This window comes from Puntigrus tetrazona, chromosome 24, assembly GCF_018831695.1.
Source record: "Puntigrus tetrazona isolate hp1 chromosome 24, ASM1883169v1, whole genome shotgun sequence".
Classification (NCBI taxonomy): domain Eukaryota; kingdom Metazoa; phylum Chordata; class Actinopteri; order Cypriniformes; family Cyprinidae; genus Puntigrus; species Puntigrus tetrazona.
Window position 1 is genome coordinate 10,075,545 of NC_056722.1, and position 72,089 is coordinate 10,147,633.

General features: G+C 37.4%; 2 protein-coding genes across 5 annotated transcripts; one reads left to right on the plus strand and one right to left on the minus strand.

The window, feature by feature from the left end:
- Positions 1-3,256: 3,256 nt before the first annotated feature.
- On the minus strand, positions 3,257-32,513 carry dipk2ab (divergent protein kinase domain 2Ab). 4 transcript variants are annotated; one of them, XM_043226921.1, is made up of 4 exons: positions 32,243-32,513; positions 23,923-24,802; positions 10,329-10,632; positions 3,257-5,061 (listed from the first exon to the last, which is right to left on the minus strand). In XM_043226921.1, the coding sequence occupies exons 2-4, from the start codon at positions 24,574-24,576 to the stop codon at positions 4,730-4,732; spliced, it is 1,290 nt and encodes a 429-aa protein (XP_043082856.1). In that variant the 5' UTR covers positions 24,577-24,802; positions 32,243-32,513; the 3' UTR covers positions 3,257-4,729. The 4 variants fall into 4 exon arrangements, with proteins under 4 accessions (XP_043082856.1, XP_043082854.1, XP_043082858.1 ...); XM_043226919.1 differs by having other exon boundaries at positions 32,071-32,513; XM_043226923.1 differs by lacking the exon at positions 23,923-24,802 and having other exon boundaries at positions 32,243-32,509.
- Positions 32,514-47,862: 15,349 nt separating this feature from the next.
- On the plus strand, positions 47,863-57,993 carry LOC122330201 (NXPE family member 3-like). Its single transcript, XM_043227065.1, has 8 exons — positions 47,863-51,360; positions 51,449-51,507; positions 53,108-53,398; positions 54,401-54,422; positions 54,617-54,658; positions 55,096-55,299; positions 55,994-56,334; positions 57,315-57,993. Exons 1-8 carry the CDS (start codon positions 51,342-51,344, stop codon positions 57,510-57,512), a joined length of 1,176 nt encoding a protein of 391 aa, XP_043083000.1. The 5' UTR covers positions 47,863-51,341; the 3' UTR covers positions 57,513-57,993.
- Positions 57,994-72,089: the final 14,096 nt, after the last annotated feature.

Consider the following 72,089-nt stretch of genomic DNA (forward strand, 5'->3'; position numbering starts at 1 on the left):
ATATCAGAGACTAACCAGAAACCGGGCTTTACTGTTGAAAAGCTTCCTACGCAGGCTGTGGAGCATCTGAATTCAAGACAGCATCCGCATCGCTCTGCAATGTTAGAAACGGCCTGAATCGGATGATTTAGTGCGAGATCTGAGTTTTAAAAAAAGCGATCATTTACCGCAGACCGTATTCAAAAAAGCTGAATTAGACGTAAGAAGCTTTCTGAATGACTTTTTGAGATACCGTACTTGACTCGTGGGAGACGGCGGGAGTTTTTAAGCTTCCTCTCCTCCTGCGCTCCATCGATAAAAGCACCCGGGCTCAAGTCAGTTCAGGCTCGTGTTTATTTCAACAAATGAGGATGGTACGGGCCCCCGGAGTCAGATTCATTTCCTGCAGTGCTCCCCTGTAAACTCACACTATTGGAATCATTCTGCTCCATAAAGCACTTTAAGAAGACAATGTGTGTTCGAGTGTCTGTTTTATGATGAATACCTCCAACAATGTGTTTGTCAAAACAGAGAGGCATAATTATAGACCGGCAGACGCGGAGACAGTTACAGTACATCCACATCTCTCTCTTTTTCTCTTTCACACACACACAAACACATCATTTAGCCACTTAGCAGTTCCTCCCAGAACCTCCTATATGCATTGAGTCTGAAATGTGTTTTGGCTCAAGGGATCAAGTAATTCTTTTAGCTGGCGAAACATCTTTGAACATACCCAACACTTTTGAAATGGTGATTGCTATCAGAGGAGCCGCTGCCGTAGTAATGAAGCTGATCCTAATAGCTGTCAGACTCTCTTAGCTGCAGCAAAGGGACTCATTCCAAGCTGTATACGCTTCGCATTAGCTAGAGTTTCTCATCCCCAACGCAGCTGTCCGGTTTTAAAAAAAGAAACATTTGGATGCAAAACTGGGGGGAACGAAAAAGTGTGCTAGCTGACTTAAAACCAGCGTTATTTGCTTTATTATCCTGAAACAGAATTTTACAGAAGACTTCCAAACGCTCATTCATGCTCAAGCAACGCTTTTGTTATGCTCTGTTGTATCTGTGTATCTAGCAGGGACAAAAATTTAAATAATAATAATAAAAAACGCCAGTCACATTGATTCTGGAGTGGTTTCTATTCTGACGTTAAGACTGACTGCTCAATATTATCTCAATATATATATTTTTGCAAAATGTGAATATCAGTTTTGATGTTTTACGTAATGGATAATTTACCTCAGGTTTTGAAAATGACCTAAGGAAGGTAGAGCGTTCAAACTATATGAAGTTTTTTTTTTTTTATATAGCAAATATTATACATTCCCGTCCACAAAAAAAAAAAAAGAAAAAGTCACTATCTAGATTTAACTCAGCAAATAGATGCAGGTTTACACTGTAAAAAAATAAGTGTAATTTTAACTCAAATGTTGTAAAAATGCTGTGAAAAAAGCAAAAAAAACTGTTCTCAGTAAATTTTAAAATATCTAATCAGACATTTCATGTAATTTTAAAGTAAAATGCTGATTTGTACCATTTTTAGATGTCAATACAACAAATTAATGTATAATTTACAGTCAAAAACTGTAATATTCCCAGAATTCCCTGCATGACACTCCAAACTTGAAAGTTTTTTTTGTTTTTGTTATCATTTATGTACATTTGAACTTTATGTTGCATAATCTGTTGTTTAATAAATGTTTATTGCTTCATTTATGTGCCATGTGTGTTATCATGATGGTGTTTTGTGTTTGCATGAATGACTCCTTCTGTATATTATGCTATTTTTCATGTGGCTTTCTCATTTACCACCATTATTAAAGGTACAAAACTAACAGCGTGCTTTCTTGCATTTACTGGATTACATTAAAATTTTCTGCGTGTAAATTTCAGTTTTATACTGTAAAATTCAGTTTTTGTGTTTACAGATTTTTTTAAATTAAGGCGACTCTGGATGGGAATAACTGTTGTGACATTGCATAAGCTTATCAAAACTATGCCACAGCGAAAGCGTGCTGTGATCCAATCTAAAAGTGGTCCAATGCAAAACTGGATGGCTTCCGTGTAATGTAGAGAATGTTAAAACTGCTTTTTTTTTTATATAGTACTGCAAACATATCTGTACTTACCCATAGTGATAGACAACTTGCAGAGAAAGCCTGTGCAAACAGTGACAGAAACATCTGTCATATATTACTCACCCTAATGTTGTTTCTAACCTAACAGACCTCCGTTAATCTTTGGAACAAAAAAAAATTTGATTTATTGTTATTTTTATGTAATCCAAGAGCTTTGCAACGCAACTGACATATGAGTCATGCCAAGCCAGGAATTTTTTTAAAAAACTCTGACTGTGTTTGTCTGAAAGAAGAAAGCCATATACACCTAGGACGGCTTGGGGCTCAGTAAAATATGCCGTAATTTTGGGTAAACTATTCTCGCATATTTCCAAATGCGGTAAATTTTGCTGCCCAACTATGCACTTTAGGAACACAAGAACTATTTTGTGTGTTTTAATGATGTCCTTACAACCTTTCTGGGCCTTGAAATGACTTGAGAAGTGCATGCATTAAACAACGGTTTCATTGAAAAACTAGTGAGCCTCCTACCCAGCATTTGAAGGCACGGAGTGTTTCTAAAGTGCAAAGCTGCGCAGCAACATTACGCCGTCTTAAAAGATGACTCCGCATTCAAAATGATACAGTTTAAGGTTATATACTCATTAAAGAACATCTAGTCCGTTCTCTCAGTACGTAGGCGTGTTGAAGCAAACAGCTTGTTTGCTAATGAACAGAGCTTAGAAGGAGATGACCAAAAAATGACAATTGTCATTAATCACATGTCATTTCAAATACAGTCTCATGAGGCCTCCGTTCATCTTCAACACACGAACTTAGATTTTTGGTTGAACCACTGATGTCACATAGATTATTTTACACATGTCCTTGCTACCTTTCATGACCTTGGCCGTGATAACGCCCTTGCCGTCTACGGAATTAATCAAAAATACCGTAATTTGTGTTCTAAAGATGAACGGATGGGACATGAGGGACGAGTAATTAATGGCAATTTTAATATCTTAATATCCCTTTAAATGTCCCTCATTCATGTCAGAAATTGCGCTCACATCTGTTCCCAGACAGATTAATATCGCTTAACATTAACTACCCTTAAATATTGTTACGGTTCATGTTAGCATTGACGTTTAGTAAATATACATTACTGAGCAAATGCAGTGACGTTAAAAAATAATTTACACAACAGACACCGGAAGTATATAGATATATATTCATTTATATATTTTCATTTATTCATTGATATTTAAACGGACTAAAAAGTTGTAAATACAACTTCTGAATGAAAGGCACAGTAAAATCAGACACAGCTGATATAATACTTAACTGAAATAGAAGTACAGTACAAAAGCGGACAGTTATTTATGCACGCAAAAAATCTCTCGCGTGCCAACACCTAAAAGAGAGGCCATCCGGACACCGGTTTAGATTTGACAAGAGCGGAGGGATCTTTACTGATAATGGCTGATGGACACTTATTGCTTTGACTCTGACTGGCAGGAACTCAAACATGGAATAAAAAAAAATTAAAAAAACATTAACCAAAAAACAAAAAAGGACTCGAATCTCAATTCATTTGCATTGGCAGAAACGCCAAGTTGAATAGCGATTAGCTAGCTTTCGAAACCCAGGCTCAATGGAGTGATGCTGTCAGTCAAGCGCTAGCGTACTTCATTATCTAACGCATGCTCATTAGCATACTGATCTAATTCATTGGTCCACCAAGTGCAAAATCAAACCAGGGAAGGGAAAAACAGCAGGCTGATGGCTCAAAGTTAAATGATCTTAAGTGTTAGAGACGTTTAATTAAATTTTGATTAATTCAATTGCAGAGCTGTGAAATTGAAATGTTAAGATGGATTTTAAAGATAGAAAATTCCATTTCGGCCCGTGCGGATGCACGTTCGCACGTCGAGGAGTTGATAGTGCCGCACATCACGCTGTGCGCCGGTACATTATTTATAGTTAACGGCCAATTAGAGACCTGGACCCCGCTCTGATTTAATAGCGCCACGTAATTTGGATTCATTGTGACCGTCTCTCTGGACTTTGCTTGATTAACACAAATACAAATCTTCGTAACAAGTCTAACATTGGCATTCGTGAATCTGCTCCGGGGTGGTTTTTAGGCTCTGCCCTTTCAGTTCGGAGGTTTGAGTTACACAGAACCAGACTCTTTGGTATATGCAAAGCAATTCCAGCTCATTTCCCCTCTCCAATCTGCTCTAATTACGTACAGACATCCACATCCTCTCTAACATCTCAAAGTCATGCTTTGTGCCAAACTCATTCTTCCTGGAATGTAAGTGAATCAATTAGGCAGAAGACGTATGCTGAAAAGTTTTGGACGGAGTTGATGCCCGTGCACCGGCGTTCCCAGCTGCCTTTGAGGCGTCACCGTTTTGCAAGTAAACATCCAGCGAGAAACCGGGGGGATGCTGACGATGGTGACGTAACCGCTGCCTTTATTGCAAAATAAACCATTGAATAAAAGCAATGAAATCGAGACGTTTTAATAATTTAAAAGGTCAACGTAAGCGTAACGAAATGTACACGTAACAGATTGTGAAGGACGATCGGTCTGAGATCAAGTCACAGAAGATCCCCAAACCCTGAAGATGTCGTCGGACGTTGATGAGTGAATGTTGAGTGTTGACGGAGATGGGCGGTCATTACCTAGCGGTACCGCTTAGCTGGGTTAAGTACTCGCGCAGTTCTTTAGCTGCCTGGAAGCGGCCGTACCGCTTTTTAGGGTTGGCGCATTCGTCCAACAGGGCTTCGAGCTGGCCGTCTTTGGCTATGTGTGGCGGGGGGTCGTGAAGAAGTCCACCGGAGCTGCCCCGCCACATAGCATAGCGAGAAAGCAGATTTTGACAGATGGCGTAATAATTGTGATCCACTGTGACCCGGGAGCACAACATGTCTTTAGAGAAGGAGAGACAGGCCTCCTTGTCGCACTCCTCAAACTTGCTCTCGTACCAGACGTCGTAGTTCTCAGGCTTATCTAAAAGCAGACGACAGAAACAAGAGTAAATATGCAGCGGTTGAAAAAATTGGAATAAATAAAAACGTACCACAGACTAAATTATTTTTTCTTTCGTGTTTTTGTAAAGACTATGACAAGATTTAGAATCAGTCAATTGTTTGGATGTGAATAAAAAATAAATTAAAAATAATAATAGATAATTATGTATCCACTTTAACATGTAAATTTCGATTTTTCTTGCTTCTTTACACACACACTTTTTGAAGCTACTCTGCTTTTTAGTTTGCTGCAACAAAACACAATGTTCACAGTTTGGCCACTTTTTTCTAGCATCGTCTTTTCACAATTAGATCATCAAGTTTGTTTTAGGTATGGCATTTCTTTAAAATACGGCCGGCATTTTTAATTTTAAAATTGAAAGCAATACACGCTTTTTATAAATCATTTTTGGACACTCTCATTCAGTCCGAGCGCAGTGAAAATATCAGTCGATGGACCAAGAGAGCAATTTGTGACTTAGAAATAGCACAGAAGCAATCAGGTGGACATTTCTGAAGTACAGCATGTTCCTTCCTTAATAAAGGGACACAAATTGGTCTGTTTCTCTGCCCAGAACACCGATCCATACAACCTTCATCTTCGCACTTATTTTTCAAGAACCTGGCAACCGGTGCAAATAAATAACAATCTCTATGATGGGAAACTCTTTGGAGTTGCATTAATGATCAAATTGATTAGAGTGAAACAACCCAGGAGATGCCAACCCCTAATCATGTTTGAGAAACTCAATGCACTCCAGCCTCTGTCCTTTCTCGACTCCATTGACTCAATCTCTCTTTTCCGGCATCAGGCTCTGCCTCAGGCCCCCGGACCAATGCCTGAACTCAATCATCGCTCAACGAAGATCTGCAGGTGCTGAGAGCCAAGGTGAAGAGATGTCATTTTCTCTGCTAGACGTCCGTGTGACGGATGTGTGATCAGGCCCCGTCTTACCTCTAATGCACGTCTGTGCAGGAACATCAAGACGTACGACGTCTCAATGCGGGTCTGTGTCTTCGTGCGAGTGCATGAGGGTTTAAAAACCCTGAAAAACCAAGGGCTTATTCTCTGTAAAGTACGTGTTAAACCCCGCGTATGTACAACATCTGCAGCATGCAGTCCGTTATTCCACTTTGTTTTGTTTTTATTTTTTTTTTCTCAGCATTAATATACCCTTAGTTTAGAAGCCTAGCAAGCACAAATGAATGCTGTACGCAAATATAGCCAGAAGCTGCAATAAATTTTAGTCAAAGCACACGGGGAGGGGAAATGACCATAATTATTACATTTATTTTAGAATATATGTCCCGTGGATGCTGAGGATGTAGTGCTTTGGGTGATTTTTAAAGCGTTCTTAAGCAGTGGAAGTTAATTTAATTTGCAATGCCCAAACATGTCCACTTTTTTTTTTTTTTATAAATTGGTCAGAGGCAAGTTTATACATCGCAATTTATGCAAACCGGACAAACGGTTGTTCCCCCTTTTATGCCGCAAAGAGGACCAACGGCAACAGCATAATGCTTACGTTTATACGTTTGAATTATTCCTTTAAACACAAATTACACGCAAGACATGGTCCGTTCTTATTTATTAATATTTATACGAAATGCTTTAAGCTGTCATTTTTACTCTATTATTAAATGCTATATTTATACGATAACGTTTAAGGATAATTCAAATCAATTTGATAAATTGTGTCCACAACTGAAAATAATCATTGCATTAAACCAATCGTTCCTGTATGAAAATGTGTACTGTGTATATTTATTATGTAAACAAATGATAATATTTTCACGAAAAAAGGTTCAGGCTACAGATATTTTTGTAACACTTAAATGACGCATTGAAATGAAATATGTCAATGAAAAAAAAATTATGCAGATCAAAAGTAAGAGCATGTCAAAGACATTGTTTTAATAACTGCATGCTAAACATACCAATCGCAATATTCACTTATAAAGCATTTTACAGTACTCTATATTAAATCCAAATCTGAATTCAGATTGCTCTCGTCTTCTGCATCCTCTCCCTCTCTTCCCTCCGTTCTCTTTTGTGTCTTTACAAACACATCATACTAATCTGTGCTGTATTATGTCTGGACAAGACATCCGTCCACTGCAAAGATGAAAGGAAGCTACTTGATCATCTTTAGCAGGCCAGAGAGACAAATGTGATTGTGAGCGTCACTGGAGCGGAGCGGTGCTCCAGATCGAAATTAATTTTAGGCTGTGGCTTTCCCCGTGTCGCTGGTCTAGACAAACATTCTGTATCCGAGACTCTCCAAAGCACTGCGGATAATTTCATTACGGAGATGCGGATCAGTATCGCTTTGTGCACTTTAAATACCGCACTGGTGAACTTGCAGCCTAATTGACTGGCCTTCTGTGCCGTCAATTGTTCAGAACAAAGAATCTTTTCGCTCTCAATCTATTTGCACAGTTGTCGAAATGTGTTTCTACATCAGATTCTCGATGCGATGCAAGACTTCCTGTCAGGGCTGATTACAATGGATGCCATTCACTGGCCAACCGTGCAAACAAACGAGCACAAAATCACGATTCATCACATTAGTTTACGAGCAGATGGACTCTAAATTTATTTAAAACAAACAAAAAGCAAATATAAAAAGGATAGAAGGATGGATAAAAGAATGGATGTATGAATAGATATGAAAAAAGAAACTAGACAGACATAGATACTGTATAAAGTACATATAAATGATGAATTAAAAGTTAAATAGAAATAATTAATAGATATTAACTATGTACAGACAAATATATAATAATAACAACAATAATATAATTATTTATTTTATTTTTATTATATTTATAATAAAATAAATATAATAAATCAATACATTTATAATAAATTAATAATAATTTTGATTCTTATTGGTTCTTTAAAATAATTTAATATAATATATTTAATATATATATTTATAATTATATTTATAATTTATTATATTTATAATTATATTTTATTAATTCCACAATACGTATCATTACAGTCATTCAGTGCCGTTTTTGGGTTTAATTAAAAGCATTACAATAACAATAAATTAAGTAAATTTAAAAAAATTAAATAATATAATAAAACTATTTCTTAATTTTTTTCTTTATCATTAAATCTTGAATTGGGATAGATCGGCCTTAAAAACGTAACCGATTTGGTATTTGTTTTCCAACTGCTTGAGAATGGCACTAGTTTCTGCATTTAAAGAGATTTAACGACGAATAGCTGTACAGAAGTTATTGTGCAACAAGCCCGTACATGGAGATCACCTGGGTGCGTATTATGCTACTCATCCGTAGTCCAGAACCATCCGCAAATCACAAGTAAGAAATTGTGGTGATCCCAGTGGAGAATGTTTTTGACTAACATAATTACCAAACTTAAAAAGGTAATTATTTGTGAATGAAACCCAACATCCTTAAGCTTGCTTGTAAAAACAGTGTCTAGCTTTAGTACTCCTTCAAAGCCGAGCTGAAACAATTTAAATTCATCCTGGCGGAGCTGTTTGACTGGTAAAAGGGGACACCCTCCCCTCGAGGGCTCGCTCCCACTTCAATGACAGAGCTTCTTCTGTGAGGCTTTTGGCACCGTGACAAGTCGCCAGTGAAGAAAGACCCGACTGGCGTCACTCTGTCCTCACGTGTGAGTCTCTCGCTCACCCGCCTGCACAGACACGTATTCTATCTGAGGCTTTCAGGAACAAACCCTGTTCTCTGAATAGTGTTCTATCCGATGCATCTCCCCTGGGATTCTGGTCACAAAACACAAAAGGTGCAACACAAAATGTCTCTGTAAGCTGGTGACTTAGCACAACTGGTCACCACCTATTTTCAAGAGCCGCTTCTGATGTCAAACTTTGTGCGCTTAAAAAACAAACCAGCGACTTGCTTCCGCAGCCTTTACTTTAAATGTATTCATCTATGGGCTTTTTATGACTTTAATGGATTGGACTGTGAATTAAATGGAAATGGAAAAAGAGATAGAGGAGAGGATACGGTCAGGAAATGACACCCGGGTTGAACTTCAAAACAGCAGTAGTGCATGTGAACTTTTTATAACCTAATTATATTTATGCAGTATTTGTGTACATGGTTGAAACTTATAAAATAGTCAGCCTTTAAAATTAAAATGAATGTAATAAATTTTTGACAGTGGGAATTAAGACAGAATGAATTACATTGGCGACAATGTTTTTTTTTTTGTTTGTGACATTGAATCAAATGCCTTAATTCATTCAGTAATAACATGTCACCATTTTATCAATTATCTATTTTAGCAGATTTAAATATAGTTGCTAAATTAATATTCTAAATATACTTTTATATTTGCATTTTAATTTTGATTCAAGTTTTACTAATGCATTGTCATTTGTCAGTTTTGTATTTCTATTCAAATTTTATTTTTATTTCAGTTTTTAAGTCATTTTAGTACTTAAATATTTTATTTCAGTTGATTTAAAAAAAAAGTCTTTAATTTTCTGTTTTTATTTTATTTTTATATTTCTAATATATATTTTATTGTATTTTATTTTAGTATTGTATAGTATATTATCTTTTAGTTTGTTGGTTTTATTCAACAACAACAAAACCGTTCCAAACACATATGTACCTATTCAAAGAAAAAAAGAAAAAGTCTACTAGTTATTTTGGAACCTTCTGACTTCCTTTGTTAGGGCAAAAATTATAACAATAATTAAATTATAGTTATTACCCATTTGTATGATTAAATGGAGAAAACGCAAACAGCAAAACAAGTATTCTGTAATCCTCTGAAGTCAGACGACAGATTTTTGTGTAGAACAAATCAAAACTGAGGTTTACAAGAGAAGTGAAAAATAAATAACTAAATGCTGTTTTGAGTCTCTTTTAGTCCGTTTCACAGAATTGCTCAGATTTTCCAAAACCCTTGTTAGCCATTGCTACCGTTGTTCAACAATTTGGCATCTCCCAAAACATTATTAAAATGAACAGCATGGCGAATGTTGAAAGGTATATGGACTTCAATGGATCATATTTTTGGGCAAATACGTTCTATATCAGTCATTCCATTTTACACACACACACACACACACACACACACACACACAAACACACTTTAATTCATATATTTTAGAGATGAGTGTGAGACAACTGTGATGGGCAGCAGTAACTGATTACATGTAATCTGTATAATGTAATTAGATTCCAAACAGAGATTTACTGAACATTTAGGGAAAAGGCAATCTATTTACTTACTCTGTTTGATCAATCTCTTGTCGGCCACCACAACATTCTCCGCATCCACCACGATGACCTTCCCGTCCCGCGGGCCCACGGCGAAGTTATCGAAGCTGACATCCAGCAGATAGAGAGCAAAGTCGAAGTCGTTGTTAGTAAGCTGCTCCGCAATGTCCATCAATTGCTTGGCCAGGTCTACTCTCTTTTCCCAGGGAGCATTGAAGAAACTCCACAGCTCCTCGCCCACGTAGTTCACTGCCACCATCCGCCCGCAAGCGCCCAGGTACTTCGCGAACGGCCAGCCTTCGTCGGAGGGGAAACTCTGAGAACAGCACACAAGGGAACGATTTGGAGTTTATGTTCAATAAAAGTTAAAAGACCCTACTAAGCGAGATTCGAAATTCCCATCGTACCCCATCACCGAACTTCAAGTTTTAAATGAAACCGTTTCTTCGGCCGAACTATGTTGGCTACTCCATGTGAACTTCAAATACCTTCACAGAATAACAGTAAATTGGACCGCGGGGAATTGTGATTGGTTTCGACGCTGACGGCGGTGCTTCTGGTGTCCAGACGTCGAATTGAAATGTTTTGAGATGAAAGCTAACAGCTCTGGTAGGAGGGCTACTTGAAGGGGGGGGTTGGGGAGGTTGGACACGACATCAATTGCATTCAAAACAGCAGGTTATTATTTTAATACGATGCTTGTTTTGTCTGACTCGCATAGAGGCAGGAAATTTGTGGATGCTGGGGAGGCATCTGTCAGTTGTGACTTTACTTTGCTAGCCTCTTCAAGATACACACAAATGAGGCAAGTGAAGCAGCTGTACCCCAGCAACTGGGTTGGTCTCTCAGGGCCTTGAGTGGGCACGTCTCATTACAGCTCCTCTGTCTATTCCATCTACCGCAGCGTGGAAATGCAGAGTCAATTAGATATGAAAGAGCACAAATTAGAGCAAAATAAAAGGAAAAAACCAAATACATTCACTGTCCTGACCACACAATCTGGTTTGTTCAATCAGAGTGCCACTCTATTTTAATGAGTCATATTTGAAATGTACAAAACCTTCGTCTTGTTTTGCTCTGGGACCTTCTGGCTGATATTCAGCAATAATTTCACCTGCTTCTCTTTTCCAAGCTTCTCAAATGACACGCGCAAGCTTCATTGATATTGACAGACAGCGCTGCGCAAGGGAAAAAGGCGTACAACTGCCATCGGATTCGCTTTTATTTCACAGTCAGAGAAATTTAATAGTCTAGTTTAATCTGCCTCAGAATCTAGTTAAAGTTTAATGCGGAGTCTCATTAATATTTCACCATACACATATTATTTAAAAACATACAATCAGTAAAAGGACGCAGAATACAACAGCTTCTGTTCGGTCTGAGAGCTTTTTGTTACACACTCTTTAAAGGGTAATGTAGAAGGGGAAAACGCAAGAGGTTTCTTCATGCGGCTACACTATGCATGCTATTTTTGCTGTACGTATATTGTACACATTATGTAAATACTGACATTTGGGTTGATGCTTCGGATGCTATTGGGTCAATCTCAAATAACACCGTGAAAAGGTATTTTTAAGGTATTTTGTGATCTTTGTATTTCGGTTGGTTCTTAAAAATGTTTCATTTAAAGGGTCACTGCACACCAAAATTGAAATAGTCAATAATCACTTACCCCCGTAAAAGCTTAATTCACAATTTAAGATATTTATTTTGGATTAAAACTGCAACCTTTTTGGGCGTCCCATTTACTGCCACACTATAACACTGTCAAGGTCCAGAAAAGTATGAAAGACATTGTCAATATAGTCCATCCGCCATCAGTGGTTCAGTCTATATTTTATGAAGTGATAAGAATACTTTCCTGATATTTGAAGAAACTTTTGGACATGGCACACAGTCATAATGGTTTGATGAACTCCTGATTTAAGTTTCTGCATATTCCTACTCATACCACATGACTTGGATTTCATCATTCAAAAGATCTGAACAAACCGGCGTCACTAATAATAAAACATTACACCAAAGTGCTCTTCTATACAAGAATGTAATTTCTTTAATATTTTTCTTCGTATCATCAAGACCAGGCATAGGCAACTTCAGGCCTCGAGGGCCACTGTCCTGCAGAGATTAGCACCAACCCCAATCAAACACACCTGCCGACAGCCTTCTAGTGATCTTGAAGACCTTGATTAGCTGGTTCAGGTGTGTTTGATTAGGGTTGGAGAAACTCCGCAGGACAGTGGCCCCCCAGGACCGAAGTTGCCCGTCCCTGATCTAGACCACTGATCTAAAACTCACCTCCTGGAGGGCCACAGCTCTGCACCGTTTAGCTCCAACCCTAATCAAACACACCTGATCCAGCTAATCACGGTCTTCAGGATTACTAAAAACTTCTAAGCAGGTGTGATTTATAGCTGATTGGAGCTAAACTGTACAGAGCTGTGACCCTCCAGGAATTGAGTTTGAGATCAATGATCTAGACAGTCACCCCCGAAATTATAAAACATTATATTAGAAATACGTAAAACGTTATAATAGTAATGCATTACAGTATTTTTATTTTATTTTATTCATGAATCACAGCCAGACAACTTTTGATATTGCTTGAAAAGTAAAAAAATAATAATAATTTGAAACTGAATTGACTCAACCCAATGAAGTAACAATTTATCTCACTACTGTATGACTTGTGACCCAAAATAAGGCATTGCAGTGCACTCATTACACAACAACTTGACTGTCCCTCATCAGCCTTTTATTTTTTTGACAACCCCGTCCTCCTGTCTATCTGTCATTCTATCAACGGCGTACATGTAGAAGCTAGACAGCTTTGAAGCTGCACTATTAAAGCCTTTGACTCTAGCCGCAGCCTCTAAGAAGGCACAGATGAGATAAGGCTCAAACTATCAGGCCACGCTCCAGTTAGGCCAACAAATCCAGGCGGTAAACAAAACACACACTCGCTCTAATCAGCACTAAACCGTGCCAACAATTTCCACAAATCCAATTTGTTCCAAAGCAGTATAAAATGGAGTTTGCAATAATAACAATATTAGCTCACTCTGATATTAGTAATTAGTGCTAGGCAAAGCGGAAGCGGGGAAGAAGTCTGGGAGTAAGGCGGTCAATACTCTATAAGAGGACTGGGTCAATCAACAGCCTCACAGCGCTGCTCATTCCCAGCACACTTCCTGTGTGGGTTTGATCAGGGGCTCTCCAGAAAGAAGGGGGAGAAATCCATGGAGAGGGGAGGAATACACCTCGCAAACCTCAAAGAGAGGGATTTGAATGGAGAAACAGCAGGCCAATTGCTTTTGTGTTGGTCTTTGTTGAAGTCTTGCTCTGTTAATGAGGGTTAAGGGTGGCCTTTAGCAATGAAAGACCTGCGTAAGGAGGCCCTAAGGCTGTTCGGCATCACATTTACAGCCGCTTTTATGTAGTTCATGCAGCAGCAGCTGTCAGTCTGGGACTCAAAGACGGCTGAGTGGACTAGGGCCAGTGTGAGAGAGTATTTTGGGCCAACTGACAGAATTGTCAAAATTTGGAGATGGCACTTCACTGAAATATGCTAAACTCTTCCTGTGCTGAACAGAGTCAAAATCATTCACGGTTAATTGTTTAAGCATGAGAATTTCAAGTATATTATTTATAAAATTTATATAAAATATTATATAAAAATACAATTCAATGCAAGCAATGTACAGGTTACTACTACTTAAAAAAAAATAATAAAAATAAAATTAGCAAGGATGGATTAAATTGATCAAAAGTGACTAAGATTCCTTTTCCATCCTGAAATGTTAATTAAGAATCAAATCAGCATAATAAAATGATTTTTGAAGGATGATGTGACTGTGAGTAATAGTTTAATAAAATTCAGCATTTCGTCACAGGAACAAATTATAATCTATATTATAGTAAAATAGAAAACAATTACTTTATATTATATTAACATTTACTTTTTTTACCTGTATTTTTGTTCAAATAAATTCATCCTTGAGCAAAAAAGACTTACTACACAGCCCTTTCTGTGTTTGAGCTATGTTAGAATAACGTTACGACTAAAATCTAATATCTGTAACTCATTTAAGTGAGTCGCCACTGTCATGTTAGCACGCATATTAGTTCTCTCTTGAACGCAGTACAACTGAAAAATAAACATTCACAAAATATTTATCATCATTAAATTCCCAATTCACCCACTATTGGGTGATTTTATGGTGTCTTTAAATGTCTTCACAAGAAAAGCTTAAATAATTGGCGAATAATTTAGTTAAAAGCAAAGCATTTCAGCGTTTTAGCCCATGGAGAGCTGACAACTCAGCTTATTTGACGTTTCCCTCAGTGCACTTAAAACTCTAATCCAGTATCCAGGAGTTATTAACGTTACTGATGAGGCGTTGAAGTGGTAAAATAAATTGGAAACTGGGGTCTCCTTTAACAATGACTAAACTTTAATATTAATAAAAAGAGGTGCTTGGGTTAAATCTTTACCTTTCTCTCTTCTTTTTTTCCATGAAGAAGCATGTTTATGATAGACAGCGAGAGAGCGAAAGCGAGCAAGTGAGCGAGAGAGAGAGTTAATTGGTGGCATTAAGAAGTGCTGAGGGAGCACAACTCCACCTGAAGTGATACAGTGGCCGCTCACAATGATCAGTGGGAAATTTTCATTCTCATTCACACAATAATCAGTGGCTTCCTCCGTGCACTGTAATTTGTTAAAATGAGCCATATTAGACATTTTCCCTGAAATTAATTTTAATTTTTAGCCAAGGTTTTTAACATACAGGACTGTACGTGGCTTTCATTAACATTTCCTGACATGTATCCTTGAAAAAAATCTTTTTTTTTTTGTTACTGTATCTTTAATACACCAATAAGTAAATAATATCCATTGTGACTGATAACTACACCCACAAGGTGACAGATTAATTAAAAAAAAATATATATATATATACATACATACATACATTTATACATAATATACACACACACACACACAAACACATATACATGGTTCGAAATAACTGATGTTTAAAATAACACCTTTTAACTTATATTTAGTAGCAGCTTATTATCTCATATACAAAATTGTATGTATATGGGTTTTCACACATATATACACACACAGCATCGCCTTATGTCAAAGGGTTTTGAATGTTGCAACTCAAGAATTTTAATCTTAAAACATGAAAAATCTGTATTTTTTTTAGAATTACAGTCCTTGTAATAACCAACCACAATTACATTTAGAATTCAGCTACAACTAATAACAAAAAAAGGTACTTATGACTTGTGTGAAGTTTATTTTGGCTAAAATGTCATACCTACGTAATAAATCATTAAAAAAATTAAAATGTGTCAACCCGGGAGGCTGAAAAAAGAAAGAGTGAACATAAGGAAAAGAGAATGAGACAGAAACCATGTGCCCAGCAGATCTCTAGAGAATCTCGCCCTGCTGAAAATGAAACTGCCTCAGACAAATGGCTTTCCTCCAGAGGTGAGGATGAAAAGAGTAAACCTGCAGTTTTTACAATGTCATGCCCTTCCAAACAGCATCTCGCATGAGAGCAGCTCTGTTGTGTGCGTGTGTCTTTGGGTCAGATAACAATTTGTTAAGACTATTGTTGAGCAATGTGATTTTTGCAATCTGATCCCACGCACAAAGATGAAAAAATGTTTACGCATTGGGTTTCTGTGACAAGTTCTGTCAGACAACTGCAGTTTGTCCTAATATACAGATGTAGTTCACCCGATTATATATTTTTTTTTAAAGTGACAATTTATGTCGCTTACTATGCTTCGGAGTTGTTTTCCCGTCGTTCGGAACATTTATTTTCTTATCTGTAAATTCAAAAAAAAAGTTTATCCTGACAGTAAGCGAGACCCTATTAAACATCAAAGACTTTATTAAATCACTGAGTGCATGTGTGCATTAACCACAGAGCGAAACAGAGAAAGGAAGCGTGATAATCTGAACTAAAATATTCATTTTTATTAAATATTTCTTTAATACTGATTTTTTTTTTTTTATTTAAATATTGCATGCTGTGCATTTTAAATGCAAGTGGAGATCCATTATGTTAGGATTTGCTTTTGTCAATAACATTTAAAAATGTATATTTTATTCTCTGAATGATAGCATTTCCAGGACGCGAGTATTGTAATTATAGATTAGTTGAGAATCACTCAATCCACTGCTCCAATGATATTCTGCGTTTAATAAACATGTGAATTGCTGGGCAACTACATGCAGAATCACCCACCAAAAAAAAAAAAAAAAAAGATTGACTTGCATGAAACTGGTATCTTTAAATTAGATACGGTTAGAGAGTGTGTACTGAAGATCGAGATGGCCCTATGATACATGATTAACATGCCTTTTAATTATTCTGTGTGAAATGCAAATATAGGTAAAAATGTCAAAAGGTGAAATTGGCTGGAAATATGTGCTGATGTTTAATTTAACAGCATGGCACGAACATCATTAAGCAGATGTGCTTGTTAGTGCTTCATCTTGTCCTGCACTGGATCAGTCACAGAATTAATTTGTTCGCCTGGTAAAATTTCCATCACAAACTGCTTGTTGTTGACTTGTCTGGTTGTCTTGTAACGTTGCTGCTCTGTCAACCAACACCTGCTTACCCATTAAACAACCGTAACAAATATAGCGTTTTTTCTAGTTTAAACCTCTTCCCATGTCGGCCAGAGTTCTTTTTTTTCAAACCCGCTTGTATAAGTTTTGCCAATAGCAGATTCTCAGCGGGTGCAAAATCCTCTGAAAACAGGTGTTCGAAATATTGGTACCGTATCACTCCAGCGCTCTGTCCATATACGCCTCGCATATCCAAACCATTTGTGGTATGATTAAATATTAGCATTACTCTAAATTTCCTTGTCATTTGAGATGTACCATAACGCTTACGTATGAAAATGTTGGAAATACACGTGTAAAGGGGTTACCACACTGAGCAAGAAAAAGCTAATAGCAGCATTAAAAACACCTTCCTACGGATGCTTCAAATTAGGCCGTGAACTATTTAGTGCACTGAAAGCAAAAGGTTGAGAATGTTGGCGCCATTTCGAAAACCAGCGTGGATGCAAAGTTTTTTTGTAAAATCAATTACCCCCAAAGCAATAAAAGCGAGAGTCTTGTGACGGTCCCATTGACTGCCAAACAACGATATGGCACGGTTGGTGCCAAATTATTGAATAAAGCTGTTACTTTTATGTTTTCTCCATACAAAAAGTATTCAGATAATGTCTTTTATACTTTACGGCATCTTTAATGGGAAGAGGAAGCGTGGCTGTTGCTGGTTGATGACTGAATTTGCAAAATGGCCTCAAACGATCAGTTAATAAACGTACGTTTTCTAATACAATGCACGAGTTGCATGTAGCTTATTCAAAAAGAGCCGCACGAGCTCGGGGTCTATCTGCTGGTTAGCCACGATCGGAGTCCAAATATGCGCTAAAACAGTAACGGTAACATTTTCATGCATTTTTAAAATAAGAAAAGCATGACAATAATAATGCTGGTGATAATAATAATTACAACAGCTCTATTAATACGTTTACTGTAACACTCACCCATGATGTTCAAATTGGAATCTGTAATATTTTTGTTCTGCTTTGGTCAAAAATTTTCATTTTGGTGCAATTTTTTATTTTACGAGAAATGTGGTCTAACGTTATTAAACATACGAAACGTGCATGTGTCTGCTTATTACGCAATCAAAATCAACTACAAATCACAGTTGGAAGTCTTTACCAGCACTCAATGATGGTTTAAAATGCAAGTGTAGCTTGATGCTAATTGTATCTAATTGTATTTTAGGATGCATTCCATTCTTGTAGGCATTATAGATAGTCTGTGCTTCTGGTGCAGTACCAAACATTGTTTATCTTAACTTAGATGTGAGATCCATATACGAGATGCATATCTGAGAAAAAATGCATTGTTGGTCTGCGCCATCAAAAAGTTTTATTGTTCCATTGGTTTTCCCTATGCTTGACCAGTTTCATGTATAGTGTTTTTAGTGTCTCTAATAAGTCACCACATGTGCCTTCCATATCATTTTTTTTCATTATATGGTATATTATAAAGTATATAAATAGCCCAACATTAGAGTTGTACCTATTATTATTATTATTATTATATGAAACTTTTATATTGGTTTATTAGTATCGGTCAGAAATGTAATAATTTTAAATACCACCAGATTCCCAAGTCAAAATTATTTCTTCTTCTTGATGGGGGATGTATTAGGTTTTTAGAATTAGGCATTCTGTTACCTAGGCATCCAGATGTGTGCATTTACCCAAATAGACGTTAACTGCAGCTCTAAACATTCTCTTTACAGACAACAGTAATTAGCAGTCATCCCTCTCCCAGTGTTTCACGTGTAACCGCCTTTCTCACGTAAAACACTCTGCCAGGGTGTGGTGAAATTCTCAACATTTTCTCCAGTCGTCAATCCCTCGGATCTCTAACAAACACGCCAGGACAAGCATCTAGAAGCAATTCAGTTGAAGAGCGAGTGACGAAATGTTACAGTAAAGATAATAAAAACAAAATGTGGAGGAAAATATCCTCTCACCGGCAGTGAAACAAATTACACAGTCTGATAAGCCAATTTAAAGGGCTGTTGAGGAAGAACTAAATGCAAGTTGTTTTGTTCTTCACGTTAAACGTCTGCCCTTTTCCCTCAAACCCCGTCATTGACCTGCGGTCCGCCACGCAGGCGTGGAAGCAGAACAGCCCCCGTCTGGCATTTTGCTTGGCCATTAAATTTTAAAACAGAGTCAGCCTACAGAGAGAACTCGTCCCTGCGGGGTGCCGTGCTTATTCTACAGCTTGGCAGACTTTCTCCACCCCTTCCCCCAAAATCTCCCTTTCTGCATCCCATCCTAGATTACGGAACACCAATACACCAGCTGAGGACAAGAACAAGTGAAGTGGAGGAGCGATAGAGCGCTGAAGGTTTTGTTGTGCATACTCAGTCTACTGGTCTATTTTTGAACAAGCACAGGCAACTAATGTTTGTAAAGGCATAGCTCATTCAAAAAAAAAAAAAAAAAAAAAAAAAAAAACACTATGTTCAGTTGATCACAAAAGATGGTATTTTTTTAAGAATACTGGTGACCAAACAGTAATTGGTAACCAGACGTAGCCATTGGCTTCCATAGTAAAGTATAAAATAGCTGCATCATGTGTAACCATTACTACAATTCTTACAATAGTTAGATGTATCTATTTGGGAAGACAGACATAAAAAAAAAAATTATATATATATATATATATATATATATATATATTGGACAATTGTGGAAGAAAAAAACAAAAATATATGAACCATATTATGTGCAAAGTTAAATTTGAAGCACTGCTATATGCATATATATATATATATATATATATATATATATAAAATGACAAACTTTATCCAAGACAAGAGAGAGAGTTAAGGAAAATATTATAAAACTAAGCAAATTTTGGACAAATTAAAAACGTATTTATGCAGTGGTTACGTGTGATTCAGTTTCATGAGCCTACAATAAACAAACAGTTTTTAAGATGAGCCTGAATTTCAGAAATAGATAGATTGTCCCTCTAAGCCAACCGGTATGTGTACAAGCTAAAATCCTCTTAGCGGTACTGAATAAAATGATGTAACAACAGTTATGCATTTCACCCTTATTTTACCTCTAAAAATGAGAATAGGTCAAGTTATGAAACACCTGTAAGAGACACTTGGAAAATGGCTGAGGTGGTGAGCAGACGTCTGTTTCTTGTTGAGCAGTTGGACCACCATACACTAGACAGACTACATCTCCATTTAGAAGGTGTGAGTTTTATTAGCTGACAGGATTGCAAGAGTGTGGGAGGCACCAGTAACCACCAGAGCAGAAAAAGAAACTTGGCATTCATTTTCTGCAAGGGCATCATCCTTGAACCAAAACAGCCACCAAACTTGAAAAATAAATATTTAGAAGCAAAAAAAAAAAAAAAAAAAAAAATTGTTCAAGTGCAAGACTGCGTGCTTATGAAGTCTGACTCATCCCATGAAGTAGCACACATGATGCTTTCTCCACATGATGCTCTTGAACCAGTCTTGGTTGTCTTGTTATCTGCTTTCCTCTTCAGTTGAGGTAATTCGTTTACAAGTCAGTTCTTTGCTAAAGGGGTAAAAAATAAACTTAATGCAAGATATATTTTCTAAAAAGAAGTCTTAATATCTAATGCAATTCTGCTCCTTGTGTGAATGTAAATCTTATTCGCAGTGTTTAAATTACCTAACATAACCTCCCTAAACTTGCAAAAACTCATAACAATGGTACAAGAGAGGGGGAAAAAAAGACTTACAGCTTACACAGACATGAATTTAAAAGTTTATATCAATGTTTATCTTCAAACTTCTCCATGAAGAATCTGAACAGGATTATTACCCAACCCTTTCAGCAAACAATGTGCAAATGCAGTGGCTTAAAGATCATCTGCTTATTGGCGATTGACTGGCTGTGTTCCAAACCCTTTAATGCAGTTTTTATTTTACTTTACCAAAACCCTGCCCTCGTTTGACTCCACAATTCGGGGGGAGCTTACAGAAGTACAGATTTGCCATTTTTTCTCCAGCTGAACTCGCAAACTATGTCAGGTGCAGGGAGGAGCATCTCGACAAGCAACCATTCTGGAGGCAAGCACTGCACCCTTGACTGCGTTAACCCCACAGGCCTGTCATGTCCTGTTGTCAAGCTGGCTGAACAGGCAGAGCCTATGCTAAAGCGGGGGCTGTTAACAAAGTACCATGCTCCTGGCTAAATTTGAGCAAGGTCACCTAAACCAGCCTCTACATCTATCGAACATGACCTCATGCATCACGGTTTCACAGACAGAAGATAAAATGCAGGGAACGTCGGCTCATGAAAGTGTGAATTAATAACCATTTCTGCAAAGAATGTGGGTCACTGAATCTCCTCAACCTACTCAAGAAATCAGCAAAGAACAAAGCATAATGCTGCTTTAAAGGTTCAAATCTGGCTGGCTGAAAGAGGAAAATTTAACGGTTTATTCGAATAAAATAAACAACGGTTGGCTGCAGCGTTTCATGGCAGGATTGCTAGCCTTTTAAAACAAAGGCCCTTCGTATCACACACACAATTCATTATTTCTGGCCATCGTATTGCTTTCTAAAAATATTTAATCCTTTGGGACAAATTGCTTTCCACGTGACTTGCAGCACAGTGAATTCGTCAGACAGAAAAGGGGAGCGTGTTGTGGGCCAACCTTACAACAGCGCTGAGGATTGGTTTCCACTGACAAAAACAGGCCGGTTTTCTCACACAGCTGAGAGGAAGGGCCACTTTCCTGCCAGAAACCTCACAGTAGATTGGAAAGTGAAGCAGCGGTGAATGACGTCATGGTATTTTTACAAAAATACAGAGTAATAGAAGTGGGAGTGAAAAGTTCTGTGAGAGAAAAACCGGTTCTGCTTGAATTCATTGTCAGAAAATGAGGCAATTATGGGTGGCTTAATTACAATACCAAACATACACAACAAAAAAGTAGTATATATAGCTATCAATCTATCACTATACTATTGCTATGTTAAATTGACATTTACCACAGCAGTTCTCCACTTTGTTTGGGGGTTTTTTTGGACTTGGAAGGATGCTAATTTTGTGGTATTCATGAAGTACCTAAGAAGACCACATACAGTAAATACTACTATAAATACACAGTGTAAGTATGTAATTTAATTGGTCAGAAACACGGAAATATGTTGGCTGCTTAAAATAATGTGCCAAGAAATTTTGCAAATTAGCAATTCAGCACAACATGTATGTTTGTTTATAAATGCATTTAAACAAGTTTTACAACCACGCAAGGTAATAATCGAGCACATTCTCTTTTTTATGCCATACAGTATGCTATGAAGTCCCAGAGACTAGTTTCTAATTGTATTCATTGTATGTGGTTAGCATTTTTGCTAACTAAAAGTAAATACATTGAAATATAAATACATTGCTCACATGAATAGTTTCAGTGTGGTAGCTCCTTTTCGTTAGATTTGACTGAAACAAAATACATTTTTAGAAATAGATTTCCTTTAGTGCTACTTTGAAATTGTGGGTTGCCAAACTATTTTAAACTTGCTTCCTCAAACCTATATGGATGACTGATTAAATATGGTAATTATGTACGACACCATCTCTACCCCAACAAGGTTCACTACAACGAAAGTCTATGCCTTATAAAACTACAAGAGCATCTTCTCCGAATTGGTATACGCTAAGCATAGATGCCATCAATTCTTTATGAGTTGGTGCACAACCACTCATTTCTTTCTGTTCATGAAACATTACAGCGTTTGTTGTGTGCAAGGAACAGCCAAAGGCACTAAGCCACCCTTCAGGGTCTCCCGGAAGCTCCTCTGGTGCTCTGAGAGTTCAGGTTATCCAGAGTACTCCCACGGGGATGGGATTTCCCATGCCAATGGTTCACAAGTTCAGCACTGAATTAATTATTTATGAGCACTGGAAAACATGCAGGAACAGCTCAAAGAGAATAATGATGGATGGAATCACAGATAGACGGAAGGAGAAGAGGTCCTGGAAGTGGACCGGAGGATTGGATAATAAATCACAGGGTGCTTTGAACTGATATGTAATGGCATTACAAACTTTATTTGGATGGCAGAAAGAAAGGCACTGCAGAAGAAGCAACAAAGAATGAAAAACAAATAAAGAGACAGAAGAGGAGGGTGCCGAATGACAAAGACCACACACAACTAATCAGATTTTATAGATCAGTCTGATCTCCCTTTGTTTAGCAAATGCCAGAGGGTGTCAGGACCTTGTGATAGATTAGAGGTCAGCAAGACACCAAATGTCTTCACAGGGCTTGTGTTCTTTTGTTGTTCTGGGCATTTACCAGCTGCGGTCAATGACAAGTGGAATTGAAATCGATCGTCCAATTGTAAATCAGTACTGACAATTGGTCAGATAGTGGTTCTTATTATCATTGCCATGTCAAGATGGAAAGTAGCATGGTATGTCACTAGAAAATACACTGACAGTACAGTGTTTGTGAGAAATTATAACTGTACTAACAGGAAATCAGCTTATTCTGTAAGGCAGTTTTTGAGATACCTTCAAGCTCTTAAGGCAATAACCACAGTTTAAAAAAAATAAAATCGTTATGGTCATTACGTTTTAAAATAATTCAAAATCATTTTAAATATGAATTAAGGCAATACAAATCCATCAACCCTGGCTTATAAGGCTACAATTAAACACTTCCCAATTGAGGTCCTTCAAGATTGCAGGGTCAGGACTTCAAACTTGAGAATTGTGGCTTGCACACTACGCAGCCAGGAATGGAAACAGAGAGGCAGGAAAAGTAGCACACCCTATAATTTACAGCAGCATTTTTTAGCCTATTTGCAGCCCACCAAACTGACAGGTTCTATTCCACTGGAGGAATTATCAAGGGCAATTCAAGAGCATACGTTATGATCTGGCTTTTATAACCCAGACGCTATATTACAGGCCCAGGGAGTCTGTCAGAGAGAGGAGGGTTAGTATATAGCATGAAAAAGCCTACCTGAAGCACTAAGGGTTCTGGATTGAAAGCCAAGGTCATCAGCAGCTGCATCCTTTCTGTGTCTTTAAGGTTCTTGAGGAGGAAGCTCCCAGAGTCCTTTGTCTCAGCATACCTCCTGACTATTCTGTCCAGAAGTCTTTGGGATGGACAATGAACCAGGTCTGACCAGCCTTCCACAACATCTGGGGTTAGGAGACGGACATCCCCATTAAGTCGGGCAAACTCAGTCTTGTACATGGCCTGGATAAGATCGCAACGAGGTCGACCCGTTGCCCGCTTGCAGATCTTCTGATCAATATCAGTAAGCTCTTGATTGGAGCCCAAACGCTTGAGTACAATCCTCCGTGTACCCTCACGAGGCTCCCCATACTGGGCAAAAAAAACATTTTTCACATTGAAGACATCCAGGAAGCGAAGGCGACCCCATGTCTCAAAGGATATTTGTCCGTTCATGAACTTGCGACACCAACTGGTGCCAAAGCAGGCTGGGCACTTGTTGAGGTTGATGAACCTTCGGTCAGTGAGTTCATTCTTTTGGAAAGAGGCGAAGAGGTTGTGTGTGTTCATCAGCAGGATGACAAAGAGCCCAATGACAAAGAGAAGCTTCAGACACCGGTACAAACGGCCAAGCTTGAGTGGGAGGAAGCGCAGCATGTTCGTGCACTAGCCAGGCAGGGCAGGGGTAAAGGGTAGAGGGGGAAAGGGCAATGAATAGTGTCAGGGACAGGACTCAATGGATCTCCATCACTAGTGCCGACTCATCATCTGGAGTTCCCATAAGGGGAAAAACTAGTAGAGTCCCCCCTTGCAAGTGCTCACTGGGCTAAGACATTCTTGCATTGCTCTGGAGTGCGCAGTGGCGATGCATATAAAAGCTGACCTGCAAAGAAGCACACAAAAAAGAACAAACATATATTAAGTTGCATTTTGCCAGTGCTACAGCATGGAACAAAGAACATGCCAATTTCCTATTACAGACAACTTCACACAATTTGAACAGCTACTTTCCATTTCGTCCAGCCCAAAATTTCTTCTTTCCCAGGGTATAAACCTCTAAGCAAAACCGAGATTGTGTGTTGTTTTGAAATGTTTAACAAATTGGAAATGTTCAGGTCATTTGAGCGAATGCATTGCTTTCCGAACTGTAACGAGATGGATTTCTGCCAGACCAATAAACGGTGAGACACTCTGTACCAGACTGTGCTGGCTCATATTTCCCTCAGAATAGCTCCTAACAACTACAGATAGAAAAAAAAAAAAAAAAGTTGGTATAAAAAGCAAAAGTGAGTGTTTTAAAAAGCAAACAAACATTAAGAAAAAAATGGTACCTCTGAAACAAAGTATGTTACGGAAACAGTTTACCATAATGCTTGTCAAAAACAAAAGCAAATGATTTGTGATAGTTTCCATCACCTGCAAATAAAGTGAGACCCTTTCTTCTGGATGCGCTCCTCTGTGTATTACCAGAAGAGTCGTGCTGAGCGTAGTTTAACCTTTGATCATAGTTGCCCTGGTAAGTTTTAATCTTTCTTTGAAGATTCTTCTTTGAAAAAACCTGATGTCACTAAGGTAATGTGGGGAGGTGAAACAGCGCCGTACAGAGCACCGTGTGAATGTATCTGACGCAGGGGTGTCACTGATATAGATGAAGCACATCAGCAGTCATGCAAATGAGGCATGAGGAGGACAGCTGCAAGTGTCGCTGTCTTAATACTCACAGTCACTTTTAGACTGTGGTAAAACAGGCTATTACCACCCAAGTGCAGTTTCCATGCAGAAAATCAGACCCATAGCACCAAATTCTTTATATGGCCGCTTACCATGCAAATGGGCCATTTTCAATTAAAGCTCATTACACCATGCCTATTAAAAGCGATGGCTTTCGAGGGCTGTGCTCATTAGTAGACGAGTCAGTGTGATTAGCGAGCATGTTGACGAATTTCTGTGCATTTTAATTGACCTAGTGAGATCCGAGTTGCTGGGGGAGTGGAAGAGAGAATCGATACCAGTATTATAACTCATATCAGTCCTGCAAAGCCCTTATCTGACAGTGGTGTTAAACAGCAAATCTCACTAAACTACGTTCTGATCATATTTCATAATGAAACAAAAAAAAAAAAAAAAAGACAAAATTACATTTGGAATATTTTTAGGACATTTCAGAGTTTCTTTTTGACAGCTGACAATTAAGAACGTTTTGCCTTAAAATCTGCACTGCCCAGATGTTCAACTTTTTTGCGATTCTCATTAAAAGTCAATGAAACGTTAATCAATGCAAAAGTTCTGATAGTGAGAAACATCTTAATGGTCCTAAAAATAAGCTGCATTTTTATTAAGCAAAGCACTATACATTACACTTAAAGATCCCATTAAATTGTCTGACAAGCACAATTTTCTTTCCAGTGGGACATAGAGTTTACTACAACTATATCGTGATTGAAAAGAAAAATCTCGTAACATGGTTTTGTATGTTCCGAGTGCGAGAACATTGGCTGGATATAACTGCAGTCTCAGATGAGGACAAAACATAACTGTAGGAAAAGACTGATTCATAGTATATAAATATAATAGCAATTACGGTTTGAACACCTGGGAAATAACTCAATTGGAATGCAGCAAAAGAAGGAGGGCTAACACATCTTGATAAGAAGAATGTGCATACTGCCTATTACAGAGTACTAGATTTACTGAACGTTCATAAAACAACTGAACACGATATGATCTCTGCGTGCCATTTAACAGAATGACATCCTGGTTTTTCACTCACTGAGCAGAGACAAAGATAAACTGTGCACATTTCTCTTCAGGAAAAATGAGGCAGTCAAGAAAAGCCTTGGTCTATGTGATGCACTGCCGTTGGTTTGAGTACAGATTGGCAGAGCGAAAGCAAACAAGCTTCACTGCACGCGCTGCCTGCTTCACACCGCACCAGATTAAGGAGTTCTCGCTCCAGCAGTCAGGTCCATGTCCACCCACAGTCACGGAAACTCAATCATAATATTTCAGGACGCAGGGGCCTCTTTTAAATGAATGACATGTTGAAAGGTTTGGTGGGGAAAACGAAAGCATTTTGCAAAGGTTCCTGCTGATTCTTTCACTTTGACATTTATAGGCCTCATTTCAGACTTCAGTAGGATAAGCCTGTGGGGGTATGATTCAGATCAAGACTCATACAAACCGAAAATGACAGCGGAATTAGATTTTACTTTTCTCAAACATCCTCACAAGCCCCTCCGAATGGTTCCAAAAAGTCACTCCGGTAAATGATCGGTTTCTCATATTTCAAGCTGAAGGCCACTAAAAGCCTTTAACACACTAGAACGATAATCCCAAACTGTGGGTAGGTGTTCCCCGGGGGGTTCTTCTGCAATTTCAGAGGAAGATTTATCTTGCTTTGTTAAACCCATGAAACAGAAGTTACATATTCAAATTTAAATAACTAAAAAAAGAAATACAATAAACAAATGAAATGATTTGACTTTAACCATTTACATTTCTTACTTCAATCTTTGAATGCTATTCCAAATGTATGTAATAGACACTTTTCTCAATCCTATTAACTCTTAATGGATAAAATGATATCTACTGTACATTCCATTTAATTTTGGACCAACTCCAGCTTTTCTGCATTTTTTTGTGCATATATGCCAAACAAAACACTGGACACTAAATAATTGAGGCACATATAACTTTTTCTAAATTGGTGTTAACTAAGCTAGTGTTTATGCCGTACAAATAGGTCTACGGATATGGGCAAAACAAATACAGTTTGAGAAACGATGCAGAAAAAAAAACATCAGCCCATTCACAGACATATTTACACTAACTTCACTGATGAAATGTTTTCATTTGCAACAACCTCCTTCTGCCCACAGGCCTCTGTTTTGAATTACCACTCCATTACTCAAAGTATCTCCTCCGTCTCACCCACCGTTCAGGAGGTGGAGAAAAGTAGGAAACCCAGGCCTGAGTGCCACCAAATGCCACTTAGCACCAAAAAAAAACAGCTTAGAATGTGCCAAAACAAAAGGTTGCACAGTATCTTAGTACAGTCAGCGCAAAGGAACAAACTGGCTCTGAAGAGGAACTCTGAGTACTGAGAAGGAATAATGAGCCAGCACTGCATCTTGCTCCCAAAGTATGAAACATTTTGAATGATTGCATTTATTTGGTCCTTGAACTCAGTGTAAAAACATAATTGACTCTTTACTTCTTTAAATTCACATAACTGGTTAATTTGAATGATTCATCAGTGCATATCATTTCAAATTGTAGTAGCGTTTCTCTTCTGAATCAATATGTAACCATTTGAATCTTTTTGCGGCTGATGTCACAAATCCCTCTTAGTTCTTAAATCCTGGACCCATTAACGATATGCCCCCTTTTTCCAAAAGCCAATAAAAGAGAACGTTCATCTTAAAAATAAACCTGTCATTAATTACTTACGCTCATGTAGTTCAGAATATGTAAGATCTCTGTTCTTAAGTTCAAACTTTGTTCGTGTACTCCAAGAGCTTATTAACACTGCAAAGACAGAAACAGAACTACCTCGGTCAAGACCCAGAAAGGTAGTAAGGACGTTGTTAAAATAGTCCGTGTGACATCAGTGCATCATTTTCTTGACGGTGTAAGAATAGTTTTTGTGAACAAAGAAACCAAAACTATTTTATTGAACAATTTCTGTGCCAGTCTTCGACACGCATTCACGACACTACCAGGATGCATGTTCTTGTAAACAAGGCACAGCACATACGTCACAACACTGGCTCGTGTGACCGCAGCATCACGCTTATGTTGAGGTACTCTCACGAATGCACAATCGAAGCCTGACACAGGAGAGAAGAAATTGTTTAACAGTCACTATATCGATTTTCTTTGCATACAAAAAGTATCCTCATGCCTTCATACAATTAAGATTGAACCACTGATGTCACGTGGACTAATAATGTCCTTACTACCTTTCTGGTCCTCGAAAAACGCAGGATCGGACAGCTCTCGGCTTTCGTCAAAAATATACTAATTCATGTTCCTAAGATGAATGAAAATCTTAGAGGTTTAGAACATAAGCACGAGAATGTTATTTTTGGGGGAAATTACGTTTGAGAAATTAAAAGTCTGATGCTTTTTTTCTTAAACGCATCTTAAATTATTAATCATAAGATCATGCAAAATTGATTGCAAATGCCGCTGCATGTTGAATGAGTTTCCTACGTACTAGTGACGGAATATTTCCTTGTTTTGCAAACTTAGACCAGCAAAACATCAATGATAAAACAGACAAAAACAGAGACTAAAACATGACGTAAACTTAAACTTATATATATATATATATATATATATATATATATATATATATATATATATATATATATATATATATATATATATATATATATATATAAAAAGTGACTATTATAAATATATATATTTATAATATATATATATATTATATATATATATATATATATATATATATATATATATATATATATATATATTTTATATATATATATATATATATATATATATAAATATATATATATATATATATATATATATATATATATATATATATATATATATATATATTTTTTTTTTTGGTGACTTATTTTAGAATGTATCGCTTTATTGTTTCCATGGAGATACTGCTGCCGCAATAGCTGTGAATAATTGATGTATTACCATTTCATTTGTCCAGTCTTATTCAAAACCTACATTAAGAAATATGGCATATTCTGATTCTCAAACACGTGTTAGTAAATTAATGTGGTGTTAGTTGATCTATACCGGATGATGGGTCGGCGCCATGTCAATTAATAATTTAAGGATTGTTATTGCCACTTCCCTGCACATCAGTGTACATTTTACAAACCAGAAATTGTATATTTTGTCAATGCTTGTGCATTTAAATGCCTCATAAGTTGTGATGTGACAAGCGTTCTGCACCGGACAAAGCGCAAAAGGAGACTTAAATTCAGCGGCTGATCACGTGACTCGCTAAACGTTCTTATCATACGTGCATGTGGGCTTCTTCTCACATTGTTTACTGCAATGAAAAGTCACACTCAAATCTCGACACACTCAAAAGATGCTCTGATTTGCTCACAGTAACATCAATAATACGCCTTTAGAACGTTTTAATTTCACACCGACTACAAAGTGTTTTAATGTACTTGGTAACAATGGGCGTTTAGCTAATATAAAGCTTCCTCTGGCTGAAGAGGGGGAAAAATAGCACTTCAGAACAAACACGAATCGAGCAATAGATCGAACACCACCAAAAGGCTAAACATGATAATTCTTTCAGCCAGGCTCCTAATTCTTAACACTTTGAATCTAAGTTCGAGACCGTACCGAGTGGATTTTGTTAACTTTATTCTCATTGCATTAAGCATTTCACAATGGCCTTGTCATTAGCTTCGCACATGCTGAGCTGCAGGCGCTCGGGTGAAGAACTGCAGTTGCCAAGGTTATCGACTGCAGGAGTCAATAATGTTTGATCACAAAAACAGTCATCCACAACCGAGTCGCCTCAGTCCAGCAACCCGCGTGGACAATGATGAATGGAAACAAATTTTCTTACAAATAAAAACGCTCTAAATTACTGATTAACCGCGTTCTCATTCAAAGTTGACACCTGAATCTTAAACTCAACGATGTGGTTAAGACGCCTCTAGCTGCTCTAAAAGCTTTCGATCGGGATATTCTGAAAAACACACACACACACACAAATCCCACTGTATGCAAGTTATTTAGGCAAATGAGTGCATCGTATAGAGTCAGCCGAACAATGCTTCAGTTGAATCCGACACAGTGTTCGCCTTTGTGTTCACAGAAAACTTTCTGTCAGCCGCCAACATGACGTCTTAACTTCTTTAGGAGAACGCTTGAAGACTCCGTAGTGCACGTGGTCTTATCCCGATAAACTCAAAGCCGTGAAATAAGGCTTGCGGTCTTTTTCACATATGCATCATGCATATCTTGAACAGTAAGGCTTTATTACACTTGATGTTGTGAGCTGGGGTTTATCATACAGGTGTGGCTTTCTCCCTTACGCTCTGCATCCTCACAAACGAATGATAGAGTTAAAGCATAACTCCACAGGAAGACATGGCTAACAGGCAGACAATAACAATTGTATGGTCTAGTTTATTATTATTATTAATAAAATAAAACCATATGGCGTTCTTGGAAAGAATATTAACTCAGTAGTGGATCAAACGGCAATATAAACCAGACGAACAAAGATATAATACGCTAAGCTGAATTTTTATGCAGCATATATATATATATATATATATATATATATTATATTTATATTTTGACAGCTTTGTTTATTACCCTAATATCATGTGCATGGCCGCTCTTAAAAAATTAACTGTGACTATGCCGGACCGGTTAAAACTAACAAGAAAGGGTGAAAGAAATGTACATTTAACCTAAAATCTATACAGTCTCGTGCCTCTAATAGGATAAACGCACAGTTAGCCATACACCTAAAAAGACTCTGCATGATCAATAAGCGTATGGGTGTTAATGCTTAGTAAATCACATTATAATCCAGAGATCTTGCAGACTGCTCTGAGGTCAGCAGCTGAATCCTATCACGTTATTTCAAGTGTCAGATCAGTGCCAAGAAATCTGAAACCTACTTCATGATCTCCCGAGCCGCGCCGTTTCAGAATACGAGACGAGAGCGAGGCATGATACATCGGTTTGTGTTAGAACTTGTCTTTTCAATTAGTTTTACGCAAACGGCTCACGCACATCTCTGCTTTCATGAAAGGCGTTTTCGTTCTTTGTAACAAAGGAAAAAAATGTACACGCTGGATCACAAATCTTTTGAGCAATTTTCGTGACTTTACAGCCGGCGGTGATTAATAGGTAAATGTGATTATTGGTTGTTGAAATGTTTTAGTAAGACGGAACGGTTCTAAAAGATAAGTACATATACAAAAAAAGATACTAAAACAATAATAATAAAAAAAATAATAATATAGTCTTTTCGCAGACATATTGAGATTTTCGATAAACTAAAGATAGGTAGTAAACATTGTGTCTCGAAACGACCACCAAACGTGAACGGACTGGACGAAAGACGTTGGACAGAGAGAGAAAGAGAGGGGGGGAAAAAAACTGCCGACAAACCTGAGAGAGTTTCTTCAGTCAGTCCTGCAGGAGTGAGTCTCTGGCTCGGTTACTCTGAATCATTGTTCAGGCTGGAGCGCTCGCGCTGCTGTTACTCTGTAGCGCGAGACGCTCCGAAAAAAGAAACACGAGAAACATTGTATCCCAGACGCTCAGCGGCTCACATACTCACATCAGACTAACTCAGACGCTCTTTCCATTAGGAGATCAGCCAGTTAGCAACCTAGCCAGAGACATAAACACTGATAAAGCCTCTAATTCGCAGTCTCTTAAATGAATCTGTCGTTTATATGAGCGAGACTTCTGGAGCAGGACTCTCGTTCTTATCCCGATCTGCCGAGAACAAGAGTTTGATCGAGCGCGGTCCCCACACACACTGCTGCTGATCTCCAGCACTAACAACGATCCACGGCGACCGACTCTTTCCAACACCGAGCAGCCAGCATTCACGACGTCCTTCATCGCTTTACGTTATTGGTTTGAGGGCGTTGTCATGGCGCCCGCTCCCGCCTCCCATACGCTCAGCGCTGTCCTCGTTTTCCGTGATGGGTGAATATAGCTTTTCTCTAGGGATCGAATAAATTATTTAAAATATACAATCTAAAGCGTAATAAATAAATTAATTAAATTAAATAATAAAATAATTAATAAATAATAAAAATATTAAATTAATTCAATTGAATTAATACGGAAAATACATATTTTCCCAAGAAAGAAAAGAAAAATAATTGAGGGATACGATTGACATTAATGAACTAAAAGAGTCTTCATGTCATCTGGGTGATCTCTGGCCTCCATGTTTTTTTGGGGGGGGGATTGCGAAGAAACGAGAGCTTCGTTGGCAAACAGCCTAACCAAGTGGCACTTCTGAAATCCATTTCCTCACAAATGATGTCTGTAAAAGCATGTGGCCATATTCCTTAAGGACGACTGTGGGCCAAAGCCTGGAGAGCAGTAGCTGCTCTGGACTCGTTCCCAAAAACACACAATCATCTGCTGAAACGGGGGAAAAGGAGAAGAACCTGCGCTGAATTATTAATGATATTACAAGCAACAAGCATATTTTGTTCCTGTATAACGCAGTTAAACCCACTTAAAAGCATATTTAGACAAACATTTGGCTTGGAATTACACACAGGAATAACAGGGGGCATATACTGTTTTAATACGTCCACGATAAATGTCCCTTAAACGCCTAAACCTGCCTTTGGAATGCAAGTCGTGATAATGTGTTTGTGTTTTATATACAGACGGTGGACCGGTTTCGTTTAAAGTTTATGTTGAAATAATCATGAACGACGGAGACAAGGTTTTGAGATGCCGAGTAAAAGGAAAGCGTTCTACAGTAATGAAAGAAAATGTTTGCATGTGCTGCCACCTAGTGGTACAATATATAGATTTTCTTTACATTACATTTTTATGTACGTAGATAGATAGATAGATAGATAGATAGATAGATAGATAGATAGATAGATAGACAGATAGATAGATAGATAGATAGATAGATAGATAGATAGATAGATAGATAGATAGATAGATAGATAGATAGATAGATAGATAGATAGATAGATAGATAGATACTGTAAATAGATAGATAGATAGATAGATAGATAGACAGATAGATAGATGGATAGACAGAACAGATAGATGGAGAGAGAACAGATACTGATAGATAGATAGATAGATAGATAGATAGATAGATAGATAGATAGATAGATGAACAGATACTGTAGATAGATAGATAGATGAACAGATACTGTAGATAGATAGATAGATAGATAGATAGATAGATAGATAGATAGATAGATAGATAGATAGATAGATAGATAGATAGATAGATAGATAGATAGATAGATAGATAGATAGTTTTTCCATAATTTAATATTGGAAGCCTGGATCTAGGACAAGGCTTGGATAATAAAAATGAAGTATGACCAAAATAAAACAGCAGAAATCAATCCCTGCAGGATAAACACAGTCAAAGTTACTTTAACGTGACTATAAGGCTTTTTTTTGTCTTGTCGATCATAAAGTAACCCCACTCATCTGATTCACAGATCAACACAGAATGATTCCACATCTTTCTTCAGAAGACGTGAACGTTTCTCGTCCAGAGCCCTTGAGAATGCAGCGGTGTTAGAGTCGTGATGTAAGCTCATTCTCACAGTTTAAGGTGCATTGCTCACTTCCCTTCCTCTGGCCTCTCTAACAAGGGCTGAGTGTTCAGGTCAGCCGGTTCAAAGCGCTCTCAAAGACGCCACCAATTACTCTGAACGAACGCTTAGCCCCAGAAAGCACGCTTCATTTAAGCTTTTATTGCCGGAGACTGAGGATGAACAATGAACTTGGCGTGTTTTAAAAGACGGCATTAAAATCGTCATTAATGGTCTGCTTTTCTCTCACGTCTTGTTTCCTGATGAGGGAGTGTTTGTGGAGGCTGGACGCTTAGGTGTGCTTTTTTTTCAGCTCAAGTCGTCTTGAAGTCATTAGGCCTGAAGATAAGATTTTTCAATATGAGAACCCTGCGTAAAAAAACGTATGGAAATAATATGCAAGTCAGAGTATAAATAAAAATGTAGATGTCTTTGTTACCTTGTAATTAATTATAAATTCATTGTACTAAACAATATTATTTGACAACTTGTTCTGCACTTTACAAAATTAATTAAAAATTATTTTTTATTCAAATTTGTATTACATGTATTAAAAAAATATTGTGTATATATATATATATATATATATATATATATATATATATATATATATTTTTTTTTTTTTTTTTTTTTTTTTTTTTTTTTAATTATTATTATTATTATGTTACTGCTCAAATGATAAATTGCAATTTTATCATTATTTATATATTCTGAAGGGCTCTGTTTTTGAATGAATGTGCAATTAATCGATTAATTATATTAATTACAGTACAGGTTTTTTTATTATTATTTTTTTATCAGTTGAACCAGTGGTATCAGTGACAAACAGCTTTTAACAAAAAGCGTTGCGTTTGGCTTCTAAGGAAAACACGAAACAAAAAGACTACGGGTTTGGAAGAGCACGAACAGCATTTTCATTAATGGGCGAACTGTTCCTTTAGGAATGAACGTGTTTGTTGTTTATTGGTCATTGGGACGGTTTACGTTGGGCTCTGTGCCATGCGGATCACAGTAATTGTGAAAAGCAATTTGCGTCCAATTGAATAACGTTTGTGTGTTAATATTATCCATTTACGCCGCTGGCAGCTGTTGTCTCTTTAGCGGCGGCTGACTGCACACAGCCCTAAAGGAAATAGGATGCTACATGTCCAGATTAGCTTTTCTCCCCGCAGGGCAATCCCTAACCTCTAATCAGACGGCCCACTCACGCCCGCCTTGCCAGTTTCATTTAACCACACCAAATTATTTCTCCGCATAATCGTTTCTAGCAAAGCGCGACGGGCTTTGAGCGAGGCTCCTATTTTGCCTCGCGCCAGGATCCACGGACCCCGAAGGAACGACGTTATCCGCGCGTGCGTCGCGTTCTGCGGAGGACAGGCGGAGTCGCGAAGTTCAACTTCTGGAAAAAACGTAAAATGAAAGAAATAAGAATAAGAATCCATCACGCGCTGTTTAATGAAATTTCGCGGCATCGATTACGCGAGCAACGAATAATTTTATTACAAGATTCTGATTTAATCATTCGCCAATCCGCAAAGGTCACTCTGTATATATGTCAGCATGGCGTGTGTCTGTGTGTACCGGTTTAACTATACTCGTGAGGATGTAAATGTCTTCAGGACGACCCACTAGTTAGTACATTTGACTGGTCCTCACTAGATAGTGTTCTGCGCGTGTTTCTGGTTTAGGGATAGGGGTCGGATTAGTGAATAGAAAATACCGTCAACATGCTAGAAAATCAATGGAAGTCTACGTAAAGTCGACTAGCTGTATTTTTGACTAAGTTACTTTTACATTAGTTACTTTTTAGTTTTAGTTTTAACTTAAGCAAAATAACACAGCTGCAGTTTGGTTGACATTAACTGGAACGCATGATTTTTACGAATAGTTATTTGCCTAGTTTATATTAAAGGCATATATTTTTATTTCCCGAATGCAACTTTTTAACTTGCTTCGGCTGTACGGTCTGCATTATTTTATTTTATTTTTCTATAATATAATGTCTTTTTGAATGTACTGTTAACCAACTAGTCTTAAATGATTTTCAAAAAAAAAAAAAAATATATATATATATATATATATATATATATATATATATATATATATATATATAATTATTATGAATTGTAAAAATAAATATTTTAATTTTATTTTCAAAAACATGCCCTATATGCATTCTGTCTTATATCATTTCTTCCTCAAGCCCATTAACAGGGCCATCTGCTTTGAGGGCAGGAGCTGTAGAGCTGCAGTATTCCCCTGACTCTAATGAACACATATAAACTCTCCAGTTCAGAGCTCCACATCTAATTGGATTCCAGGCTGCATGTGTCAGATACATGGAGACCAAAGCCCATGGATAAGTTCTTTCGCTGTGTGTTTCATATTTACCTTTAATAAGGAAAAAAATAAAGGAAAATTTCAAGGAACAGAAGACATAGGTTATATAACGCTCTACTGTAAATGTCTGGGTTTCACTTCTTCACTTCTAATAGGATTTTTTTTATTTATTAATTTAAAGTTAAAAAGTGATAAGGGACATTAGTTCCTTCAGGGACTCATTGCACGTTTGGAGTTGAAATAAAAAGCTTTCTCTCTGATAGTATCTGACAAATGTCCCCCAGAATAGAAAACACACACGCACACAAGGTCACCTGTCACAAACGCACAAAAGAGCACAAATTGCAATGCCTCTGATGAGATAAGATTGGAAAGGAGGACGTGGCAGGCCAGAAATGGATAAGCTCTGATAGATAACTTCACATTGCTGTCATTCACGTATTGTAACATGTTTCTTCTGCACTTCAAACTGTTTGTATGGACCCTTCGGTCAAAACAATGTTATGGATAGAGGACTTGCGTGTGAGCAAATTTTAAAGCTAATAACATCATCACAAACACAGAGCTTTTCGTTTGGAGCTGTGTGGATTATTGACTGACGGCACCCATTCAATGCAATGGATCCGTTAAAGGGCAACGTATGTAGTGCTAAATTTCTGAAAGTCCGTGTCAATGAAGATACAAACAAATATAAATTTAAACATTTTAATTAGGCTACATTATATATATTTTTAGAAATTAAATTTAGAAATAATTAAAACATTTTTAGAATAAACCTTTGCATGTTTTTGGTTATGTATTGTTTGTGCAAAAAATAACAGCGAGTGCAATTTGTATCTTCTTGAAAGAGTTGATCTTCAATATAGGTTTTTTTATTATCATCTTACATTTTTACACCATATAGGACACGTAGCACAAATGCCTATTTTTGCTTCATGCTAAACATTTCACAAAAACACCAATAATAACTCAGCTATAATTTGTTCTGTAGCTTCGCAGTGCTTGACCTTGAGTTGCATAACATCCTATCGTATCAACGTTATATCAAAAACGTTACCGACAACGTTCGTGCGGTAATAACGGACGTGTAGATGCTTGTGAAGTTCGTTTGCATCTTCCACTAGATGGCGGTAGTAACCCGTAACTGTAACTAAGCTGACCCGCTTGGACTAGTCGTCGAAATAAACGCGCGCGTTTTCTTATAAGTCTTCGTTTGCGAGTAATACGTGAGAATGCAGTGATGTGGGAAACACAAAGTTTTGTCAGACTTTTGACTCTTGGTCTGTAGTGAACTAACTATCTATCACTAACTAACTATCCTCCTCAACACTCCCAGACTCGGTTGGCGCGAAAATGTACATGTTTACGGTCGACGTGTGACTTTCTGCCCCGGATGAAGAAAGAATAAAACGCACCTCGCATTTAGTAAAACAACGTTACATAATGGATAATACTCCCTGCTGGAAAAATAAAAAACGATAGACGCTATTAGATTATTTGTAATGGTTTTACTGGTTATTATGGGATTGTGTTGATTTGAATGGAAACTGTAATGGACCCTGTGGGTTTTCGCTGGTAATAGGTTTCTATAGGTGGCTTGTGAAAACCTAAAAATAATCTTGGGATATTATGTCCCAAAGCCCATTATTAATGGTTTAAATGGTTAAATATGATGGTTTGTAAGTGTATTGTAAACCATTTGTGTGGGGCTGTGTGAAGACTGTTGTCAAAAGAGGCCAACCTTGGATCGACATTATATGTGATGCTACTTTGTAATATTATCTATATATATATTTGATACTTTGTAATATTATCCTTACAGTCTGTTGTGATCATTATAAACGCAAGTTGTAATTGCTGTCTCGGGCGTTCGTTGTGTTGGCCTAAGCACATAAAATAGCCTTTTTGTATATTCCTGCCTTTTAAGCATAACTTTCTCTGGCTAATAACGAGATGAATACCTTCTTGTCGCACTACTGAAACAAGCATCTTGACCAAAGTATTGTGAAATATGCAAGTTAACTTGAATCAGTATAGATTGTAAGTATATCGAGTCATGAAAAATCGTTATCTTAATACCTGAAGCAACATTCGTGATACGTTTTGAGAGAAATTTGCGATTTTCTGAATTATCGACTAGCATCACTAGCACTGCGTTTGTCACAATTGCCGTCTGTTCCAGTGACCGACGGAAGAGTGACTGTAAACTTCACTGCCAACGTCCTGTCACCGTATACAGTCTTGCAAATCAATCACTTCTGTGTTTGTACACAAGTGCAATGATGTATAATTCAGCAGTTAAATATTGATGTCCGGTACTGGGGTCCTGCACTGCAGTGAAGCTTATATATAGTTCGGACTGCATTCATTTACAGTGTTTTTCGGTCTAAATATAGGACGTAATGATTTTTTTCCGGGTGGTTTCTGTTTCCGCTGCAGCCGTGCAATAGACTCGTGTTCCTCGTAAGAACACTTTATCATCGTTACCGGAGATCTTTGGGGACTGACGGATTCCTGAAACATTAATGTGAAAAGACACCAGGAAGTGCGAAAAAAGGACAAACAACCAGAGTTTGTATGCTTAAAATGGACATGACATGGATATGTTCGAAAAGCCTTGCCAGGTCGAAAAGCCCCAATGGGACATGGCGATGAATATATATATATATATATATATATATATATATATATATATATATATATATATATATATATAGATACGTTTATATACATTTAGGGGCTCCACAGAAGCATCTTAGAATTTATTGTAGGCTATAATACAACAGAAGATCTTATTCAAGTGAGATGAATGATTTCAATCACATTTTATGAAAGTGTCTTTCACTTCTTTAACTGTGAATAAAGCTCAACACACAGTATGAGTGAACACCTAAGAGGCTTCTCAAACGCTGTCTCTCATTAGGAACTTAAAACACAGAACGAATGAACATTAATCAGCGACAAGTCTTTAAAATGCTAAATCTTGACAGGAAGCTTTTAAATGTGTCAGTATAAATGGTAGGATGTTTTAGAGCAGCTCACGGCGGTAAATCATGCTAGTTCCCCTCGCTCTGAAACCACCGAAACAGCAACTTCACTTTCATGTTGAAGGATCTAAAAAAAAAAAACGTCTTTTATACCATTTATTTATATAACAATACTAATCATTTCAACATTTTGTAACTCTTGACTTTTCCCTCAATAAATTCTTAAGTTGCTGCTCATTAATAAAGTAGTTATTACATTTAGATATTGGCTAGGATTAGGGATTTAGAATAAAGCATTAATATGTACTTAATTAGCACTAATAAATGACTAATATTGTAGCAATATGGACGCTTATAGGTATAACCGTAAAATAAAGTGTTACCAAACATTTTATTGATTGATGCATTCATTCATCGTTCATTTTGTATTATTTTATTTATAATATTTCATTGCATTGTTTCAAGAAATATTTGTCTTTGTGAGCAAAAGATAAGATAAAGAGATAAAATAATAAAGATGAGTTTATTTGTCACAACAGCAAACTTGTTGAACTGGTACATGCTATTAATGCTGATTTATTTATTTTATATTATATTTGATTTAGTTACAAGGATCTCTAAAAAGGTCCCCCCCCCCATTTTCCCTACTGTTAGATTGTTTTGTTATGTTCATTTATTTGGACATTATTGTGTAATAATTTCATGTACACGCCACACAATTTTAGCGTTCATTTATTTAGTTTTTTCCCCATTCGTGGACAGTCTGAGATGGAGATCACCAAACAAAAGCCCAAAAAGTCCAAAATCTGAGGCACTGACGTGACTCTCGTGTGAGAGAATTGCTGAATCCAGTTTAGCGGGTTAAAATAATTCAACCTGCAAGCGATCTAAATCTTCTAGCGCATATTCAGAGGAACTGACAGCACTGGCAGACAGCGTGAAAACCAAACCAATGACTTTTTGACTGTTGGAGCAATGCCAAGATCAGCATTGTTTTCTTTAAGGCTGGCTTTGTCTTCCACGTCCTGTTTTTCTTTCCTTCACTCTGGAAGAAAGTCCTTATTGACAGATGACAATGTAGTAGCCATTCGTTGTAGATGTACCGTAGCTTGAATGCGAATTTGAGACAACCCACACTCCATATATCCTTAATCGTGACCGTCGACTACACACAGACGCCGAAGAATGCATGCAAGTATACACTTTAAAAATCTTGCTTTCAAAGACCGATATTGTTCAAAGGCCGACAAATCATCAATAGTGATATCAAAACGGTTTGGGAAATTCGACACTCTAAATACATTTTGCTTTTCATTAAATCTTGAGTAATATGTCAGTATGTCAGCTAGTATTAAATAACATTACTGCGGGAAGACATTAATTACTGTATTCGGTTGGATTTGTAGCATTCGGGATACTTCATTTAAACATTAAACAGAATGAGACATTATGTCTAACTGTTTTACTGGAATTCATTCATTCAATTTAACAATTTGAAACAAAAAACGGACAAATTTAATTGGGTTAGTAAAAAAAAAAAATGTAATAATACGTTTTAAAAAAGCTACGGAAAATTAATTTTAGGCACGACGTATTGCCGGTTAATGAAAAAGCTAATTTTCTATCACTGGTCTGGCCTCACCGTGAGACGTCGTCACAGGTCGAGGCTATTTATATGACCAGTGAGGATATGAGAATAACGGTAACTTGTCTTAGTCACTTATCTTAGTTCTTTAATTTTCTGTATCATCAGCTGTATGGAGTCTGTAATAGAAGCTTTCGATCTCTCAGCTGCATTCCTTTATTGGTAAGACTCCAATTACCCAGACTGTCCCTCTGGACATGCAGCAGAAAGAGCTCCGGAGAATGAGTCATTTGCGGTCTTTAAGCCAGCACTTAGTCATGAGCTCCTTCTAAGCTGGAGCTGATACGTGTAGAAGATGCGCACACCACCAAAGACAGCATCCCTGCGGCGCAAACACAGTCTTAACAACGCGAGGTCAATGCGCGTTATAAATAACAACAACGCTCCTTTAATTGATTATGCTCACTGGTTAATATGTGTGTTTTTTTGTATATTAAAATGTATTATTTGTACGCCGCGTGATTTTGTGGAACATGTAGTGTGTTCGTGCTTAAAACTTGGCATTATGGGTAGTGCACACATGTCAAATGCTCAAAAGAGTGTATTTTGACTCAACAGCGCGTGGATATGTGGAAAATGAAGTACATATAGGCCTTTAATGCGCTACAGCTGGCGGCAACCTTTTTTAAAAGGTTATTTGTTTCAAATGGACAATGGCCTAATAAAAAAAAAAATGATTTACTGTGTAGATTTTATTATTTATTTTAAATTTAATATACAGTCTTTCTAACGTCTGTAAAAGTGCAAAACCGATGGCATCCACCTAAAACTCCCTCGGTCTTTGCTCTTTTGTAAACTATTTTGGACAAACGTAACTGTTACATGCATAAATGCACTAAAGTTCTAAAAGAAAGCAAAAATTTTGGACGTTTCTGGTTAGTCGCACTTAGAAAAGCTGAATATCACTGCATTAGATACCTTGAAATATAACTTGAAATAAAGAGTGCAACGTGTATATATATATATATATATATATATATATATATATATATATATATATATATATATACTAAAATGTAGTTGAAATACATGAAATAACAAAAAAAGTAAGAAAGAGATGGTTCTTTTTGGAACCAATGTTTTTTTTCTATTGCATCGCTGTGAAGGACCTTTTAAGCGCCTTTATTTTTAAAAGTGCAAGTATGCATTTGCATATTTATGCACTTTATAAAAATACCCTACTATGGTACTTTGGGCACACTTGAAGTCTGCTAAACTGGAACAGCTAATTGCACACTAATGCACTTTAATTGCAATGTATAGTGCTTAAGCGTAACTATATATGCTAACTATAGTTCATCCGATTGGGCTAAAGTGGAACTTTTGCACATTATACCTTTGATATTATTCAAAACTCACACTGCACAACCCTCATCGATAATGACATTAAAACACATATGCGATTAATAAGAAGAAATACGAAAATGTTTTATATTAGTATGTTAACCAAATGTATGAAACGGATATTGCATAACGGGGCAAGCGTACTTTCAAAACAAAACATTTCAGTTGTTTCAGAAACAATAAACCAAGAATCGTCTTCAGTAATCAAGTGTCTGAGCCCTTTTTGGGGCCACAGCTGAAACGGTTATCCTTTTCTCTGAAATAAAACGCTTTATTGGATTCCGTTTCTTTCTTTTTCAAGCCTTCCTCTGCGGATGATGTTTCTCTCCCCTCCACTCCGATGCGTCTCCAGAGCAGAACACGGCGGTATTCACACCGCCAGCGTGTCTGGGAGAACGGCGCGGTGTCACAATAAGAGCAGCGCACCATGACCGCTGCCTTTCTGCCCACGCTGATAAGGCTTTGTGCATCACCTCTGTGGCTCGACGTGAATGGGAATCCTCTTCTGCTGCGTGAAAAGAAAGATACTTTACTCGTACCCTCTCTTCTCCTGCCTTTCTAGCGTTACAGGACTAGTCTTAAGCTCTTGAACAAAGCGCAGCCCTATTTCGCTGCGATTTGGGGTGTAAAAGCGTGACGTTGCTGTCGTTGGAAGTATTTTTTAAGGATTTTGTGAAACTGTCCATCAAAGGCAGGGTCATGTGAATAATATGAGGAAATGATTTGTTGCAGTCTCCTAGAGGAAACACGTTTACCCTGAAGATACGTTTTCCTAATATATATTATTATATTTTTTACTAGTCTCTTAACTGGTTAGCATGCGCATTATTAGAATATTAGCCATTTATTAGTACTAATTAAACGCATATTAATGCCTTATGATGCATGACAATATTCTACATCCCTAATCCTGCACATAGCCTAAATTTAACAACTACCTTACTATTAATAAGCAGCAAGTTATGAATATTGAAGGAAATGTCATAATAGTGAATTAGTGTTCTGAAGTGTTACCGATATTTTTCACAGAAAATCTGGAAGTCACCGATTTTTAGAGCATTGTTTTTCATTCTCTTTTTAGCGCTTTTTCACATTTTGTTTATTACGATATAGGAAATCACCAGGGATGAGAAGTAATTGTAATTCTATGGGCCGCTGCGTAGAAAACCTCCTTCACGAGCTGATTATTTGGATATTTGTGGCAAGGACGCGATTCATCTTATGTAACATTACAGTCTGAAATGCATAAACGGTGCACGGCGAGGTTATAAACCATAATTATGGTTCTATCAGAGGCGCTCAGATGTAATATTTCTGAAATAATGATCTCCTCTCACCTCTGTATGCCGTTACTGTGGAAACTGGTAAGTTCCTGACGGATCCAGGATGGCGTTGCCCTGGTAACGCCGCCATAATGTCCTGCTGCTGAAGAAAACAGGGAAGCTCTAAGGAGTTGGTTTTTGCTGTTTTTAATCTATAAACAGAGCTTTCTAGTCATTCCTAGTGACACATAAAAGACAAGCATAAGAATCCTAAACGCAGAAGTAACTTGTTTTTTGTTGTTGGGTTGGAAGGTCAATTTTCTTTGCTTTTTATTATCTGTGCATTAATGTAGGTTCATGCAAAGTGCATAGTAGTGGAGCCCTTCAGTTATAGGTCACTCTTTGTAAAGTCTTAACAAACCACATGAGAGATCTGACACACATTAACACTTCACTAATGCAATTTAAAGGAACACCCCACTTTTTTTGGAAATAGGCTCATTCTCCAAGTTGAGAGACGCAGAGGAGACTATTTGTTGAATAAATGTGCCTTTTTTTTTCCTTCACATACAAAAAAGTATTCTCGTCGCTTCAATAGACACAGATTGAACCACTGATGGCATAGAACTATTCTGACGATGTCGTTCATACATTTTTGGATCTTGACATTGTCATTTACTCAGAAGTCAAGCCTCCCAGTGTTCATCCAAAGTACCTTAAACTGTGTTCAGAGGATGAACTAACCTTTTATTGGTTTGGAAAGACATTGGGAAAAGTAATTAATGACAAAAAATTATTTTGGGGTGGATGGTTTTTATTCGTACGTAAATTGCTTGATGATGCACAAGATTTTAATAGCCCTCAAAAATATGAAAATGCAGTGTTTTCTGTCCATTCTATAATTTTTTGAATTATGGAGTGGCAAAAATGAAAAACAAGCACATTATTTTATATTTCTAGCTACAAAAATATATGCTCCACTAAGCATTTTATGATGTTTATTAATGATTCATTAATGAAAGGTATTAGAATGTGTAAATGTAATATTAAATAACACTGCGGTTAAAATTACAATCAAGTGCTTTACATTTAATACGTAAATAACTGTGTCACTTTTTTAAAGCATAATAAATGTTGTATCATGTACAAAGTGGCAAGAAAATGATGCCAAATGAAACATTTTAAATAATCATTTTGAGTTTATCGTAAGCAATATTATTATACCAATAAATAATATGTCGATGTAAACTGACATCCATAATTTTCGTAATTAAATTGAAATAAAGTTCATAAATTCATAAAGTAATTGAAAAAACCTGCATTTACATACATCTGCAATTAATTTCTATAATCACATTTGGTAACACTAATTTGTTGCTTATTAATAATTAGTAAGCTAGTTGTTAGATTTAGGTATTGGGCAGGATTACACTCTAAACCCGGTTAAGTCGAGTTTACTATAAAAACTTGAGGAAACTGGTCGCTCTAAGAAAACATAAGTAATATTTCCTTGAAACCTTGTCTTAGTTTAGCTACTCACTGACTCCCAGAGTGCACTGAGGCAGAATAAATTATGCAATTGCTTTGTTTTACAGTTTTTTTTTTTATTAGCAAAAATAATTTGCTGTCTTGTGTCAGTAGTAGCACAACACAAAGAGCAAATGAAATGGTTACGCAATTCATAGAAATAAATCAAATGTAATCATTACCACTGTTGTGATTGGTGTGCTGAATGATGAAGTCAGCATGTGACTTCAGCATATAACACAATTATTATATCACATATACATCGATATTATATCAGTTATAAATTAAAAGGTTTATGAAAGTGGTTTATGAAAAACATTGACAGTATAAAAGATCATTAATATACACAATAATAGAAAAATAACTATATAATAAATTAACTGAAACATAGGTCACCTTCTAAAAGCAACCTATATTTATTAGCTTTCTTCCTTTGAAACCAAATAACTGTGATTTCATGTTGCATCGCTGCATTAATAGGAAAAAAGGAAAAAATAAAAACTTTTAGAAAAATCTTGTGTGGCTTATGTGATGTTCAGTTGTACTGAAAATCCAACTTTGTAAAATGAGTGACTTCAACAATTTTTTTCTTCTTCTTCACATGTTATATTGTGCATTAGCAACCTATTGTTTTACTGCTGCCTCCCACTGCTTTATTAATATCATTGGTTTCTTTCTGGCTACTTGAATATTTTAAGTCATTCAAAGTTGCTCTTACTAAATAAAATCTAGTAAGCATAAAAACTAAGTACAGCACACTAACTATAACTAAGTAAGGTAAACTATTGGATTTTACAGTGTAGTAATGTTAAATAAGGCATTAATATGTGCTTAATTACTATTAATAAACGGCTAATATTGTAGTAATATGCATGCAGGCATTACCGCATTAAGTGTCCACCAACTGACCGCTGGAAAACATGTATATTAAAAATCTAAGGATTTTTGGGCAAGTGCTTTTCAGATAAGGAAATACAGATTCTCCAATCTATCTTTCTTGAACCTTTTGGTCCCTGTTGTATATTTTCCCCAGCTTTAAAGAGCATGTAAGCCTACATGCACATCTGACAGATTAAATCTATACTAAATCTATTCCTATGGCAGGTCGCAAACACCATCTGGTTTACCAGCATCACAGGGGTTATTATTGAATCATTGTTACTTTATGACTGTGAGATGACACTTGTGAGATAGAGAGGTAACAGATGTCATGAAGCCTGGCTGTATCCTGTTTGCTTAAACTGCTTAGACTAGTCCTATAACTTAGCCATAAAAAGTAAAAAGTGTGAACACTTATCTAACTTATATATACAGTATATGCTAGTAAGTGCAAATACCAGTTAGATGCTATTTATAGTGGGTGAAAATAACATATTTATGTTATTCACACTAAGTTGGATTCTTAAAAAAATACCAGTATTTCTTAACAATATGCTATTTACAAATAAGTACTACAATCACATTAATTGTTGTCAGACCTACTTTCATGATAGAATTTTCCATATTCTTTTGAAACATCTTTAAGTTTCCATTGTTCACCACCACTGTAACACAGGCAGTCTTAAAGACAAAGGAGAGAGACCATATAAAACAATACATAAATTGCTTACACATTTACAAGTAACTATAGTGAAATAAAAAACAGCACATCAACAGTATATTCAACAATGAAAAAGAATAAGAATGCAGAAACACAAAGTCTTAAATACAGACAGGCTGTTAAGAACCAATCAGACGACCATCACAAGACAACAAGAGCTACATGAAACATGAACAAAGTACAAAGTACAAACCAAGAATAAACCAGGGGGGAAAAAAATCTAGTGTTGCAATCACCACTGAGGTTCTCGGTTCTCAGGAAGCATTGTGTGATTCATGAGTAAGTCGATGCTACATTTACATGCAAAACTATTTCTTTGTAATTCGGATTAATGGTTTAATCGGAGTGAAATGCTTTATGTAAACACTTTAGTCAATTCAAATAAAATGTTGATTTTAAATATAAGCTATTTTATCTACCCGATTGCAGAACTAAGGCTGTTGAGTAATTTTAAAGGGTAGTTTTTGTGTTGCTGTGATTGAGTCATTTTCAATAACAAACAACTTTTTCCGACTACAAGCACTGTGTTAGATATTATATTCCTTCTTTGAGTAATTGTTTTACATGTAAATATAGCTGAAGTCACAGGACAGCTGTTGTCTTTATGCTAAGAAGGTAGTGACAAATCCCTGTCTTATTAAGCGAATCATTCAATCATTCATTTCATCGATTCGTTCAAACGGCTGATTCATACAGACACGAAATAAGGCAGTTTCTCAAACTGAAGGCTGCATCCTCAGTAGGGTGCATTTGTAGGCTGCATACATCATCAAGCCTAGTTTATTTCAGTTAACTGAGGATTATATTCACGAGGCAGGAAGTTGTAGCAGAGGAAGCAATCACAGTTCATGCAGAGGTAAGTGCTCCCTCTGCTGTCTTTCTGTCTGACCCTAACCATTATTAATCTACCCCCGTGCTTCACTGTGGGCATGCATCAGTCTGGGTGGTATGCTTCTTTGGGGCTTCTCCATACCGTAATTTTCCCGGATGTGGGAAAGACAGTGAAGGTGGACTCATGAGAGAACAATACATGTTTCACATTGTCCACAGCCCAAAATTTTCACTGATGGCACCATTGATATAGTAGCCCGGCCATGTATATTGACCCTGTGGAACTCTCAACGGACAGTTTTAATGGAAACCGTTGAGGTGCACATTTAATTCTGCAGTGAGTTGGCCAGCTGTGGAAGATTGTCTACCAGGCTGCTCAAATTTATGGAACCCAGAGCACCTGGAGCACCTGTCCACACCCATCACAGGATGATCGGTCTATTCTTGAAACGTCAGGAAAGGTCTACATACGATCACCTGCGTTCATGGGAACACATGGCAAGTTCCAACTCGATGCATAAACCTATCAACATCTTCGGGTACCTCCTCTTATGCCTCTACCCATCATCAACGTGCCCTTCGAGAGCATCGGGATGGACATCGTAGACTATGCCACCCACTACCCAGAGGCAGTCCCTTTACAGAAAGCCGGTTTGGCATAACAGCAGAGATTCTGACCTACCAGGGAACCCACTTTTTGTCCCGGCTAATGGCTGACCTCTGCCATCTGCTGAGAGTGAAGCAATTGAGGACCACGGTCTACCACTCCCAGGCTAACGGCCTAGTCAAAAGGTTTGACCAGACTCTCAAACAGATGCTTCAATGCGTGGTGGCAGAGGACAGGCGAGACTGAGACTTGATGTTGCCATACATCCTCTTCGGCATCAGGGAAGTTCCCCAGGCCTCAACTAGCTTAACTCCATTCAAGCTCCTCTTTGGCCAACAGCCCCGGGGCCTGGATGTCGCCAAGGAGGCGTGGGAACAGTAGCCGGCCACCCATCGCACCGTCGTGGAGCACATAAGAGAGATGAGAGAAAGAATCGATTGGGTCATGCCATTAGTCTGGGAACACCTGTCTAAGGCCTAACAAGCACAACAATGACACTACAACAGGGCAGCCCAACCACGGGAATTCTAGGCCAGAGATAACGTGATGGTCTTCGTCCCCACAGCCATGTGTAAGTTCCTGGCAACCTGGCAAGGCCGCTACTCAGTACTAGAACGGATTGGCCCAGTTACCTACCAGATGCGCCAGCCAGGCTGCCGATGCCCTGAGCAACTATACCACGTCAACCTCTTCAAGAAGTGGAGAGAACTCCTCCAGTCCTGTGGTTGTTGATTTCAGCCCCCATCTCTCGGCTGCTCGGAAGGGGGAGCTCCAGCACCTGGTCGGTCAGTTTTCTGATGTGTCCTCGCCCCTCCACGGGCGGACCCACGTCATCGAACATGAGATCCAGGTGGCCCCAGGAGTCATCGTCCGGCAACGGCCCTACCGTGTCCCAGAGGCTTGTCGGCAGGCTATTGAGGAGGAAATTCAACAAATTCTCAAGTTAGGGGTGATCGAACCCTCCCGTAGCCCCGGGTCCAGCCTGATTGTAAGGGTCCCGAAGCACCGACGGCACCCTCCGCTTTTGTAACGACTTCTGCCGGGTAAATGAGGCCTCCAAATTTGATGGATACCCCATGCCATGTGTAGATGAGTTGCTGGACCAATTGGGAAGGGCCCGGTATCTCATCGTTAGACCTAACAAAAGGATACTGGCAGGTACTCCTCTCGGAAACTGCTAAACCGAAAACTGCTTTTTCTACCCCCAGTGGCCACTGTGAGTATCGGACCCTTCCCTTCGGTCTACACAGGGCCGCCACAACCTTCCAGCGGATGATGGACATCGTCTTGTGGCCACACCAGACCTATGTAGCGGACTACTTGGACGACGTGGTCATACATTCAGAGACCTGGGAGGATCACCTCGAGCGACTGCGGAGGGTGCTGTCCAAACTACGGAGGGCTGGACTTACAGTCAATCTCAGGAAATGTCATCTGGCGCTCTCTGAAGTCAAGTACCTGGGTTTCCAAATTGGGAGGGGCCTCATCCGGCCCCAGGAGAAGTTGGAAGCGGTACAGAGCCTTCCTGGGGTTGGCGGTCTACTATAGGTGTTTCATGCCTAATTTCTCTTTAGCTGCCTGACCAGAAGGGGCAGCCGGAAAAGGTGACCTGGGTGGTCTTTTCTTTTCCTCACTAGAAAGCAGCGTATGACCAATCAGCCACCACTTCACGGCCCAGATCCACTGCACCAGAAGAAAGGAGGAGAAAGAGAGAGCACCTCAGCAACACACACCACTGGGACACTGACCAGCACCTGTATTATTCAGTGTTTGTTTAATAAATCCTCCCTCCCATATTTTGTTAAGGCAGAATAGACACATCGACTTGGATATATAATAATAATAATAGCCAAGCAAAATGTCCTAATAAATATTTCAAGATTAACATGTGTTCCACAATTTGCATTTTTAAGAATAAAATTTGTCAGGCACATTTCCATCACACAAAATGTCAGATGTGAGTTTAACTGACTGATGACCTAGATGACTAACTCCTTTTTCTGGTGAGATTTTGAAGTGCACATCTAATTGGGCCACAAGAGAGGAGTTATCCAACTTATTTTGCGTAAGTAAGCCAGTGAAAGTCTTAATATTGGGAGATATACCAGGGCCAGTGTCTCTTTTGGAGAAAGCTTAAAGGCATACTATGATCATATGTGCCTTTATAACAATTGCATTACAGCCCTGACAATCACTGAACTTTTGTTCACTTCTGCTATGTGACAGTTAATCACTGTTTATAGGTACCATAGAAATGAATGAGAAGTGCTGTAATCTGAAAATTATCCATGACCACTTTTTTTTAAATTTGTCTGTTTTTGCCAACTCCTACCAAACACACCTGAAGCAACTAATTCAGTCTTCAGGATATATTTTTGTTAACCATGGAAGCATGTCTTAAACTGTATTTCAGTCAGCAATTTTGAATCTGCGGATATGCTAGACTTCAGATTTATTAGCTGCTGTAGATAAATATCTAGAAGAATAACAAACTAAGCAAGTAAATGTGTTTATAATTATAACCAGTGTGTTTATAATTTTGGCAACGTTAAAAAAAAGCCATTTTGCTGTTTTAAGCAGAATAACAAGCTGTTTTGGATTTCAATTTACAGATGGTCACACCTGCTGTTACGTCAAAAATTTTAGTTTTAATTATTTTTATTTATGTTTGTTTTAAATGCCTCGCCTTGAAAGTAGACAGAGGAGTGCGGTTAAAGTTCAAGGCGGAGGCAAAGACAAACAGTTAAGACAAACAGTTCTCACTCTGACGTGGATTTATCATTTAGATTAAACAAAAGATCAGAATCTTTTTAACCCAATGAGCATCAAGCTATGTCGCCAGCCAGTCATTATCGTACCTTTTGTTATTCTGTGACATAGCAGTGTGACTAGTTTAACAGGATATTTTTTTGCAGGGTGCATATTTTTCACTTATAAACGGATATGACAGACTTGCTGTGGTCAGATCATCCAAAATGGATTCAAATCCACCAGGTTATCAGCAGTTCATTAGCATTATCACAAAGTGATATTATAGACTAAAGTTTAAAGGATTTGACAATTGATATTTTCCGTGTTTCAGTTTGCAGGTTAAGAAACCACGTACTAAGTGCATGTTTTGCTTGGATTACATTCTGCCTGGTAAGTTCATAATATTTGTATGCACTTAATATAACTATATGTGTGTGTGTGTGTGTGTGTGTGTGTGTGTGTGTGTGTGTGTATAACCATATGTGGAGCTTACAAGGAAAACTTTTACTAGTATGCATAACCTCATCTGGATATAATTTCCATACATATTCCCATTCACATTTTTAACGCAGTCAAAGGTATGAGACATTAAAGGGGTCATAAAAAGAACATTTATTTAGTGTATTTGGTGTAATGCAATGTATTTGTGGTTTAAGGTTAAAAACATTGTTTTCCACATTCTGTACATTATTGCTGCTCCTCTAAGTTTCAACTTTTAGAAACAAGTTGATTTGTGCAAAACTCGTCGTTCTAAAAAAGCGAGGTGTGGTCTGATTGGCCAGCTGTCCAGTGTGTTGTGGTCAATCATGTGACTGACATTTGATGCCCTGTCCAGGCGTTATGACAAAAAAAAAAAAAAAATCTAATGAGGCATTTGTTGCGTCCAGTGGGAACATAATTACTGATTGTAATGTCTTGAAACGTGTTAAACCTCTCAAGATAACAGCATGTGTGCATTTGTGATCAGAGAAACAAGCATTACTTCGCAATAGTATAATGTTTGCATAGTAAGTAGCAGATTCTGTAAATAAAACAAATGTACTTACGAGTCAGAAGTGCCAGACTGTCCTTGCAAAGTTGGAATTTTCCCACTTTATCCACATTTTTCTTGATGTAAAATGGGGGCGGCCATTTGTAAATTCTATAGGTCCAGCTTCCAGTCTCAACCACGTCCAGTTATTTTTAGCTGTACAAAAAAACTATTTGTTTTGCTGCTTGATACTGAAAATTGGTGTGTCTTATTATGTTATTTTAATGTATTATATTAATTATGAACACACTGGTTTACCGTTTACTGCACGTTGTTATTCTCCTTGTTATGTACCCATTGCTCCCGCTAAAATAATTTCTTATAGCATGATACTTATACTTATACTTAGAACATCTACTGCCATTAAAACATAGCATGTCACAGGAAAAGTGATCAAGTGCATCCACTAAATATGTGTCTAAATTTATATAATTTTGGTTTTATTTTGGACCCCTGGTCTAATCATTGTTTTATTTTTTTAATATTAATTTGGTCACTGGATTGAAAGAACTAAAAATATTAACCACATTAAAATGACACTTTACTTGCTTTGATGCTTTTTTGTCTAAGTTGTTGAACGTTCCTACATATTAAATGACTTCTTTACAGAATAGTTCTTTCATGATTTATATTACTATTTTCAAGGTGTACATACTTTATTGCCAGATCATTTTTCTGGTTTTAAGCAAATAGATGGCAGATATGTGAATGTGTTTGGAGTTGCCAAATGTTGCATCTATGTAGGTTGCTCTATGGAGCCAAAACACGGTTCAATACGTGAACCCTGGCTCGATTTTATTAAATTGTATTAGCTACGTCTTGCTGTGTTTTTATTACTTTGCTTCACAAACATATTGCAGTGGTTCAGAAATCAAATATCGGATACATTTATGTCATGAAACCAAGCACGGCTTAATCTATGCACAGTATATATAATTTGTATTGTGATCCTTTTTCCAGATTGTATGGCAACTGAATTGTTTCCAAATCGGAACATTTCATCTCCCTGCCCCTAAACCATTTTCTCGAAAAAATTATTCATCACCAGTATCAGTGTTTGACATGGGAATCAGTGATGAGGAGTGGGAAAGACTACAGAAGGCTCTTAACTGGCCCGGTCCAGATCAACTAATCACTCAGCTGAATCTGACCACAAGTCCAGTCCACTCGACATTCTCTGTTGTGGAACCCAAAAACAGTTACAAAGTAGGAGAAAACATCTCCGTTATTATCATTTACATTTACATTTACATTTACATTTAGTCATTTTGCAGAGCTTTTACCAGCACTTACAAGAACCAGAAAACATATGGAGACAAACAGAGAGTGTTTTTCAAAGCACAAGTGTTTTCAATGCCAGAAGCTAAACAAGGTGTGTTTAAGTACATTTAGGTAATGTCTAATAATTTTATTGCATATTGCTGAAAGATTTAACCTTCAGCAGTTTCTTCTTGACAGAGATCCAGCATTCCGGATATGCGGGAAGATCGTTCCACCAGCCAGGAACAGAGAACGAGAAAGTTCTGGAGAGTGAGAGTCTTTGAGATGGTACCATGAGGCGTCGCTGCTAGCAGATCTCAGACTTCTAGAGGGTGAGATTTGTAATTGTGGATCATCTGTGGTTGTTCTATATGCAAGCATCAGTGCCTTGAATGGGACTTACTCTGTTGTTAACTTCTTCTTACCAGCCCTGGGAAGGTTTCAGGCTGACAGTCCAGCCAGAAGAGCATTGCAGTTTTAGAAATGACAAGGGCCTGGACTTGAAAGGGCCTGCACTGCAATGTGATCAGTGAAGTTGTGACTGAGGAGATTCTTAAAAATAGCATGGGAGTCTTCATTTGGCAGGGAATACAAGCAGCCACTATAATGGCCACTTTGAAGGTAGCTAGTTGGACCAGATGAAAAAAAAGATAATAGCAGTGGAGGAGTAGTACAATGTAATGGGGTAATATGTAGTGTAAATGGAGAGAGGAGGGGACCAAGAACCGATCCCTGAGGAACCCCAGTGACCAGTTGATGTGCTGTGGAAACTCCCCAGGACCTACCAGTGAGATAGGATTAACTGATCCCAGAGATGCCCAGTGTGAGTAGACAGCAGGATCTGATGATATTAAAAGCAGGAATCCAGCTGTGGCTGATGATTTGGATTGAGACCCAAGAAACTTCCCTGTAACAAACTGGTTCATCACTCAAAAGGAAGTTTGGAAAACCCATTAAATCCATTTGAGAAGTGTTTAAAGTGGGCTTTTTCAGTGGGGTTACCCGAGCCTGCAAAGTAAGTATGTGTTGAAATGAGTCAAGACAAACAGGAATAGCTGGGGAAGAATTGCTGGAGAGGAAAACTGAGTGAAAATCGGTAGTCGATGCGGTTGGTTTTTTCTCTTTAAAAATGTGGCAGTCAGGCATTAGAGCAGGGAGTTAAATGATCTGTTCCCATTGATCTTGTTTTGGAAATATGATGATTTGGAGACAAACAAGTCATCAATATCCTTCCCAACACTGCAGGCATTGGTATGTTCACATATCTGTGTATACATGCTAAAAAGCTATCACATTAAATGAGGGGAGGGACAGAGGAGAGTGCGAAGGTTTAAAATGGCAACACACTGAAATGAGAAACAGAATAGTTTGTTCATGGTGTTGCAGTACCTGCAACTTAGCTTTCCTACGTTTGAGGTTTGAAGGGAATATTTAACCCATCATTTTTAGAGTACATTTAATTTATTATTTGGAAATAAGTAAATAAATAAACAGAAGTCGAAAAGAAATAATGTATTTATTTAATTTTCAGTGTTGAATTTAAACTGAATGGCTTCATTTCTTAAATTGTTTTTGGTGAAAATATTCACAAGCACTTATCATGTGAAATGAAATACAGTTACAAGAGAATTAACTGATTTAAAATAATTACTGCACATTTATTTCAGATAAATATTTCTTTTCTTTAGGCAAAACGGAGAAATGCAGATCTGGCTTGACAACACCAGTTCCAGCGGGGTTCTATTTCAAAGATGTTTGGACGTCTTTTGTATGCAACACTCAACAGTTTAATTCTTCAAAAATGTGGAACTGTCTACAAAATAAGATTGTCTACATGATGGGAGACTCCACCACAAGGCAGTGGTTTGAATTTTTTGAAAATAAAGTGCCAGGCAAGTTGATCAGTGACATAAATTTCTTTGATTTGGTGGTCGGGGCTTTTTTGCACAAAATTTTTGCGCTATTTAAGACTTGCATGAATGTATAAGTAAGGCTAGCCGTGCATTAAAGGATTTTAAATGCACGACTTGTAGGCTAAGGATCGCCAAGCGTGAAGCAAAATGCATTTAAAATCAAAGCTAAAATCCAAAAGTTCGTTTTTGACAGAGCTCCTGAGAGAGGTGCCGTAAAAACATTTTGAGATGGATTTTGTTACTTATACTGCAAATATATATTTCTAAGGACATCAAAATCAAACTCCTAATGTAATTTTTAAACGGTTTTACAGCATACCTGCCAGGCCAATCAGAATCGAGTATTGACAGGCGATGCATAAACATAAAGACATTCACAAAGTATTTGACGCTTGATGTATAAATGTCTTTGTATTAGATGGTTGAAACCGAAGCATTCCTCAAAATATCTTGTTCCAGAAAAGACATAAATTATGTACGTAATGCATAATATTATAATAATATTACAACATAATGATACATGTGTTCTGATGAGCATAAGTATGTGATGTGATCGTTTTATATATTAAGTGCCCATGTACTTCCTGGGACTGCTATAAAAGCTACTTTGTAAAGCTGTTTAGCAAATGAATAAGCAATGAGTCTAATGAAAATGTTTGCTTATGTTTATTAGGCATAAAAAGAATGGACCTCCACACTCCTCGTTTGGCTGGACCCCTGATGGCTGTGGAATTAAAAAATAATATCATTATTCACTGGAGGCCTCATGGTGTTCCTTTGCGGTTTACTATAATGCCTATGACCGACCTGCATTATATCGCCAATGATATTGATAAAATAGCCGGTGGTCCTCATGTAGTCGTTGTCTTTACACTCTTTGCCCACCTGGTGTTTCATCCAATAACATTTTATGTTCATAAAGTGGCCAAAATCCGTCAGTCTGTTGTAGCGCTGCTAAGTCGCGCGCCAGAGACCACCGTCATCATCAAGTCTGGAAACACTGCAGGTCTAAAGGTACACTTGATAACATGCTCTTTCAAAAACTCTTCCAGCTTGTTTTCTTACAATAATATTTATGGTCAACCAGACTTTGTTCTGTTGTTTTAATATTTAATATCAATAAAAAGTCTAAAAATACTGAGCTCATAGGTGCGTCTTTGTATATTTAAGCAACACTCATATTACTTTGTTCACTAATATTCTATTTGATTCTAATGTATAACAATTAGTATAAAATGCATTCATTTAAAATAATTTAAATAAATAAATGTCGCCGAAATGCTGTCTGTCGTGCCTCCCCTGAGCCCGTGGAGTTTTAACAGATCTCCTAAAGCACTGGACTCAAACTCAGTTCCTGGAGGGCCACAGCTCTGCGAAGTTTAGCTACAACCCTAATCAGACATGCCTGATCCAACTAATCGAGGTCTTCCGTATCACTGGAAACTTCCAAGCAGGCGTGATTTGGGGCTGGTTGCAGCTAAACTCTGCAGAGCTGTAGCCCACCAGGAATTGTGGGTAAAGTGAGAACGAATGGGGGAAAGTCAAGTGAGAAGATGCAATGCCTCCAACTTGATATGATTGGATATGGATGCCATTATGGTAGTCTGTGATTGCTTTCGCAAATTACACTGAAGGAATATTATAATGATGTTAATGGGAAGACTAATTAAAAATATATATATATGTTACATCTAAAAGACTTGAAATGGTTTAAAAAAATTTGAGAGTTTTTAGTAAGCATTCAGGTTAATATTTACTTCAGTTTGATGATTGATGGAAAATAGTTAACTAAATATAAGTTCTCAAATAAAATGTATTGTTTAAATTTCCACTTTATTATTTTATTATTTTAAATCACTAACTTCATACTTGGCTTTATTAAATTGTTAATGTAAAAAGCTAAATAAAAAGTTAATGTTTCTTTCTGTTTATTTCCCTCCCCCCCAAAAAGGGATGAAGTCTGACCGTCTCTTTTGTTATTGATCTTGTTACAGGACATTTTTCAAAGTGACTGGTATGCGGTGCAAGAAAACATAGTGATGAAAGAGATGTTCAGAGATATTGATGGAGTAATCTACTTTGATGTCTGGCAGATGACTTCCTGTCACTATCTCACTGAAAATGTTCACCCAGGACCTGTTGTCATAGCTAATGAAATCAACATGTTTCTCTCATATGTCTGTCCTGCCTAAAAAACAATATTTGTTTTTTCATCTAAAGCATAAAATAAAAATATGTTGCATTAGAAACTTAATAATATTAACTTTTGTGTAAATATACATTTAGTAAATAAAGTGCTTTTGTATGTTATAATAATCTGTACATTAAATGCCTTTTATGTTGCCAAAATACTTTTAAGCATGCTCCAATTAAGGCTAAGGTTACAAATATGATCTTTTGTGTGAAGCAGATTGAGAATTTTATTATTGCTGTAATACTGTGGTCAATTTAATGACCTTTCCGAAGCGTACTTTTCATTTCAGAGATCTGGTCAGCTTGCAATACAGGGTTTAATGCACTTGCATGCTTGTCCCTTCCCCCACATCAGCATGACCGGCAAGGAGAGGTCTTTTCATGCAAGTTATGAGGGCCGATTGAAGGTGGTGACCCTTTGAAGGTTCCAAACTCCCTTCAAAAAAAGCAGTTATTCGCTATACACTAATATAAACAAATAATTTTCAGAGGAACTATGGGAGTCATCTAATGGCGCTAAGAGAAAATATAAGAATGTTTATGGATCATAAAGTTATTCACAGCAGTAGTGGCATAAAGTTAGCTGCCACAGAAATTACTCTACTCTTTTTCTCTGAAATAAAATAAATGCAATGTGTTCCATCATTTAAAAATCATTATATAAAGATACCCAACAAAGCATAATGTATATAGCAAGTTCCTATTGTTGAGAGTAATGTCTGAAGAACCATTTCCCATTATGACGTTGAGGAGCAAACAGGAATAGCAAGAATTTAAGAAGTTACTGTGTGGGAACCCAATGTGTCCAAGCATCAGCTGAATTTCTGGGATGGAGTGGTTTGAAAAACAGCCGATCTAGATGATGATTTATTTGAACATTGAGTAGAGCTGTATCCTAATTGATCATTCCCCGACTCAGCAACCTTCCATCTTACGCATTGACTTTCAATGAGGTGATACCTAGATAATAGCTGAATTGCGAATCTGGGCGTAACTAATATTCAAGTCTGTGAAAGTTAGTATGATGCACTGTTGAGTAAAGAAATGCATTCAACAATAGTGTTAAAAATATCTCGCAGTGTGTTCATAGTGTACAGTTTGTTTGTTCATGTGTAACCTTGGCAACGTGAAGGCATATTTAAATATTGGCCACTGCGTCCCTCTATGCCCTATTAGAAGAGTTTTGGTGGCCTTTATGACTTGGGTTCTGCTGCACAAACACACTCAACATCAGTCCTTATTAGTGCCTTGAACAAGACTCTGTCACAGGAATGTTAACAAGCTTCAGATGCAGTCAGGCTTGTGGTAACTTGCCATTGCTCATGCTGCTGGGTCTGGCCAGTAATCATCCTGAAACAGTTGGGCTCACAGGTGTCTGAAGCCGCTTTACGAAATATAAAATAGCATTACGTTTTGCTTTTTATAATAAAGTACACAGTTACACTTGGGTTATTAGACAGTGTCAAAATAAAGTAAACAGGCAGAGGTTTGCGTCCAAATGCCTGTATGGGGAACCACCGACATAGAGAAGAAAGAACGAAAACTCTTCATGTGCTCGCATGCATGACTGCTACTAAACATCCGAACATAAACAATGAATCAACCGAACACTTTCTTTTGTCTGTTCTCCAAAATGTAATTGAATTTATATTTATGCATTCCTTCCCATTCGTAAGGGCTCATTCATATGCACTAATCCCTTCAAAGGGTTTACCCTCTGGAGTGAAAACTTTTATCAACAAACTGTTAGAATTTGCATTGATCAAGTCCACAAAAGGAAATGTGTATAAAAGACACGGAGACGACACCCCTTCCAAGGGAATCAACTACTCTAAATTCTTAATAACTTTTTGTAATCATGAATGTCCAGTTGTTAAAGGTGACAAATTATGGAAAATCATCAGAATTTTTCAGGTTTTAAGTGCTAGAATGAGGTCTCTGGTGCATCTAGCAAACAAAGAAAATGTAAAAAAGATTAACCCAGTAATTTTGTTTTCGCTATACTTTTTCTGCAAGCATTTGAAAAAAATGAGCACATCTGATCTCACCCCCCCCCAGCGATGCTACAAAGGGATATCTTTATAATATTACTGTGAAAGATTGAGCAAAACATGCTAACTGGTTTGTCTTTAGCTGCACAGAAGATCACAGTCTCAGAGATAACAGAGCAATGTATTTATTGATTTATTTACTTTAACATACATTGGTATGCATATGTTTGGGCACTCCTTGCAGAATCTTTGAAAATGTGAAAAATCTTAACAAATTTTTTTTTTTATTTAATACTGTCCTTAGTAAGATACACTAAAGATGTTTACATATGGTCCACAAGGCAATTTTTTTTTTAAATAACCCACCACAAAAGTTTGAGAACCCTTGGTTGTTAATACTGTGTGTGTGTGTGTGTGTGTGTGTGTGTGTGTGTTAACCTAGATGATCTACAACTGTTTTGATTTGAGGTTTTTTTGTTAAACTGAGCACTGTTCTAGAGAAAAATCCTCCATGTCCTGGAGATTCTTTAGTTTTCCCAACTATTGGTGCTCAGCTATTAAAAAAGGTTCAAACATTAACTGATGCTCCAGAAGGCAACAAGATGCATTAAAAGCTGGGGATGAAAACTTTTTAAATTTGAAGATGAAGGTAAATTGTACTTAATTTATCTTCCAGAATCATACAAGTATCTTTTGTTGCTTCCGAAGGGCAGTATTATATGGGGGAAAAATAATTTCAAAAAATCAAGAAAACTTTGAATATATTCAGAATGTTCAAAAGTTTTCACCCCCCCACCCCCACCCCCTTTTTTTTTTAGAAAAAGTGGCAAGCTCCCAAAAAAAAGCATTACACAGATTTGAAATGTTGGTTTTTCTTTCTTAGACATTTTGTTTGCTATAGATAGATACTTTAAGCTCATTATTATATGCAAACACAGACAATGTGAGTGATACAAACAGTGAAAAGTCCCAGTGCTAATGGACTGTTACATCAGCATGCTTGGAAAGGTTATCTGACCAATCAAATTCGGGGACCAGAACATTTTAGAATATTTCGTAAGGCACCTTTGACACATCAGACACCTGCGAGTCAGACTTTTTCAGGACAATTACTGGGCATACCCAGCAGCAAAAACAATGGCAAGCTACCACAAGTCTGACAGCATATGAAGCTATTTAACATTCTTCTGACCGGGTCTTGTTCTATGCTGATGTTGTGTGTGTTTGTGTAGCTGAACTACCATCATAAATGCCACAATAACTCAACTAACAGGTTATAAAAGGACACAGTGACCAAAATTTTAATTAGTCTTCATGTTTCTAAAACGGTTCATTAGACATTAGTCAAATTTACAAAGGTATGTGTGCATACATACCTGATGCATTGTAAGTATACAAGGTTTTTATTTTTGAATCACTTCTTCCAGGTCTGAAGCAGTGGTAGTGCTCAATATATTTGTTTTGGCTATGCAAAACATTCATAGTCTCGGATATTAGTTATGCCCAGCTTCACAATACAGCCATTATCTAGGTATCATATCACCACTGAAAAACTGCTGAGTTGGCCGATCATCCATTAGGATACAGCTCCACTCAATCTTCAAATAAATTATCAGCTAGAGTAACTGTTTTTCAATTCACTTCATCTCTGAATTTCATTATGTTCAGGTCTGTCTTGTTAATTAGCATCTGTTACCTTCCCCATATATGTTGCGTTCTGGTCTTTAGTCTTCGTCCATTTTCTTAAATATTCTGTTGTGCATACGACTATTCAAACTAATATTTAGTGCAAAAACAAGCATGTACTCTTCTCTCGGGCTAGATGAAGATGAATGGCTCTGAAACCTTTATATACCTTTGTGCTCATACCATATCCACTTATGGATCGACAAACCATCAGAGATGCTGGTTTTTTAACTGAATGCTAATAGCACGCTGGAAGGTCTCCCACAGCGCCCGTGATTTTCAACAAGGTCTTCCAACATAAGTCTTCGGCCTTGTCCATTATGCAGAGATTTCTTTTTAGATGATGAGATGTGCAAAGCCTTAGCAATTTGACATTGATGAGCATTGTTTATAAAATATTTCACAGTCTTTTTTATGTACTCTTTCACACATGATGGGCCTCTGCCTATCTTTACCTCTGAGAGACTCTGCCTCTCTAAGACTTCTCTTTTATAGCTAATCGTTTTAAAGACTTAGGGCCCTATTTTAATGATCTAAGGACATGGTCTGAAGTGCGTGGCGAAGATGCACTAAGGGCCTTTCCGGATCCACTTTTGCTAGTATAACGATGGGAAAAACAGCCAGCGATCCCGGCGTGTGGTCTAAAAGGGTTATCCCTATTCTCTTAATGCGTAATGGGTGTGTTTTGGGGCATAACATGCAATAAACCAATTATAGTCTCATCTCCCATTCCCTTTAAGAGGAAGTTGAGCTCTCGCCATGGTGGATTTGCTATATAAACCCCGGAATTAAGACGCACATACTGAACACGTCTTGAGAGAGCAAATAGATAGCTAATTGTGATACATGCAATGACTATCCATTTTGACATTATGTAGCCTACATAATATTCTTTAAAAAAAAAAAATTCTTGAACTTAAATATTTGGCATGTTCGCGTGCTGCTGTACGGTCCTGTGTGTATTAAGCACAAGCATTGCACATTGTAAACCAGCCAAGAGGCGCATTTCGTACTAAAGCTCTCTTTAAATAACTAAAAAAATGTAAATATTTAAATACTTTAGACCAGGTTTGAGTTGGCCTACAACATGCAACACACCTCTTTTTTAGACCGGCACGCTAATGGCCCCACAAATGTGCACAAATGCATTTGCTATGTAAACAACACGGCACAGGATAGGAAAATAAGAAGTGCGTCAGGCTGAATCTAGCAAAACACCTTGCACTATCAGTTAACCTAATTAGTTGCCAGCTGAATCTTTTAAAAATGTTGTCTTTTGTTGCCCCCGTGCCGACTTTTTTGTGGCAGGCATAGAATTTTGATGCAGGTATCGAATTTGAAATTAGCTAATTTAGTGGATAAAGGTGTAAAAGTTCTCCGTTTAACATTTATTGTGTTCTTTATGTTCTATTGTAAAAAAAACTTTTACTCAATTTACTCAAAAATTTTCTTGAATTCAGATTGTAATTGGAATTAAAGTTGTTGTGTGTTTCTGTCTTATTCTTATTTTTAATGTCTATATATTAAAAATTGGACTGTGTCCTATGGTATGACATAGCAAAAATAAAGAAAAGGTAGAAAAATAATAATAATAAAATAACATGGATTTTTTTAAATAACAATAAAAATGTATCTTCATGCTTAGAGTTACAAGTTGTCACGTCTCTGGACTTTGTTATTGTTTTTGTCTCGTGTCACGTGCTCTGTGCCCTACCTTCCCTTCGTGTTTATTGTATAATTGTCTTCAGCTGTGTCTCGTTAGTTTAGTCAATTACGTTGTATATTTAAGTCCTGTGTGTTTGTCTTCAGTCGGTCCGATTGTCAATGTTATCTACAAGTGGTTTATGTTCTGCCTGCCTGTATTTATTATTATTTTGCCCGTTTTTGGATTAAATCTGTTTAAGTTTATGTTACTTACGTTGTGCTCCTTTCCCGCGAAACCACGAACGTGACACAAGTAGCTTGAATGAGATTTATTTTAAATTTTATTGTCACACCATTGGACACATTGATACATCGGTTACCCATACACTGCTCAAAAATATTTAAGGAACACTTTTTAAGTAGAGTATAGCATCAAGTCATTCAAACTTTTGGGATATTGAAACATTGTTAGCTTAAGTGCATCATAGACCCACTGAAACCAATGGAGCCACGATCAACTTGAGATGCTTTTGGGAAACACAGCCCTTGTCGGTTAAGTAGCAGAGGAGGTTGTTAATCAGTTTCATCTTCTTTTGTGTTAATGAAATTAACAAGAGGCACGATAGATGGGAACACTCTGAAAATCGGAATGGTTTTACAGCTGGAGGTCGAAGCTTTGTTTCTCCTCTTATCTTTTTTGACTGTGTTAAACTAGTTTTGCATTTGGCTATAGTCAGTGTCACTACTGGTAGCATGAAGCGATACCTGTACCGATGCAGATTACACAGTCAGTCCAACATCGATACGTGCCATTGCCAGAAGGCTGTCTCCCAGCACAGTCTCAAGGAACAGAACTGTTAGAGCCCTACAAAATGACCTCCTGCAGGTTACTGGTGTAAAAGTCTCCAGGTGAGACCAGATGGGACCAGGTTCCACCCCAGTGGCGGTGTTGTATCTTGTCCTTTTTTTTTGAGACTGTAATGTGCCATTCTATATTTTAAGTAATATAAGTGTGTTGGCAGATGGGGATGACTGTCCATATCCATATAGGCTAATAAATTTTTAATTAATTAATCTTTGCCCCTATGATTTTTTTGGCTTTTTGGATATCTAATAGGTTGTTAAACTATGCATGCTTTTTGTTGTCGATGCATTAATCAAATCTTTAAATAAAAATAATAAAAATACCCAAGTAAAAGCATTAAGTGCTACGTTTCAATATTATTTGGTTAGATAAAAATACAAAAGTACTCGATTTGTAATGTACTTTGTTTAAAAGTAAAAAGTATTGAATGATCAAGTTTGTTTATTGAGATATATACTCTTTCCTCCTGCTAAAATGCATAATACAATGATTACTTCTGATAATTGTTCATAATTCGTGTGAAAAAAATTAGTATATGTAAGAACTGTGTGTTGCTAAATATATAAATGCTAAAATTCTGCATTGAATATGTGAATTGTTGGCGGTCTTCTCAATCCAATTTGTGAATCGATTTACAGTAGAAATGAAGTAAAAGTTTCACAAAATTGTACAGATACTTGGAAATTGTAATTAATTACAGTAACAAAGTAAAAATATTATACTGTTCACCACTGCCTTTAGATTCTATACTACCGCCTGGTCTAAAATGCATTATTTAGCAGGCATAGCAGGAGTGCTGTACCCACCTTTGTCCTGTATAATTGCACATGTAGACAACAGTTGCATGCTGAATGTGTCAAGGACACTGTGCTAAAGGTTTTCTTAGCAAATTGCTGATCTTATATGGCGGCTCCTGTTGTGACGGAAAGGTCATCAATCAGCGGGGGACATGGCCTGACGAGCTTTCAGCCAGCTGTGTTGTCTCTTCTAAGCTATCTGAATTGGATCTGTTTATACTTAAACAACAGAAAGAGTTGAGCTCTGACTTTCCTTTCTCTTGCCATACTGGCCTCATCCCTCGACATCGTTTGTCTAACGAAGCCCTGATAAACCTAGAAAGCATACGGTTTAAAGGGATAGTTCATTGTTGAACAAAAAAAGGTATTTTAGTATTGTTTGTAACCTCACAGCTGATTGCAGCCATTGACTTCCACACTATTTTTTATCTTCTATGGAAGTCATTGGCTATCAGCACATGTTTGGTTACCAACATTCCTAAAAGTTCTTCTTTTGAGTTCAACAGAAGAAAGAAACTAATACAGGCCTGAAACAGGTGACAGGTCTGAAACTGTCATTGTCATAATTTGTAGTTATGGATGGTTTTGTAAGTAACTATTCATTGTAGCAAAGTCTTTTCTGAAAAACCTGTTTAAATAAAAGACTTCTACAGGACGCTTTTATTCACCCCTCAGAGACACATTTTATTATGGATGGATGCACTTTATTTTACTACTTTTGGATATTTTAACAAAACTACCATTTTTAATGTAACTTAGACTGGATTCAAGTAAAATAAGAAAGTCATATAGACCTAGGATGCCTTGAGGGTGAGTAAAACATGGGCTAATTTTAATTTCTGGGTTAACTAACCCTTTAAAAGCATTTTGAGAAAAAAAGGAATTGGGAAAAAGTACTTCTCGCAAATCCTTTCATTACAACCAACAAAGTGTAACCACAATGTAAACAAGAGATTTATGCAGAATAGGCAGATTCATTTCTTTATAATAGTTTTCGTGCAGTTCTGAATAAATATGTTACACTGTACTGGCGTACAAAGGACCCTTTGGCTGGGATATTTTAGAAGGCATGTGGGATTGTTCTCATTATGAGAACAGCCTGTAACAATTGTGTAAAGCCAGGATCTCCACCAGAAATACTTTTCTTTTTAAATTTTGTTTTAGAACAGGCTTGGTACATTTTATTTGATTGTTCTCATTCCCACATCAAATCTGTAACCTCAATCCACCCTTGCGGCAATATCGCAGCTTTTCACGTGACTGCCCCTCCTCAGCTGACTGGTCTGTACTGATTCTGAGTCTTTTCTTTACAGCCCAGCCTTGAGGTCAGTTGTTTTGGACAATAATTTCAAGCACCCAGAAGGCAATAATTCACAAATCCATATGATTAGTTTCTACCAGTTACACAGCCCTGTGATGGCAACATTGGAAATGTTTTCTTCTGCCCTTTAAAATATAATGCGCCTATTTATTTTATTTCTTATCACAATCATGTGATTAGTTTCTTTTAGCATTTTCTTCCATCATTACAATAAGCCCATGACCCATTTTCAGCCTACATCCCACCAGCTGAGAACCACTGATATGGAGTTTAAGCATCGCTGAATCTCCTATGACTTATGAAATCAGACATATTTCACACAGACATGCACAGACCAGTTTCATCTGCCATTAAAAGCTCTCCACACACCAGAAGAGGAGGCGCTGCCTCCAGCAGAAGTCTGCAGGCTTCACTGCACAGCAGAGTATAGGCTGCTCTCCAGCTGGTGCAGATGTTCACTTGATAAGCATGTATATGTAGCTGTTGTAAAACACTCTCGTTTGGGGTCCCAAGAGGGGAAATGCTATGCAAGACTTTTATTCCATACTGGTTATGATCCGGGAGCAAAACAAAATAAGAACAACATTTGTGATAACTGTTGGTGAGGATGTCTAATACACACACCCCGAACATAATAAGCCTTTTACTTAAATATTCTCTATACTTCTATTGACCTTTTCAGTGCTGTCTTCATTGGAAATCAGTGTGCAATATTTCTGGTTTGCAGTGAAAACTCCACATGCATGCTGGTGCGTGTAAGAAAGATAGATTTTAAACTTATGTAAAAAATAGTATTAGTCATTTTAATTTATTAATCATGGAGAAGTAATTTTTTTTCGTGCTTTCCTGAATAAAGTATTTGGCTAATAGTGTCCAATGAGGAAAAAATACAATTAAACTATTATTATTAATATTAATATTATATCTAATTTAAAGAAAGAAAGAAAAACATTTGGTTTTATAAATTTAAATTTAAATTATAAGTGGTTTAAATTCATTGACTTGAAAAAAGTTATGTTTAAATAACTTAAATCCTTCTTATCATTAATAAATGAATGATTAATTAAATCTTTGAAAAGTAAAGTAAAGTCACATTGTATTTGACTATTTAGATTTTTTTTTTAAATCAACTATTTTATTTACATATTTTAAGATATTTACTGACCTTCACACTAAGTTGGGGCATGTACTAATTTTCTAGCAAACGGTTCTAAAAAGATTAATAAAAATGGATGGTAACACTTTATTTTAAGGTGTCATAATTAAGTACTTAGTAGTAGCCATTGCACTAACATGTACATGTAAGTTACACAAGTTCTATGTATTCCTAGGTCAATATATTTAGATTTTAATCCAAAAATTTTGTCTTGACCGTATCTCTACACCTAAATCTAACCTTACCCATGAGTAATGCCTAAAATTAGAGAAAACGATAGATAAATGACACTGCTATACAAGCACCAAACACTGATTGTAAGCCTAAACTTCACAAAAAAAATATAAAATGGTTCTTCAAAACTGACTGGCTAATCACAATGTTGTTCCGGGTCAACAAAGATGTTGACCTATGAACACATCAAACTCAGCAAAAGCAGGTTCTGTATAAGTTGGGATGAGGGTCTGAAGAAGGGATCCTCCTTATGAAATATCAAACACGACATGACTTTATATTATAGACAAAAGACTTTCAAATAAAAGTGTTTATTTATAATACAATGTGCTTTATTTATTAGTCCACTTTAGACATTCTCAGACCGCAGACACAGTAAAGTCCTTTTGGGCAAGCTGGCAGGCAGGAGAGTGACCAGAGCAGAAGGTATACAACCTTGAGATCAGAGACTGACTGAATGAACAGGTGGCAGGATCGGCTGACAAAGGAAGTGACGATGTGGCATATAGTTAGTATTAAAACAATGTTGTAGCAATATTGTTTTAATGTTGATGGAGCGAAGGCAAAACAGGGGTGGACATGAAGGGTCAGGTCCATGATTTATGCCCGATAGAACAGGAAACCAGGATGAATCTGGCCATGGTGGTGGAGTTAAGCACCACCACAGCAGCACTGATGGAACAGGAGCCCACCAGGGCTGAGCTGATGGGACAGGAGCCCACCAGGGTTAACCAGAAAGAACCGGCACCCTCCAGGGAGAACCAAGCGGCGCCCGGAGCCCACCACAGCAGACAGAGCAGTGGTCCTCCAGGGTGGATTATGCAGAGCTAGGGCCCAGCAGGGCTGATCAAATGGAACTGGAACCCTCCAGGATGGAGCAGATGGTGCCAGAGCCCACCAGGGCTGAGCAAAAGTTATTCAGGGTGGAGTGGGTGGAACCAGATCCCCTCAGGGTGGTGCAGACAGGGCATGCTAATAGGGACAGGGACATAAGAAAGGTTGAGACAGGCAACATGGACAGAGTTTTCACGTTCCCAGGGACAGAGGCGTGAATACAAGTAGTTCATCATTAGCCTCCAACATGAGATGAGAGTTCACAAGCGGCTTCCATAGAAAGAAGGCACAGAAAGAGGTCTTACATACAGCCTCCTTAGCCGTGACGGAACAGTGTGAGAGTTTACAGACGGTCCCCTTAGCCGTAACAGAACAGGACAAGGATTCACAAATGGCCTCCATAGCTGTGGCAATTATATTTATTCTGGAACATCACGTAGACCACTGTAAGTACATCAGTGCAAACTAAAAAGATAATTGTTCAAAATCTGCTTTTTTATATCCGTAAATCAGAAGTGCCAGGACAGGGCTTGCAAGAAATTTGAGAACAATAGCATACAGAGATTATACCTCTTTAATGCATTTAATACTTGATTCTGTCCTAAAGCAGAGAGTAACAACAGTCTCAGAGCTCTTGAAATATTAATTCTCCTCAACCCAGTTTCCATCACAATACACGTTTACAAAATGGTGCAAATTTTTGTTGTTGTTTCACGACCTTCACGTTTCCTTTATAGCTTGTCCTTGGTAAACACTTGATCTTTTAGAAGAATCTGTGAAGGTATGTGATCAGCTTGTTAAATCCAAAGCAAATTTTCAAAGCGTATCCGAGATCTCATGGACGACATTATGCTTTCATTGGCATCGGCATTGGTATCTTGCATAACCTTTGAAATTCAGTAGTATTCATTTCAGTCTCGGTCTGCATCTGCCAAAATAATAGTAAAGCTATTGTGAAAATTCACAGTTGAATTCTTCTTTTGCAAATGTCTCCTTTTGAAGTTGTCCGAGGCCATCTTGATGAGTTGATGCTCTTTTTACAGCGTCCATACGCACCACCCCTTTCCAGACCCTGTTCAAGAGTATACATTTCTCTCTGTTCCTTTCTATCTTCCTCTGTCTCTCCGAGCCTGAACACATGCGCTCTTACTGTCTGTGAGTGTGGGAACAGATTGTGTAGTAGGAATTAACATAATTGTTCCATAACGGTCACATTACAAAACTACAAGTAATCCACAATAATCCATTTGGTAACACTTTATTTTAAGGGGGCCATAATACAGAGTGATTACCTAGTACTTAGTAATTAGTAGTAGCTGTTGTACTTACATAAAGCAAAATGTATTTAAAATAAAGTGTATCAAGTATTTAAGTGTAAGTGGCTGTGTAACAGACTCAGTTTGTTACATATGTGTAACAATAAGCTGCCTGTTACATGTAAGTGCAATGGCTACTACTAAGTACTTAATAATAATTATACACCTTAAAATAAAGTATTACCATCCATTTTTATTAATCTTTTTAGTACTGTTTGGTTCATGTGCACAATTTCACTGGAGAAGTTAAAAACCGATGGACTGGAGTCATGTGTATTATTTCCACTATAACACCAATATTTAATAATCAAATGTGTTATTAGTACCACCCCCCTCTCTAGATTTATCATTTCAACTAACCTTTGTTTTCACTCAATTAACCTCTTACATACTGATCAGCTCCTTACTCATCCAGTACATCTGAATGAGCTACTGAAAGTATCCTAATTTCCTCTGCTTTTCGTATAGTGGCTTAATGAAAAATGTATGAAGTTTCATGCACATGCGAACTGTGCGTGTGCCTCGTTGACGTGGATAATGAATGCAACTTTCGAATATGAAATATATATTCAACATAACATAAAAATGCATGCTGGTGGTTATATATTTCTGAACCATGAGCAGCCCTTATATTAGGATGAAATTAAGGAGTGAGCAAGATATTTCACTGCATTTACTTTTCATTCAATATAAGTTCTGTTGATTACCACAGGATTGGTCTTTCACCTTGTGTTTATTTGGATCATGCTGTGTAAAAACCTCTTAAAATGTACTAGCGACATTTTAATAAGACCTGCTTATATAATTGTCACGGTGTGGTGTGGGAAGGAGCGCACGAAGATGACAGATAGCAATTACCAGTCTTTTAATAATTCCACAGTAAGGGAAATACAGACAGAAGGGTAGCAACCACACGGATACATCGATGAGACCGGACCAAATCTGAACAGACACGTATTTATAAAGGGGACGTAATGACATTAAATGGCGAGACACACCTGAACATAATGGCAATCAATCGTGGTCGCATGGGGATTGAAAACACACACAAAACAGTCCACAGTTTCTTTTCGTACCACAGTTATGAGGTCTTGAATGCTTCCAAAACATGACTTTTCAGCCAATTTATTGAAACCATTTGTGCCTCACCCATCCATTTTCTTCTGTTTCACTTGAAAGAACCGAAGAGCATTCATTGGACAACCATACCTTTGACTTCAAAGGCGAGACGGGCAACTAGTTTAGTTCATATACTATACTTCATGAAAGCGAATTGTGTCTTTTGCGTAATAGTTGTTGACTTTGATGTTTTTAGTAAAATGTTTACTTAATGTCTGCACTTTAAGCCACCTTTTAAGGAGAACAAAGCCGGCGTGTTTAAATAGCGTGCCATTCACTACAGTTTGACTGAACACTGGACTTCTTAACCCCCTTTTGCTGTGTGCGGTGTAGTGGTTTGCTGGCTACAGAGACTGTGTAAACACTTTAGTGACACCAGAGCAAAGCTCAGTCCCCATGACAATCTGATATGGCCTATTTCCAAAAGGCCTGTCTTTTCAATGTAGACGCCCCAAATGCTTAGCCATTATAGCTCACTGTCAAGCCACAGAGCCTAGGAGTTCAATAGAAAACAATGACTGGTGGGACATTGTGAGCATTGACGTCACTTTATCCTCTAGAGGGCTCTCACACTTAAATGTAGCCGGGTGATGTTTAATGGTTGTAAAGTTGTGTCCAAAATCATGGCATAATTTTAGCGAAACACGAAATATGTACCAACAAGTACATATCACTGCAGTTTCCAAAAGAAATTAACACTGGAGGCAATAACACTCCAAAACCTTTTTATTCTATTTATCTTTTTTTTTTACACAAATGTACAGAGTTTTGATTAACAAAGCATCATTTTCGTACAATTTATTATGTAACTATGGTTCAACGGTTCAAATCTGTGTAAAAGGAAGCTGAAATGGCACGGGTGCATCAATTTGTGCGTTTTTATTACCATTAATGCTTTCGTTGATATTTCACATCCTACATACAAGTGTATTTTACTATTCATATTTGTTTGGTTTTTTTTTTTCAAAATAAATACACTCATATCGAGTTTGTATTCATCATTTACAGCTGTTGGAATTGCCTTTTATGTTAGTTTGGGCATATGAGGACATAAATTAGGTACAATACAATGTGTGTGTGTGTGTGTGTGTGTGTGTATGTGTGTGTGTATATATATATATATATATATATATATATATATATATATATATATATATATATATATATCAATGTAATGAAGTTGATTTCTTGAGGCATTGAGACATTTGAGGCACTTAAAAAGCCAGAGTTTTTGTTCAGGTACTGTCATGATTGCTCTTTGTTCGTTTTTCCCTGGACTTTTATGTTGAAATGTTTCTCTGTACCAATATTTACGTCTTCACTTCCCATAGTTTCCCTGTGTTTTTTTTCTATGACTTCTTTCCACGCTCCTTTGTTACCTTGTTTAATCTGCTTGTCTGTTTATTTAAGCGGTGTACTTTTCTTTTGTGTTTGCTGATCATTAAACATTGCAAATGTTCCTGGTTCCCATGTCTTGGATTATCTGAGCATTTTGTTTTCTTAGTGATTTAAAGTTGTGTTTGCAAATGGATTCTCTCTCTGTCTCATTACAGAACGACCAGCCCACTATGAATCCAGCAGCACAAATGAGAGGTCTCCTTCAAGGAGATTGC

Excerpts from the sequence above, each read along its gene's own strand:
- dipk2ab (XM_043226921.1), bottom strand. The coding sequence starts at position 24,576 with ATGCTGCGCTTCCTCCCACTCAAGCTTGGCCGTTTGTACCGGTGTCTG. Across the intron at positions 10,633-23,922 it reads CAGAACCCTTAGTGCTTCAG|AGTTTCCCCTCCGACGAAGG; the intron begins GTAGGCTTTTTC and ends TGCTGTTCTCAG. Across the intron at positions 5,062-10,328 it reads CAAGAGATTGATCAAACAGA|ATAAGCCTGAGAACTACGAC; the intron begins GTAAGTAAATAG and ends GTCTGCTTTTAG.
- LOC122330201 (XM_043227065.1), top strand. Across the intron at positions 54,423-54,616 it reads GGGTTACCCGAGCCTGCAAA|ACAAACAAGTCATCAATATC; the intron begins GTAAGTATGTGT and ends GATGATTTGGAG. Across the intron at positions 54,659-55,095 it reads TCCCAACACTGCAGGCATTG|GCAAAACGGAGAAATGCAGA; the intron begins GTATGTTCACAT and ends TCTTTTCTTTAG.